At 39.7% G+C, this 72,089-nt stretch overlaps 1 protein-coding gene across 1 annotated transcript; it reads right to left on the bottom strand.

The window, feature by feature from the left end:
* Nucleotides 1-40,226: 40,226 nt before the first annotated feature.
* LOC149279513 (5-hydroxytryptamine receptor 7) lies at nucleotides 40,227-67,204 on the bottom strand. Its single transcript, XM_089501092.1, has 3 exons — nucleotides 67,055-67,204; nucleotides 60,403-60,878; nucleotides 40,227-40,998 (listed from the first exon to the last, which is right to left on the bottom strand). The coding sequence occupies exons 1-3, from the start codon at nucleotides 67,202-67,204 to the stop codon at nucleotides 40,227-40,229; spliced, it is 1,398 nt and encodes a 465-aa protein (XP_089357218.1).
* Between the last annotated feature and the right edge of the window lie 4,885 nt (nucleotides 67,205-72,089).

Raw genomic sequence — 72,089 nt, 5'->3', positions numbered from 1 at the left:
GATGAAGAACAGATATGAAAGGAAATGGGAACATTTTTACACCTGTGGAGACACACACACACGTATACACCATACACACATACAGACACACGCACATTCACATTTGCCCTTCCACACAAAAATCCTGTCTTACACTTGCCCCTGCAGCCACACGCTTACTTGCCCTTAGACACACTTGGCCTAATATACATGCACTTTCAAAACACGCACTCTCTTCCCTATCTCATTATCTCCCCTTTTCTTTTTCTCTCTTCTTTCTCCTTATCCCTCCTCCTCTTTAAGTCACCCTGTGTCTCTTATTTCTCATTATCTATCCCCATCCCTTCCCTTTCTAATGATCACATTACTCCCCTTTTTCTCCATCTCTCTATTATCTTTTTTCCCCCCCATCTCTTACGCTTCTCCCCCCATCTCTTACGCTTCTCCCTCTCCTATCTTTACTTTCTTGATTCCCATGGTAGGAACTCTTTTTTTTTTTAGTGCTCCCTTGTGGTTTTCGCAGCTTCAGTCCTGAGTGCCGGGATACATCAATCGGTATATACAGCGCTACGGAACTTGATGGCGCTATATAAAAATAATATGCACCCAACCCCTGCTCAGTGGTGTACATGCCTCCCAACATGTGAAGGTCAGTCCCGATTTAGCCTCTCGATTTTCCGGGGGTAGGAGATGAGGCGTATGTGACTCTATTTAACACATGTATGTAGGTAGTGTGTATCGTGCATTGTAAACCCAAAACCAGTTTAACCCACCAAATAACGACACGGAGACCGAAATTGGATAAAGCAGGCCACAGCACAATTTTATTATAAAACCATAAAACACTGTGTTGGCCCAAAACACCATAAACCAATAAGAATAATATACAATAACCGATAAATAATAAATACAAATATACAAATATACATAACACATTACCGTAACATATTCAAAACATAACCAACACAGGAACCGAATTAACCCCGTCCTTGCCGGCCTCTCACACTGCACAATCCAGACCACAGGTACTCACCTCCCCCCTCGTCCAAACAAAATTGACAGCTACCTTTCGCTGCCCCACCACCAATGCTAACCACCAGCCGTCCAACAAGCTCGGTGGGCACGTCCAATAAAACACCAGAGGTTAGGGGAGGATTGAGCCTTCCATTACACCAGCATCCAAACTCCATCACTTACCAAAACCAGACCGGCAAGGACACACAAACCGCCAGCTGTGACAAAAGAAAGAAAGTCAGTACACAAGAAATAGGGAGGGAGGGTGGGAAGCAGGTAAGACTGTTGGCCGTGCCTGTAAAAAAGGACAGTGACCGGGGTCACCCAGAGGGCACCTTATATCACCTAGGGTCTCCCACCCCTCAATTAACATACCCCAATCAAAACACGGACATGCCCTGAGCATGCACTAACCCACACACATACATGCTCCCTGTCCATTTAGCTACGCTGATTCCCAGGGGCCTTATGTCATATGTTTTAGGCATATTGGTAATGTTATTCGTCAGTTAATTAAAATGTAGAAGCCCATGTTGTGCTAGAAGGGAGTTGTCCGCTAACACGTCAATGTTTGCGGTTACACGCGTAGTCGTATAGATTGCTGCCGCAGGCTGATAATGTGCTGTCATTAGGTTCATGTTACGGAGCATTATCCGTGTAAATGACTTCCAGGTGTTTATTAAAACGCAGCAGAGAGAACACACAGTTTGTCTCAGTATATAACAGAATGATATAGGAAGTATATATTGAGACAACGTTTTAATACTTGTACCAGGGGTGGATTAATAATGGGGCAATTGCCCCTGGCGGCACGGGGCTCACCTCTACCCTTCTTGTGCTGGGTAATGTGCATACCTGGGAACTTCTCGCCTCCGGCTACCCAGAGCCTTCCCTTGCGGGACTGCACACTGAAATCAGCGGGCGGTCCCGTTGACGTCGGTGGGCGGTCCCGCTGATGTCGGGGGCGTTCCAGACGTCTGGGGGAACACCCCCATGTAGAGGAAAAAATGGGCGGGGAGCAGGGCGTGTCAAGACCCCGCGACCCAGAGGATTCGGGTCTTGACCCAGAGAACCGGAGGAGCAGCGCTCACCTGGCAATCTCTGGGTCAAACCCGGAGAGTTCCCAGGTATGGTAATGTGGGAGCCCAGATGGGGACCCACTTGGTGTATGGGGCCCCTCTCCTGCTGATAGTGAATTTGCACAGACAGAGTACATTAAGGGCAACAGTGATGTCAAAGTCAAGTTCCTACTTCCTTCTATAATGGGACGTGATCAGCCTGTAAGAAGCTATTATTTAGTCACATGTTGCAGCCAGTAAGTGGAAGCTTCATGGCTCTCTGCTTGTAAGAAAAAGAATCATGGTTACTCTATGAGTATCCCTCAGCCAGCAGCCGGCCGCTACAGGGCCAGAGATACTCTGCAGGTAGGAGCTGGGATCTGCGAGTATGGCGGTCAGTGTGTATATGTGTGTATAAATGTGTGTATATGTGTGTGTGTGAGTATTTCTGACGGGTTATCTCTGTAGAAAAGCTTATTGCCCTTCTTTTTTGTAAGTCAAATAGTTTTGTTAGGCACTACTTGTCCTGTTTATGCATTGTACGGCGCTGCGGAATATGGTGGTATGCTATAAAATAATACATAATAACATGCCTAAGTGTGTCTCTGTATATCAGTTTATCAACACAAGGAAGCAGCTTCCATGACAGATGTAAAGATTTAACTTAAAATGTTGGCAACAGTAATGGATAACATGGATATGTGATTTGATTTTCATTTTTGTAAATGAAAAAGGTAAGTGCAAGAAATGAGACCCTCTGTGCTGAATGCTTTTATTTTAGGGTTTTTTTGTCCCAGACCCAAGTTTCCCCCCCTAGTCAATAACAGAAAAAGCCAATGAGGCTGGGGGGGGTCCACGAGGAACTTTACAAGCCAAAAAGTTTATAATCCAGGGATTATAAAAGAGAAGCCCTCACAGGGTGAGTAAACAACGTTCAGGTGTGCTACCTAAACCTCGCAGGTAATTAGTCGTACCCGTGAGGAACATGGGCTTCCACATGTAATTGGATGTACCTGGAAGACATGTCAACAGCTATCTGGTAGGTATGGCCATAACAGGGAACTTTTGTGCCTGCTCTTGTGGGACTCGGCTAGAACTACCCGCAGACATCAGTTTGCAGTCCCACTGACATCCCAATTTAAGAGGGAAATGGGCAAGGAGTGAGGCATGTCAGGACCCCACTCCCCTGGAGAAACGGCGCTTCTCCAGGACTCTCTGGGTTTCGCCAAGTATGGCTATGGCTACCAAGTCAACCTAGTGATGCCGGGTCCTGCCGGCTATGGATGTTAAGCATAGGTGATCCAGTTCAAAAAATGCAAACTCAGAATGCCATGTAGCTATAAATATATCAGGTGGATGGATCATGGGCTCCAGATTTACAGATCTGCACCATCCAACACAGCGGTAAAGCGGCTTCAAAGTAAAGCTTCCCTTTTACTGTTTAAAATGCGATAATATTTACAATTTAAGAATCTGGGGCAAAATATGAATTCAAATGATAAACCGTATAATATCATATCCCCTTGTCTCATATTGAATTTAAATGTCCCTTGAGTTTGTGTTCCGAACATAGACTTAAATGGAATATTATTGCGCAATAATTTCAGAGCAGTATTTCTGCCACTGGTTCGTCTCACTATTATTGAAATAAAAAAAAAGTAACGTTGGAGCCGCGAACACATTTTGGTAGATAAATGATGTTTTCAATTATATGCCTCGCTTTACAAAAAAGAATAACAAGAACTTCTGTTTTGAAATTTGTCTTCATTTCTCCCGTCTTCCATCGCCCGTGTAGCTCAGGATGATGATCTCCCCTTCTTAATCACAGGTGTTCGTGTTGGGTGCGTACATAGTCATTAAATGACTCCTTACCAAGGATATTCTTATATGAGATATTTTTATCAAATGACACCAGTAATTAGTTGTATTTTGGGTACATTCTAATAATGGAGGCAGAACGTTCCTCCGTTAATTTCAGAATTTATCCAGTTAGCATGAAATTGGAGAATAAATATACATCAACCTTAACTCATGTTGGCTTTGCAGTCCTGTAGGACCAATTTGGGTCAACAGGAAACCCTTGGGATTTACCATGGTTGGGTAGGGCAGATAGTTGCAGGGCCTCTCTTTAGACCTTCTCACTTGGTTTCACCCATTTCTCCTATTTCTTTCAACAACCTACTGGCCCATTTATGGAAAGGGAAGCCATGACCTTCAGCTCAACACAATAGAGTCCCAAGGACTTTATAAAACTGCAACACACATGGTCTTTTCAGCCATGAAAACCAAAGTTGTAAACATGACCAATGAATGAGAGGGACACAAAGCATTCCCGCATAGGCCAGCAGTCATACCCCCCATTCCCCATTGGTCCAAGGGAGCCCATTAGTTTTAAATTAAACTTCATCCTTATACATAGGTGCACGTTAAACCTAGTATTTTAATTAATGGTTATCTGCAAAGTAAAAACAGTAAAAACTTGTATTAAAAACGTATAATTTAAAAACAAAGACAAAATAGCATATAACACGTGAATGCACAAAATTTGTAGCAGGCCCGGGCTGGTCTTCTGGGAATACAGTGCTACCGCCCGATGGGCAACTGGCCAAAAGTACCCCATACCCATCCGATCTGCTTTAGAGGCTGGATATGCCTGGCCGCACGCTGCATAAACACACCCGGAACTAAATTAATCCCCCCTAAAAAAAATTTTGTTCTGAAAAATGTAACCTAATCTCTTATCTATAATAAAGTCTATAATATAACCGAACAATAAAAATAAAAATCTCAAAATGGTTCTATGATTTCCAAATCAACTTCTAGAGCTTATTAAAAAATCAACTGCGTAATTCCTCTTTTTTGTGTGTATGGCAGAGTTTTCATCATTACTAAATGTGCATATTTAAAAATTAATTACAAATATACAGTTGGGATTTGTGCAATATATATATATATATATATATATATATATATATATATATATATATATATATATACAGAATTAATGAGAGGAAAGTACACGGTTAAGGCATATAATGTAGATTACGGTCATTTGACTTTTTTTCTATCGAAAATGACATTTCTGTGCTCATTATTCAGGAGATCAAATGCCTTTATTGTCTACTTGAGACTTCTTATCATGTCAGTTCATATTTCTAACATGTAGAGCTGGAGACGTTCTTTAACTCTTTTATTGTCCGAGAAATGCAGAAAATGTGTGGCAAATTAAAAGGAACTGTCATGATGTAAGGATGTTTTGCTTTACTTTAAGTGGAACAGGCTCCCAGCAGAAGTGGTAGAGGGTAATACAGCGAGGGAATTTAAACATGCATGGGATCGGCATACGGCTCCTGAATCTAAGACGAGACCAACGACTGATTAAGGGTCGAGTCTTTTTTGCAGCAGGAGAAACAAACAGACTAGACGGGCAGAATGGTTCGTATTTTAACCCTTCTTATATTTTAGTCCTCTATATTCAGGTTAGGCTTCTTATCGTAGGTCAAACTAGAAAAGGTCTTGATCTGCACCCTTAGGGGCATTTTCGTAACTGATTTGCTTTTTTTTTTAAAAGCTCCATCTTTGTGCCAAATATAAACTTCAATTAGCAACGTAGAGTTGGCAATTTCAGGTCAAAGGGCAAATAAAACGTCTCAACGGTTTTGGTGGACAACACATTTTACAACCCTAACATATAATCGTCACAAGGGACTGCATTGAGAACCCGCGATGAAACATAGAAGGTATCCGGTTGGGGCGACAATGCAGACCAAAGTCCTAGTTACTCTGGTCTCGTGGTGGTCATACGAAGACTAAGAATCAGTTCAATATATTCATATAAGAGCAGTCCAAGGGGCATTTGCCATCCTGTCCTTGAGGCCATTTCTCCCCCTCCTCATACGTAATAGCGTGATTTCCCAGGGGCTGTTTGTAGCGCTATAGGCACCGACAGTTACAATGTTACAATTTCTTCGCTTTTCTTGCGATGACCGGGAAGGAAGACCCCCCCCCCGCCCCCCCAATCACACATATGTTCAGAACCACTATTGGAATCTTCATCCACGACGCAGACTGTCCGACATTATCGCTTGACTTTATTGCGAATTCATTCAAAGAAGAAAAAATTGACCTAATTATCTGTTCTTCCTGACAGCCTCGTATACGGGAGTTGTTGTGATTAGAGTAAGATTTGGGCATTTTTGTTCCCTTGTAACCAGAACAGAACATACATTTTACATCTGCTGTCAGTTCTTTTAACAACAGATGCAGCCCAGAGGTAAGTGCAAGACCGGGAACGATTCACCTTGGATTTAGCAGATTGTCACGGGTGTAGAGTCTAACAAAAATTACCATCCTAAAATTCTAGAATTTGTTCTCCTCTCTCTCTTACGCAATTTGATCCCTACCTAATGTTGTAAAAATTGAACGGTCAAGTGGAAGGTTCATTCGGTTTCTCAATAAATAATTATTTTCTGGTTGGTCGCCATATAGTTTTTTTTTATTATCTTATTGTTCTTGGGCTGTTTTCTGAGCTTCTGCATTCCCCCGTCATTCACTCTAAAGGTTTAGCTTGGAATTATAACAATTATGGTGCCAAGTTGCAGAAGTAAAGTTTTTGGGATCTCCAAGTAAATGAGAAGATTCTTGGGACGTATTCTGGAGTTGATTCCTTCTGAAGAATCTGATTATTCTTCTGCCTCGGCAATAAGCACCTGTTTATACAAAGGTGATTTACTAAAGTACCGTATTTGCTCGATTATAAGACGACCCCCAAAAATTAATTTGGGAAAAAAAGAAATTTTTTATTTCCTTTTATTTGCCAACCTGCCCCCAGTTATGCACATCTGCCCCCCAGATATGCCTTATACCCCTTATATGCCACTCTGTCCCCCAGAAATGCCTTATACCCCCCTATATGCCACTCTGCCCCCAGATATTCCTTTTAACCCCCTATATGCCACTCTGCCTCCCTGAAATTCTTTTTAACCCCTTATGCCACTCTGCCTCCAGAAAGCCCTTACACCTCCCCATATGCCACTCTTACCCCCCCCCCCGACTTACCAGTGCATCCCTAGACTTCTCCCTGTGCTTCAGATTCCTTGGTGTGTAGTGGTGGCAGCCGGTGAAGGTCTGGGGAATGCAAGCAGACATCCTCCGCTGCTATCTGCCTGCACTTCCACCAGGGCTTCTATGAATGAGGTCATATGATGCGGCACTCTGTCATAGAAGCCCCGTCAGAAGTGCCGACAGCAGCGGAGGTTACCATACAGGAGGATCCAGGTCCCTGCAGTGCTGTGGGGGATCTGGATCTTAGTCTTGTAGTCAATCCTCTATTTGAGGTCCGATTAGAAGACGACCTCGAATATAAGACAAGGGGTATTTTTCAGAGCATTTTTTCTTTGAAAAAAACCTTGTCTTATAATCGAGCAAATAAGGTAAATATATATTTTTATCCTGGATACGTATGTTTTCCGCAATTACCAGTATTTGATACAATTGTTTACTAATGTAAACTGCACCAAATCTTTAAGGGTTATTATTTTGACCAAGTTTCAGTAAAAAAAAAATGTCAAAAGTAACCAGACCTGGCGGACTATCGTTATGCGGGATACCTATTTTGTGTTAAAGATATCAAGAACGACAAATCCAGCATTTGCACCCCCCACACACACACTCTGCCCTAGGCCTGTTCAAACAAATGTAAACAGGGATCCCAGGCATACCACGGCAGCCGCAGAAGAACACGTACGAAAAAAGCCACGCCGAAGATGATATAGTAAAATAAACATAAATTATAAAAAATTTACACTGACCTGATGGTACTGTGGGTTGTCATCTGCCATCATAAATATTTGTCTCTAAAAGTGATCAAAAGAAGCAAAGGAACATAGGAATTAATGATACAAAAAGCCCTATATAAATATATATATATTATTGTGATAGATAAATAGAGGTAAAAACACATTTTAAAAAAAGCAGTTAAAAAAACAGACATACGAGTGAGGGGAGTAAGTGGCTGATGCAGCGTTACTGAGACAGAAATGTATCGAATATTCTGCTAAATGCTGCTGAAATATAAATTTTTTGAGCAGACAAAGATTGTTCTGTGACATTTAAAGTAAGGACCGAAATAGAAGAGGGCATCTGAAGGGCAAGAGCCTTAGAAAATGACAATTAGGGGTGGGGGGAAATCTAGAACATTGCATATAGGAGCACACAGAAGGACAAGGATGAGTCAAGCAGTATCGTTGCAGCGCTTGTGGGACAATAGAGGACCGTATATCAGTCAATGTCTTTCCACGGCTCGGTTAACGAGACTGATAGATGTTGGCAGATGAGATACGCTTCTACTCAGGGGTGGGTTGGCCGGGGGGGGCAATAGCCTAGCCACACCTACAGCCACACCCCTTAAAACAATAGCATTCCTCTTTGGTAATTTGGAATGTTGACGCTATATAATACTTTTCTGTTACCATATATGGGAAATTCCCAGGTTGGGCTGTGTGAAGCTCCCCCCTTTCCTGTGGGTGTGGCTGTGGTCAGGGCGTGTGGCTAGCTGCCCAATAGGGAAAGGGCCTGTCCCATAAAGGCTATAAAGGGACAGAAGGAGGTCAGAGAGTATGTGGTTCGTCGGATGGAGCACACAACAAGAGGATAGGTGCTTGTTATGCGCATTACAGAAGAGCCGGTTGCCCCATGAAACTATGATAGTTCCATTTAAATGCTGGGTGATAATGACTCCAGATGTTCTTGTTTTTAAGGGACTTCAATTGAGTCCCTGAAAACGTCAAGCGGTGCTTTCTTTAGCCTGAATGCATACCTTCCAACAGTCCTATTTTTTGTGGAACAGTCCTGGCTTTCAGGCACTGCCCCAGTATGCCTGATTAGCTATCCCACTGCCATTATAATCGCTCGTGTTTGCAGATGACGCTTTTTCCTTTAGCTAACAAATGTAACACAAATATGGATGAGTTGTCATTCACTCCCAGATGACAGCCCTCAGCCAAAAGCTGATCTCAATAGGCAATGTTATTTCTTTTTTTTCTCCCCAGTATGTATCCTTTCTCTGTGGCAGAAGGAATCTCCCCCACTCTTGATCTAAAATGCCTTTGTCTTAATAAGATGCGGCACTAATCTGCAAACAGATGGACTTGACTGTATAATTCAGTATGATTTCTCGTACGTATGATGCAGAAATGTTAAATTTAGCACGTGGGCGGATGTTTCTAGCACCAATTCCCCCCCAAGGCTCCGTTGCCCTCGTAGAGGCACCTCTGCAAGAAACGACTTCGGTTATTCCTCGTATAGATATTGTTGTTAAGATCCCGAAGTGAAATTATTTATATTTTTTATATGTAAATACAGTAATATTGTAACTCATGACATTAATATGTTGTCCTGGTCGGCTTTGAAAAACATTATGTAGAAATGTAAAAAAAATTGTACAGAATAAGGAATCTCTGTGATACGTCGACTGCCTTTTTATGAATGTGCGCTTATCACTACATTGCTATGGATGGAGCTGGCCTGACAATAGCCCCAAGATAAAAGTTATCCGAGCGTAAGATGGGACGACTTGGAATAGCTTTCTAAAAAAAAGGAATAACGGCTAACATGGTAAAGGAATTCTAGAACGTTTGGAAGTGTAAGAAGGATCCTGAGAAATAGGTCAGCAGGCTGGCAAAGCCAAGGGTTTCATACAAAAGTCGATGCTGCTCCCAAATTGGACATCATTTCCATGACCTGTGTGTACGATAAAAGAAAAGTGCACCATACTGTATATACGATGGACCATACTAATGGTCTGTGAAGGTAGCTTGCTGGGCTTCTGTAGATGTCCTCCGATTCTCGCTAACTCAAGGCCTTTATTGTAGGTTGTGGTTTTATATACAACCCAACAACTCTGCCAATGTGATTTCATGACAAATTCCGGGAAAACATATTAAATCAAAGGCATAAGTTTGTGAGGAGCAAAGCGTGCTCTCTAACCCTAGCAGGTGAGGTTCTCGCCCCAACAATGTACCGGTGGGGCTAGCCCCATATAGTCACAAGTCGGCAGGGAGTAGAAGGAAAAAAGTCGGTCATGGACAAACACAGCTCACCTACACAGAGAAAAAGAAAAGTGACTCGGTGACCTGGGGAAGTAAGGACTCACCTGGAGACTCCAGGTCAAACCTGGAAAGTTGGGTAATATGTATCGGGCTACTTGTAAAGGTAATTAGATACATAGTTTGAACAGTGGCCTTATTAGATAGCTAGATAGATAGATAGATAGATAGATAGATAGATAGATAGATAGATAGATCCAATCACATAACATTCCATTGGATTCTACTCTCATAATGTTGTGCCAGAACCACTTCTTACACATAATCCACATTTAAAGGATAGGATGACAAATGTATAATTAAAAACAAACTGATTTTTCGAGAGCAAGATATATTTTCAGCATTTTGAGATAAAAACTTAATGCATAAAAAATAATTACATTCTTTAAAACAGTAGCCAGAAAATGATCAATAATCCGTATTCCTTATAATAAATCTCAGGGCTCATGATGAAATTATTCGGAGGTCAGACAATTTCAAAGTCACGGAGAAAACCCGACAAGAAACAAACTTAGAAAAACAAAAAAGGGGAATAAAAGAACAGAACTTTTACAAATCTAAGCATATTCTCGGAAGAGATCTGAGGAGCTAACTTTTATCATTCACTTCACTTAAACAACAAAAAGTGTATCTCAAAGGAATCGTTTAAGGAATTTTAGACAAACATAGGTGGGAAGTGCACTGCCGGGGTACATTAGAGCTCATTTTATACTTTGGAGCGTTGTCAGAGTTTAAGAGTAGAAGAACTCTTTCACCTGCTTCCAATGTAAGGAGTATAAAAAAGGGCGAACATGAAAACTGCGAAAAATCTACTGTTTTTCACGGGGCAAAACGTGCTATTTTAGATCCACATTTTGGCTTTGACCCTTGAATATACTGGTAGTTTTTTTTTCTTGTTTTATTATTATTATTTATTGGTTTTTTTATAGCGCCATCAAATTCCGCAGCGCTGATTTATTCTAGAATCTAGCCAACAGGCAAATGCACGAGGAGGTGTACAAGAGATATGTGTGCACTAATATTGGCTTTATAATACCAGTGAGTGGACGGATGGCGCACAATAATATTTACAACAACAATAAGATTGAGTTATGAAACTTAAAGGTGATGGAATGTGATGCACATTTATTATTATTTCCCTTTTTGGACTGAGAAAACAGTGATTATACCCTAAAAGTATTCTAAGGTCAAAATAACATAATAATTACTAGACTCGAAGGGTGCGTTTTCGTTGTTCAGCCCGAATACCGAAGAAACGAACATGGCGGTGGCAGAACGTAATATCTCCTAAGAAATCTCCCTGGTCCCTTCCCCCTCCCTCTAGCCTACCTTCTCTAGGCAGCATCTCAGGGGTTAACGGGAGCAGGAACCGTAGGATCACGCAATGAGTTAAAGGTCAGTGCGAGCGACTCTATTGTGCAGCTGTCCTTCACTGGTTGATGCTAGAGGAGGCCCCTGCCGGAGACCAATAGAGTCGCTCTTATGGACATTTAACTCCTGTTCCCCAGACCAAGTTTCGGCGTCAAGAGTTAAAGGTCGGTGCGAGCGACTCTATTGGTCGTCGGCAGGGAGCTCCTCTGGCATCAACCAATGAAGGACAGCTTTGTCTGACATCAACCAATGAAGAGCAGCTGCCCTTCATAGGTTGATTGCAGAGGAGGCCCCTGCTGGATACCAATAGAGTTACTCGTACGGACCTTTAGAATCCTGGTGCCAAACCTGCTGTGGACCGTTACCACGTTAACCACGTATTAACCCCTTCTAAAAAAACAAACATGCCCAAGTCTAATAATAATAATAATAATAACAAACGTTTCTTTAAAGCCAAAAAAAGTGCTTTTCTTTGAATGCATTTTTTAACCATAAAATGCTACGTTAAAGTTATTTTGGAGGAGAAACAGGTTAAGCATTGTTTTGGCAGAAACAGTGTTTAGAAAAAATAAAAATAGAAATATTGAAAAATATCTAGAAACATGGACAGAACCATTCGTCCCCCGTTTAGTTGCCCGTTTATCCTGCTGTAAAGACTCAGACCTTAATGAGTCTTTGGTCTCGTCTTAGATTCAGGAGCCAAATGCCAATCATATGCCCTCCCTGCATTTCTCTACTAAAATATATCGGAAGAGATCTTTACATTTTCAAACATTATTAAATAATAACATACAGAAAAATACTTAAAATTATGGGCACAATTCCGACAAGATTCAGCATGTGTAAAAAGCTATTTCTCTTTGAGCAGATACATAATCGCTGAAGTTAACCTACAAGGATTAAGGCTGCCTCCAAGGATCATAGTTGTATAAGAACAAAATCAATATCTGGAACAAATGTTAGAACACAGACAAAGATGACGAGCTAAGCAAAGAAGAAATGCCTGGGAGTTTGTTAATAGGCACTGTTTTCTGTGGTTAAAGATCATAAGTCATAAGCGAGCTTCTACTTGATGAAGGACCATCTTCTAGTGCAGGGGCGTCCAAGTTTTTTCTGCAGTGGGCCACTTCTTCAGAATTGTATCCGTGCGAGGGCCGCACTCATTTTTCACTGTGAGAAAATATGGCCTTTAATAAAATATGCAGATTAAAATAAATTAAATGACACAAAACCTTTACTCTTCCTCTCACTGATTTCTGGGCCTAGAAAGTTTTGTGACTACAAATGCAGGATTCTGGATAAGTAAAAATAAAATAGTTCTATTTATTTTAGGGATGCACTAAAATGAAAATTCTGGACCAAAACCAAAAATTCAGGGTTCACTTAGCCGAAACTGAAAATGCCCCCCCACACACTTTTAATAAAAGTAAGTTGCACACTAAAATTGTACAAAAAAATGATATATTATGATTGTTAACAGCAATCTCAGGCATACCCAGATTCCAGCATGTACTGGTTGGCTGGGCATTGTATTTTTTGTCCAATTTTAGTGTGTAACCACACTTTTATTAAAAGTAACACACCACAATTGGACAAAAAAAATCAACAATATGACTTGGCATGATAGGAGTGTGATTGCTAACAGCAAACACACTCTTTTTATACCCAAGCAACCAGTAAATGCTGGAACCTAGGCATGATGGGACTGTGATTGCTGTTAGCAGATTGCTGTTAGCAATCACACTCCTATCATCCCAAGTCAGCCAGTACATGCTGGTACAGGGTGGCTGTAAGTGCAGACCACATACTGCTGGCAGCATCAATACACAAGGGGGCAGCTAGCCAGGTTTCAGCATATACTGGCTGACTTGGCATGATAGGAGTGGGATTGTTAACAGCAATCACAGTCCCATCATGCCTAGGTTCCAGCACTTACACATCCATGCTATCACACGCACATTCATTCACAGATTCATTCCTTCAATCAGGCATACTCATTCAAACACCCCACCCCCTTACCTACACTACAGCTCTCTCAATGCCGATCACAGACTTCAGCAGGGGGCGCGGCCTCCCTCGTTCTCCCCACAGAGGAGGCGGGACTGGAGCAGAGAATGGACCCTCCCACAAGTAAGCAGCAGGGCTCTTGCGATCCTGGCTGCCGATCTCACGCGGGCCGCACCTTGAGGTCCGCATGTTGGACGCCCCTGTTCTAGAGAGAGAGAATGACAGCTGATAGCCTCCAGGACCCACATAGGTAGACCTAGAACCAAGACTAGTCTAGACCTTCCAGGGTTTTTTTCCTGATCTACAATCAGGATTACAGCTGGACAAAAAAAGAAAAAAGTGAGCTTCAAAAATCCCCATGGAAAGATCAATGTTCCCACGTATGAGTTTTCCTTCCATCGTTGCTTCGGCAAGAATTTAACAAAGCTGGCTTTCTGCGGAAAGCCCAATGGAAGTGACTCGCAATATTTTCTTTGATGTTTTCCTCTTAGTTCTAAACTGAAGCTGAAACGCTATTTAAGAATGGTGGCGGTTGGCTCATTCTGCTATTACAAAGCCAGAATAGTTAGTAGACAAGAGAACAAGCAGTGGCCTTTTATGTTTTTTTTTTAACACATATCTTTTCTTCCTCTGATCCCGACTCCATAAGTGCATTCCCAAAGTACGTCGGCAATAGTTGATCATTAATTGTTTTTTTGAAGGTGAAATTGATAGAATTTTGGTTGTGAATGTTGCCATAACAGCAGAACTCAGGTCCATAAGATTGCCAGCTGAAATGTCCCGATTTCCAGGTCTGTGCATGCAGAAGACGCCATGGGGTAACAAAGCAAATACCATCAGAAGTGGTAGAGGGTAATACAGTGAGGGGATTCAAACATGCATGGGATAGACATACGGCTCCTGAATCTAAGACGAGACCAACGACTGATTAAGGTTTGAGTCTTTACAGCAGGAAAAACGGGCGACTAGACGGGGGCCGGATGGGTCTGATCCACCGGCTAACTATGTTTCTACGTGAGCATGGAGGTAATGACGCCAACATGCTTTCGGTGTTCCGATAAGGAAATCAGAAAATCGGCAACTATGTTACATCAGCATATTACCTCATCGTGTTTTTCTAGGCCACTGTTTGCTCTCAGAAATCGAAGAAAGAAAAAAGGAATGTTGTTACAATGAAAGACATAAACATATTACTCACGCGAGTACATTTGGTACAAATTAGTATAAGGTTCTAATTTAATCTTGAAAATCTGAACATGCCACACTGTGAATATTTAAATGTTGAAAAAACTAGAATACCCGGTGATGTAACTATTCTCTCAAAGCTAATTTATTGGAACAATTTAAAAAAAAGCCTGGTTTATTTCAGTGCATCGCTACGTTTTGGTATTTAATTCAAAATAAAAAAAATAAAAATTGCTATTTTACTTTGCTTTTAGTTTGAAAAATGTTGCATTCTGCCATCAATAGTCAGACTTGGTCGGTCTGAAAGTCTAGCTAGAACAATACTTGATGGTGTTGCTGAGGGCTGACGATCACAAGACAGCACTGGTACTTTAAGGCTAGTGGCCACCTGATGGCATAGGTGCTGCCAACAGACGGATATGTGCGGCCTCACGCTACGTTTTTACGCTCGCGTGTACGGCCGGACGTATATCAGGAATAAAGCGCCAGATTGGATCAGAATGGGGGACCAATGGCCAGAATCTCACTATCGTTTGCCTGGCGTGGCATCAATAACCCACCACGTCATGTCCACTGTGATAATTTAAATGTCATAGAAACTCAGTTGAAGTTAGGTGACTCAGCCTAGGCACAGTGTCCCCTACAGCTTAATCTTGGGATAGTTACATTAATATCAACATTTTTCGGGCCCGAAAGAAAGCAGGCGTCCGTGACTATTTCTACGTAGCCCACCATGGCTTTCTGGCTCTCTGGATTTAGAAACAGCTGAAGATCTTTCCCACTATAAAATGGGAGATAAGTCAATGGTATTGTGTTTTGACTTTTTAGACCCTGTGGAAGACAAGTTTAATATGACTTTTTTTAGATAGTTCCCTATTCTGAATTTTAATAATGAAGGAGACTGCTTTCGTCTGAATTTGTATGCTTGACAAATTGCAGGTGACATCTTGCATATTTTGTGTTCTTGCCAAACCCCTATGATCCTCACATTTGTCAAAGAAAATACACTTTCCTAAACCAGCTGTCAGCTTCGTCGAGAGATTGAGAGGGAGGACGGTGGCGAGGACATCTCCGAGTTTGTTTTAAGACTTTGTAAAGCCTTCTACGGCATCTAAAGCTATTCACAAATCCCCAAATGCTCTGTGATGCACACATAGATTCTTAAGAGATTCACAAATGCTTAACAAAGTATTATACTGGAAAATCCTGCTAAAGCTGACATTCCTTATTAAAATCTGGCGAGCGAAAGAAGCCATATCATTTTCTTGTCTCAAGCGTTGAGTCTATTTGGAGCACAGTATCTTCACCTTGAACATTTCATCTCTCTGGCCACAAGAAGCATGAAAGTATGTTGTATCCACCTGGCCCTTAATGGATTAAAGAACAATGAAACATATGTATACTGTAGCAAGGTCATTCAATTCCTATTATATTTTATTTCTTGTTAACGAGTCCAACCTGATGGGTTTCCCATTGTTCCCCCCCTTCCAGTTGGTCGTCGACCTGCCCTGATCAAGATCATATGATGAGAAATCCATAAAATAGTAAGAAGGTGAGGGAAGTTTGGTGACAAGCCATGTTGGTGTTCAACCAAGGTGGAAAGGTCTCTATCTTCAGACGCTGGTCTGGCATAGTTCCAAGAATAAAGGCACCATTTAAGAGGAGAAGCTGAAACCAACGAATATAGCTGTTTTTCAAGTTTTGATTTGTTATTTAAAATCTATTTCGGTTTCTGATAATATACTTTAGAACAGAAAGAAATAACAGGAGTTAGAGACGAAGAAGAACAATTAACGTCTCCATGGCAACAGCAAAAAACGTATCGCTTCATAAATAACACAATTAAAATGCATGTCAAGGACTGGGTTTACAAAATGAAGTTTCGAAAGGACATAAAATAATTGTTCAGTTGTCCTTCGTTCGATTTTAAATATGTACAGAAATAAATGGGGTGGGAATTATGGAAAAATCGCAAAGACTTAAAAAAATATAAGCAAAGGAACATTTCCAAAAGTAAGAAAATCATACTAATTTTCATTACTGTTTAAAAGTAAATATAAGTAAAGTCATCCATGGTACAAAACACTATGCAATATTTGCTTATCTGGATTCGATCCTGAAGACAGAGATAGAATGTTGGCCACTATGCTTAAGAAAGCTTAAAAATGTAAACTAGAATAAAATGCCCATTTAAAAAATCTGGTTGGTTGATAGTATATTGTTATTTACCATCCAGGGTTAGGGATATGCAGTTTTCTTACAGCATCACCCAATGGATCCAGGGCTGAATAAGAGTGGTCTCAAAGTTTGCGTAGGAGTGTTAGGGAGCAAAGAAAGAGGAAAGAAAGAAGGATGAGAAAATGAGTGAGAATAACAATCTAAAGAAGAACAAGTGGTGACAGATGAGAGGAGATCAGTTATTGTTTGTGATTCCGGTGAACCATGACCTATCCTTCGATGTGAAAAGATGAAGATGTCACCGTAGAGTAAAATTCCAGGCAGTGGAAACATTCCGTGGCGTTATTTTCCATTTTCAGAAACAGTCTTTGGTAGGAGGCTTCTGTCATAGCAGAGCTAATTATTTACCAGACTGTGTACTCATACAGGTGTCTTGGTGCGGTGTATTAACAAACTCGCGAGAATGAAAGTCTATATGTCTGGGGAAGTCTATGTGTCATATGACAACCCGTTGCCTACATAAGTCTACAAAGGGGAAATGTACAACATTTCCCAACATATAGATAGGAAACAGTCTAGATCATCTTTTTTCACAAAACCAGAAAACTTTTAAAAAACCAACAAATTATCAATTCACGAAAACTTGAGGCGCTACGGATTCCGCTGGGCTGAATTTGTGAAATTTTGTGTCTCCCATTGATGTCCATTGAGTTGTACTGAACAAGTCGCCGTTGAGTAGTTGTCAAGTAAATTGGTTGAGCTCATTGGGTCTGGTTGGCATCAAAAGATCTACTTAATATTCAATATAACTCTACATGGTTGGGCTTAGGGTTCTTAGAAATAGCTCCATTTTAATCTATCAATACGGAGACATCTGTGACTTTATGTAACTCGTAATGAACAACGGTAAGGCCGACGTGCCACAGCTGATAACCTATCTAAAATGAGTTGAATGGACCGTGACTCTTAAGACAGCGGCTACGATTTATTTTAAGACAAAGTTAGAAAATATCTACGGCATTATCTGAATACAACAAATTTGGTTGGTTTTATAAAAATTCAACGTTCTTTTTTCAAGGACAGATGGGGTTTTCTTTTGCTACCACATTTTAGATGTATAGGCCAGCATTTATAAATTATATATTAAAAAATGAAAACAAAAATATAAAAAGCCGCATTTTTGTATGATTGAAACAGTGATGGACCTAGTCTAATATTTGCCCTATAATTGTCATAGATACAGAGAAATATTGATTTTTTTTAAAATATAATGTATTTCTAATACTCGGGACACTTAGTGGGTTATTATAATATCAAAAATCTTTGGTATATTTATGTATGTACAGGAAATATTCCTGAAAAGACAAAAAATAAAATAAAAAAAATGGGTCTGTGTGTTGCCTTTCTCCCTTCTTTTTTTAATGGCGATGTGGTTAGGAAAAGAAGGAGAAGTAAAAAGTAGAAAACTGAAAGTTTCACTTTATTGCCATTATAGTTTCACTGATGCCAAATCATACAGAACATGGTAATTTTCTGTTTTAATGGCATTTCATCCTTTTATAATGTCCATTTTTAAAATAGCATTAATAGACTAAATACTATTTTTAGTGAACCTGCCGGTTGTCGGGTTTGAGAAGCTAATAATATGCAGCATTTGGATTTTTCTGACCCGCTGTTACTGGTCCTTTCTTTTAGGTTCCCAAGAAGACTGCATTATGGAAGAAGCCGTTATATGTACCAGGTACTAATCGATTTTTACAGCCGCTCGGATAATGGAGGTGTCTGTACCATTACGCCACAAAGCTATTTATGTACAAACGCAAGGGCATTTTGTTCCAGCCTTAACAAAGCATTCGAGAAACAACTGTTAGTAGGTGATTTGTTTTGCACCGTGTCCCATTAGGAGGTTAGAATGGCTTTTATGCTAATTTATACTTTTCTGCAAATGTACTGGTTTTATCTTTTTTTTCTTGAATTAACATATGTTTTAATTTTTTCACTGAAGCGTGAAAATATTTATCACAGCTCCGTCTGCTGAATGCAGCATAACATCTAGTATATGACATATAACCCAGTAAAATATAGGATATCTACTAATTCTAAAGAATATATCTACAAATAGGTCTTGGAGAAAATGTCTGTGTTTGGATTAGAACTTGTCTTAGTGACAGGGTGCAAAGAGTTGTTGTTAATGGTAAATTCTCAAGCTGGGCAACTGTGGTAAGTGGGGTGCCTCGGGGTTGTGTTGGGTCCAGTTTTCTTTAGCTTATTTATTAATGATCTTGAAATAGATATTGGAAGTCACTGGTCTGTGTTGATGAGGTTATAAAGTCTGATCAGGATGTAGCGTCTCTTCAGAATGATTTGGATAAACTAGGGGACTGGGCAAATAAGTGGCAGATGAGATTCAAGATAGATAAGTGTAAGGTATGCACTTTGGTACCAAAATTAAGCATGCAACGTACACTCTTAAGGGCATTGCATTGGGAAAAGCAGAAAATCAGAAGGACTTGGGTATAATTGTAGACCATAGACTTAGCAACAAAGTGCAGTGCCAGTCAGCGGTTGCAAAAACCAGTAAGATATTGGCATAAAGAGGAGTATTAAATCACAAGATGAAAATATAATTTTACTTCTTTATAAAGCGATGGTGAGGCCTCACCTTCAATATGCCGGGCAATTTTGGGCAGTTTTAAAGAAGGATGTTATAGAGCTGGAGAAAGTGCAGAGGTGGGCTACAAAGTTAATTAGAGGAATGGAGAATTTTAGTTATGAAGAAAGACTAGAAAAACAGAACTTGTTTTCACTTAAAAAGAGATGTCTACGAGGGGATCTGATCACATTGTACAAATACACAAGGTCGGTATAAATGGCTCTCTAGTGATCTATTCTTCAAGAGGTCTCTACAAAAGACACGGTCTTCGACACGGTCATCAGTTGAGACTTGAGGAAAGGAGATTTCAGCATCAGCATAGTAAAGGGTTCTTCACAGTAAGAACAATAAGAATATGGAATTCTCTTCCTGAGGATTCTCTAACTCTGTGGATATTTTTAAGAAAGGTCTGGATGATTTTATGGTTCAGCATAACATGAAGGGCTACAACTGCTAAAAGGACAGTCGTATTAGCAAATTGATCCAGGGAGTAATCTGATTGCCACTATGGAATCAAAAAGGATTTGCCCTGTTGTGGCAAAATTGGTAATACCGAGATGCCCAAACCCAAACCTGAGGCTCCCAGCACCACCTATCAGGAATCTCCCACCAAATGCTTTCCCCCAGAGCATTCATACCCCCTAGATGCCTGGTGACAGCTTAAATACCACCACCCTAACACAACAAACAGGGTAGGAGGGTGGAACAAATGACACGGGGTAAGGTGACAAACAAAATGGCCTCCAGCCTCGTGACACGACTCCTTAAATAACACTACTTAACCCCACCCCCAGCCGTCCATAATTAGCGGCAGACCTAGCCCTACTTGGGATCCCAGTCAAGACCCACTCTGGCTCATGCTGGCCACCCATGGGCATCAGGCTTGTAAGCAGGGATTCTTGGAGGCTTTGCTGTCTTCAGGCCTCTTTGGATAAATCTGCCCCATTTGCTTTGTTTCAGATTAAAATGATCAGCGATGGCAGGGGGTCCCCGAAATCTGTGTGAATCTCAGTTGTTTGACGTATGGATAATTTAGGTGGCACTAGCACAAGTAGCTAAGTGCAGGACACACTGGACTGGGTCCCTGGTGAGTGGCAACAGGGAGAAAACTGTTCCTAATCCATAACAATACTTCGACATGAATTAGACAGGTTTCAAAAAACCATCGGATTACTAATTAGTAGTAATTAGAAAATCATTTTTTTTCTCCACAAACTATCTTAAGAAGTGTTAAATACACACAGATGTACAATTACAGTGAAATTAATTTTCCAACACGTGACATGTCAAACACAAGACATGAAAACGAAATCAGGTATCTGAGTGTTTTTGACTATCATGTTCTGTTTTTATATAATTTGCCCTCGTGCTGGTTTATCTTGAGTTTCCAAATAAATGTGGAAATTATTCCCATTAGAGTCCTGAACAGTGAGTGGTTAATGGATTTGTTATTTGGATTCTAGAATGTTGGTTGCAAAAAAGTATTCCACTGCATGTTGTGTTGCTCATGTGTCTATAAAATAAGTAGCCTTCCTGATGAGAGGTCTCTGTTCTTTTACTAACTTTATGACCCATAGAGCAGGGACAATGGATACTTTCTGGTGGGTCTCCTGGGTCTTGGTTTTATTTGTTTTCTTGACTGTTATCCTGAAAGTGTGTGCAGCTGTAATTCACAACGGATGAACAGAACTTGAGCTTTTTTAATCAATGCAATCACTGATTGTTATTACATTAAGCTTCAGACACTCCTGTACTCTTGACGAGACTGACCATGTAACAGACCAGGCAAATGGGTCCGTGACCGATAGCGCCTACGCTTACTTTTATTACAGTTCTTATTGCAGAACTGGCCCGTTAGTGTGCCGGCTCTAGTTGAAAACTAGTGTAAGAGCATAGCAAGCAGTCACCCATATCCAGAAGAAGGCCACACGTGCAATGTTTATCAGCCACCAGCCATAAAGTTCCTTGGTCAGTATTTATCCCCAGTTAAGTCCTGTCCATACTCAATCTCATCCTGGGGTTGCTACTTGCTAGCAAATTGAAAGCCAACTGGTCACCCAGCAAAATAATCTAAAATTTCTATACTAGCAAAACAAATTGTATATGCACTACTTTAAATCTTGTGAGTTGCAGGTGAAGGCATGTGAGTTAGATGGCAACTTGCATGCCCTCACATAAAGATCATAAGCTCATTAAATAAAACATATACCCTTTCCTTGATACCCTGTATGTGGTTGGACACACAAGTCCAGAGAAAAAAATACTAAGCAGAAAGTAATCTGAAAACAACATTGCCACAATATTTGGGGTTTCCTTTCATTGAGATTCAGCAGGTGAGATTGCAAAGTACTGGTGAATAATCAGCAGATGGGGAGATAGCTCATACACTACAACGGGTCTACATAAACATTTACCAGTTCTTGGGAATATGATGATGCTATATAAGAAAATAAATAATAAAAATAATAATAATAAAAGAAATAATAAAGAAATAAAAGAAGGATGATTATTGTGACCAAATAATTTCATGAAAATCTGTTATTTACTTTTTATCAATGAATTTTTACTCCTTCATACCATTTCTATGAGTTAGCCCATATATAAAAAATGTAAAAGAATATTGAAAATCAATATATGCTTCAACACACATTAAATATTTGAATTGAGTATGCCTTTAGTTTAATTTAAGAAAACGTCTCCATATTTTGACCCCGCCACCCACTTCCGTATGGTTTACCGCAAGAACGTAGCATTGTGTTAGAGGCGGTGGGGTCAATATGAATTTTAGAATATGGAACCTGCCGAAGTAACCGGTTCGAAGCACATTAGAATTCTGATCTGCGCATCCCCGGTGTTCGGGGCAACTGTTGCACGCTTTGGCAGTGATGTTCAAAGGATAAGGAGAACAGGTGAGCAGATGACACACATGGTTGTCAGACAGCACCCTTGGGTTTCGTAATGATGTGCATATTCTACATCTAAGTCATCTGTCCATTTATTCAAAGAGGCAGAAGGAAAACATCAGATGGCTTGTGGGTACTCAGAACACTGTGATTCTGCCAAGACGAGAATATGGTGCATTATTCTCTCACCGATCTGTCATTCTGCATTTAGAAGAGACCTTAAAGGCACTATGCAATTCGGTCTTTATTTAGTCTCCTTTGGAGCACATCACAATTTTATTTTTATATATTTTTTTTTATTGCTGAACCAACTCCATTTTTTGACAAAGTAGTCAATTACTTTGCTGCTAGAAAAGCAAACGCTTGTTATGATTGATTATGGCTACAATCTTTTTTGAGGTTTACCTTGAACATACAGATTTATTCCAAATTGCATATAGAACAGGATGTCAAATTCACATATGTGAGTTAAAAAGTCAGTATATATATATAGGGTTATATATATGGACTCCTACGACAGAATTGAATCCTCTTGACGTATGTGAACAGGACATAACAGCCGTAGGCTTCTTAGATGTAGACGTAAAAAAAAAAAGCTGGTTACAAATAGCCGTGGGGTAAAGTTTCCCCTACGGGGGGGGCTTCAGACAGGCCTCAAATGTATATGTAGACTAAAAAAAACAAAACATTTCGCCTTTCAGGGGCTGTAATTCAGTTACGACTGGATGAACACTGTTTGGAAAAGCATATGGTGGGCATGCATATATATATAACTTATCCTACGGCAATATCTGATATTGGAAGGGACAAAAACTCTCTATTAATAGGTTTTTAATTTTGAATTTCTAGCACGTTTCTTTTGTTTTAAATACAATGTTAGGAAATTTGTGTTGAAACATATTTTTAAGGACATTTTGTTTCTAGGTCCTACCACAGAACGTAGTTAAAATCCAGTAACAAACCAGCCTAACATTTCAAAGAACCACCGCAATCCGACATAATGATGTTCTCTTTGATGTGCCTTTCTTCTATACTTTAATGATGCTGTTTTGCTTTCTGAGTAGAGGGTTCTGAATAAGACTCTTCTTTCCTTTCAACAAGTCATTACGGTCTTCTATTGATCTGAGAAAAGAAATTAAGACTCATCATGTGCTTTTATGAGGGTTGCCCTGCCTTACTGTTAAGTATAAAAGAATAAGACGATACGCTTTGAATAGAATGTAGCATAGCGAACGAGGCTTAGGAAACAAGAAATAATTAAGCAGAAAAAGACAGGCGGCCGAGTCACTAAACTTTGAGTTTTACAACAAAAACCCCAGGTTAACTTGTATTTATTATTATGTACATGGAGGCTTCCATTTTGCTTCCCAATGACCTGTTGGGAATTGTTGTCTTATTTGTGATAATAGCTTTAGCAGTCTGGTAAAAGAAATGCAGGTATTGGGCAGGAAGTTGGTGACAACTTCCTGTTTGGGCAGAAATTAGGATTCCAATAAAATTGTTACTCAGGGACCATGGAGAATCGGGGGGAAATGTGCATGAAATGCCTAAACTGTGCCTTTGGCGTAAGTCACAATTGGTAACTGTAAAAGAAAGGACGTGAAACATATTTGTAAAATATTTTTATATCAGAAATATAATACGATATATATATATATATAAAGAAATATGTGTGTAATATTCATCATAAAAAGTCTTTAAATAGTATATATTATTTATATAAATATAAGTTATTTTTTTTAAATATATAAAAGTATTTTATTCCTACTCGTGATCATATGCTGTTTGTGAAGCTAGTTATCATGACATGAAAGCCACTTGGAGATCCCAACATGGCACTGTTTGTGACAGGGTGTTCGATAGAATTATGTAAATATTGATGCCACAAATGAAGTCAAACATCCGTACGTGTGTTTTTATTTGTAACAATACTCCACATAACGCGCACTTGACGTCATCTCAGGCTAGTACTGACCCTTAGTGTTGGAAGTCCGGCTAGGAAGGGCGATCCACCACTGTAATGAACACTGGGCTTACTAGAGGTAGGTCACACGGGAAAACAGGGACTCCAATGTAATTTTCTTGTTCTTTTGCTTCAAGTAACCTAAACCTGCTTGGCACCCATTGGCAAGAACCCTATTGATAATTGAAAATATGCTGTATATAGAAAAAAATGGTCAGAGTTCCCTCTTTAAACTTGGGTTGCAACTCAGCACCATGGCATGTCCCACCTAACTTGGCTCCCCAGACTTGCTTTTCTCCTGGCAGTAGGGATACAATCAAGAGACAGGGCTGTCACTGTTTGGTTTGGCCAGTCCCTCCTTGGGCCGCAAATCCATCTGTCCAACTTTCGTCGCCTGTTCTCTCTCATTTCTAGGAGCTCAGAATGTTCGCTGGATATGAGGGAATCACAGGGTTCTACAGTCCTAAAAGCCCCGATAATGTGTATAAGAGCAACAGAAATTATGTTTATATGTTAAATTGTGTATATAAAATCAGATAAACCCTAAAAACAGCTAGCATTGGGCTGCAATGGCACTTCAGTAGTCTTGATTATGTCCTGTCCCCCCAGCCTGACAACATAAAAAATACCCCTCTTTGGCTGGAAGGTATGTCATTTAATACTCGTTAAAATAGGATGTGCCTTAATACAACTAAACTACTGAAGCGAGATCCCGAGTATATGTTAAAAATATAGGCCCATAAACATGTCCTCCACGTTCAATCCATTTATTTCTTGCAAGGCTGTAGATATCATATTCTCATTCTTTACAACTCTTAATTCCAAACCTCCCGTACCTAACATTTCAAATGGCCATAAAGGGACAGTTTTGTTTTATGTGGTACAGCTAGAAGGCATTTAGAAGAAGAATAATATATACTATATTATTTTATTTCCACATTTTGAGTTTCTATACACATTATCGGGGCATTTAGGGCTGTAGAACCCTGCGATCCCCTCATACCCAGCAAACATTCCGAGCTCCTAGAAAAGAGGGGCATCAGGGGAGGAAAAGGGATGGAAGGCTTCCAAAGACACATCGAAAACATTCTATGTTGTTAAAAGTCTCGGACGTAACAAAAAAAAAAAAGGTGTTTTGGGGCTATTAACCCCTGCATTCTACCCGAGATGGATTTTTTCATTATTGGTGTTGTGATCTGCAGATTGGCCCTCGTTTTTAGTGAAACTACGGGACACGTTTAATGCCCGAAGCGTCATGCATGTGATGAAATGTCAGAGTCTCCGTGCAGCATGATATAATTGGAAATCGCTTTGGGCTCAAATCAGCCCAGTCGCTGTGAACAGAAATTCGGAAAAAAGGGGGAAGTCTTGCAGATGGAGGCCAACTTGCCTACCTGGCTTCGGGCCTCATGGACTTCAATTCTTATGGGAGAAAATAAGGTAATAAAGTAAAACTGCACGGCGCCAGGGAACATTTTATTCCTTTGCGCTTTTCCTGCCTGACCTTTAGTTTCTATTTTAAAATGTATGTTCGCCATGCAGAAGTCGCTCCAGCTTGCTTGGTGTCTTGGAGGGATTTGCCTTCAGGTCGGAGTAAAAACATTTACTTGCGTAATGGAGTGGGTAATCATTTGCTCGCCTGCTATTAAAAAGAGAAGGAGACAGGGGGACATGAAGTGGCCGGACTCGTGCAAACACACATTAATTCAGCGCTCAAGATCTCTTATCACTCAGGCTATGCCTCCCGTTGTAACACTTACCGCGCCATTGATTAAATGGCTTGATTAATCCAATGGAAATTATACACTTTCAGGAGTATTTCTTTCATACTTGCAAAAGTAATTATTATTGTATTATTAAATAAAAAATTTTCCTGTACCTGTTTTTTTTTTTTTTTTAATTTCCCTATATTTTGCTCCCAAGAGCACAGAGTTTCACAAAAGGATGCAGGACCAATGAGAACATCGATTTGCCGCAACAAAATATGGGGTAGCGTCGTATGACATCACCACGCTGACATCACAAGCGCATCCCGTCCACACAGCATGTTACGGGATGGATCTCGTCGGTACCTTTGCAACATTTGATGACTGAATAATATGTTAGCACCATTAGTGGTGGTTAGGTTCTAGGAAAAGGTGATCTAAGCCAAAATGTTGCAAATTTAGCTCGGTTCTTACATAGAAATAAATGCAGTGAGGTCTGATACACAAATAGAATTTCTAAAAACGTCCATAATATATAACATTTTTGATCAGATATAGTAACAGTATATAGTTATCTAAAGCGTCCGGATTTAAGACAGTTTCTCATGGCAGGATGGGATATGTTACAGGACAATGTCATGTATGTCTATGATGTAAGTTGAGATCGGGTCTAATATGCAGGCATAATATAATCATATTATAAATATAATCAGTAACTATAAATGAGGTACATTTAAAACGAGGTCTGCTTATGTATTCTTGTTTTCAGAAAAAAATCTCTTTTTTGTGTTAAAAACTTGATTTCCTTAAAAGGGAATCGTCGGCATCAGTTCCATTTTTATTTCCATTTTTTTGTTGAAAATATTTACTTAATAAAAGCTGAGTTTGGTGAAAGCCTGTTGTCTGGTTTCTTTCCTGTCCTTTCCTTTCCTCTCTCTCTCTCTATATATATATATATACACGGCAAGCTTCTGATACATATATATATATATATGGCTTGTTTTTTTAACCCTGTAAACCCCGTTCCACATGTATATTGAGTGTATAGAGCCGTTAAATATTGGATCCGGTAAAAGCCCCAGATCAAGTTCTCGCTGTCGATAGCTGAAACAAATAAAACGCTCCGTTTTAAATTGTTTTTCGATAGTTCAGCCCATGCCATATGGTATTAAAACACGTGAAATCTTATTCTGACCTACTTATCATTTTTAAAGCGAGAATAGCATTAGAGGATATTGTCGTTCACAGAGATATGGCTTTTGTTATCCAGACCTGAGAATTTTTTTTCCTTTGTTCCTTTATCTATTTGTAAAGAGGTGATGAGTATTCAATTCCAAAAAGATGACTTTTAAATTTTATGCTACTTTATGTTCAGTTCGTCAAACACTTTCCTTTAAAAACACGACCTTTCCATATCTCACAGCTTTTATCACTGACTCATACGAAAAGTAATACAAAGCAATCAAGAACGAGGGGGAGAAATCTTTGAAACGACTTTCTTTTTGTTCCTTTATTGTGGGGAGGTCGTGCTCTTCTTTTCGGACAATGGGGTTATCTATATATATATAAAAAAAGTGATTTTGATGCAGAGTTTGAAAGACGCTCTTAACAAGTTAGCTGTCAATGGAATGGTTCATTCATTGGAAGCGATCTAATGGTTGCCACGGTGATAAGACCAGTTTTCAGATTTTGCAGAAGAATTGTTTTCATTCATAAACCTCCAATATATATATATTACACGTTGTCAGGTGTCGTATTGGGGAAATGGCTTTATTTAGACGTTTTGACTTATTATATTACTTTATTAAATTATTATTATTATTATTACTATTATTATTTTATTATTATTGTTGTTATTAGTATTATGATGTAACGTGATGAGGTGAAAAAGTGCCTTCCCATCTATGCCATTTCTTAAATATTAAAAAATAAATAAAAAAAAGAGTACATTTATTTTCAATTAAATTTAAAAAAAAGAAAATTACTAAAATAAAATATCCACAAATATTCTTTATTCTGAAAATTAGAACAACTTTGTACAACAAGTAAATCAGTAACTTTATACTGCTCAGCCAAATATATTTTAGTCGCCCCAATTATCCATCATAATAACGTTCTTTTAATAATAAAAATACATCAAATAATGTATTTTCGTTACTTTGTTTTTTTAATGAATATTTTTGATCAGGGTAGCGCCGTTACTTGCTTATGTAATGGGAACTTTATGTGTCTCATTCATCTTTTTATCTCTATTTTCCAAACGAGACCTCCTAGTGCTGCGCCTGGATTGTGGTATTTAATTGCTGTGTGTGATGAGAGTGTGCGTGCAGTAATAATTCACAACGGGTGCTGGAAACTCCTGCTTAACTAGAACTTTAACTTTACTGAGCAACGATGTCATAAATATAATCACGTCAAGTTACACACAATGCCTCGTGACCGTCAACTAACAATAAATCCCGACTGTCCCTGTTTACGAGGGTCAGTCCCTCTTTGCTGGGTATGATGCCCCTCTTTTCTGGAAGCTCAGAATGTTTACAGCCCTAAAGGTTACAATAATGTTTTTTAATTTGTTCACTTTAGTTTGAGTTGTTGTTTCTAATCCATTTTTTTTTGTAATTGTTATATGTTTATATGGCACTAATTACGATTCATCCCAGGAAGTTAGGGATTTATCCCAGCATGCTCGGCATAATTACATGCAATGATGCAAATGACTAGCGTTCCCGATGGTTACAAAAAAGAGGTTAGAAGAACCTCAGCTGCTTCTCCTTAAGCTCATATTTAAGTCTATTTATCTATTTATTATGCTAAAAATAGATTATTATAGATAGATATTTATTATGCTATACTTGGCGATAACAGATGTTTTTTTGTCCTGATAAAACCTCATATACTATAGTTTCAACATATGAAATATGTTTGCTTCAGACCTAAACAATGTAAATCCCAACATATTTAAATTTTAATTATCTATAATTATTTAAAAGACCATTTAATAAATGATTTACCCCATTTGGGTGAATCTGTGTGTTATTTTTTGGAGGGGGTGGGGAGTACCTACCACCGGAAACATTTTTGAGGTCATCACTGAATGAAGAGCATTGTGACGGAACCTTAGCGTTCTTAAAATAGAGCACTGCATATATTATCAAACTGTATCTTTTTGTAGTGCCTTTACCACACCCATAGCCAGTGTTTCTGAAAATAAAATCACAGGAAAAGGTTTACTTTAAACCAAATCAATAGCAAATAAAGAAGATGTCAGCATCAGAACCCAACAGTGATCCGCCGTAAAGCAGCCACGTCAAAGATGGAACTACCATTGGCGCATAAGGAAGACATTTCAGAAAGCACTGATTCTAAGCACCCACTTCATGTCTACCTGAAGCCTGCTTGTCTACTTTGTCAGTGTAGGGCAGTTCTTTTGAGCACAATTAAAATGAGGGTTGTGAATGTCACAATGTTGGCCATTGCTCTTTTATATCATATGCCGAGAGCAGGTTGCTATTTAAAAGAAAAAAGAATTCAGAGCAGCTTGGGAACCCCTCTGTGTGGCGGATAGAATTTGATGAGCCTTAGAGCCATGTCCAGAGAGTGGACCTCTTATCTAACACTGACCATGCTGCTTATCAACAGTTGGAGACACTTTGGTTGGTCTTGATGGACTTCCAACTATATGAGTTATGTAATGCCAGTTGTACTTTATATGTACCATCCTTGGTCTTCCAGGAGCTTCTCTTTTCCGTTTCCTTATGGAAGGTAGGAATGGTGGAACTGAGGAAGTGAAGCTAGAGTTAACACAAAATGCAGCTTTTTAAATGATCATTGCATTTATTGAAGGTAAAGAGTTTATCAAAACCTATATCACTCATGTAAAAAAGTAATTTCTCCCCTTAGCCTAATAACTGGTTGTGCCACCCTTGGCAGCAAAAACTGCAATCAAATGTTTGCGGTGACTGGCAATGAGTCTTTTGCATCGCTGTGGAGGAATTTTGCCCCATTCTTCATGGCACAATACTTTTCATTCAGCCACATTGGAGGGTTTTCAAGCATGAACTGCCTTTTTAAGGTTATGCCACAACATCTCAATCAGATTCAAGTGAGGACCTTGACTCGGCCACCTCAAAACCTTCATTTAGTCTTTCAGAGTTGGACTTGTTTGCTTCGGATCATCGTCCTGCCGCATAACCTAACAGCGCTTGAGCTTTAGGTCACAAACCGATGGCCGGACATTCTCCTTCAGTATTTTCAGGTAGAGAGCAGAATTTATGGTTCCATCAATTATCAAGCCACCCAGGTACTGAAGCAGCAAAGCAGCCCCTGACCATCACACCACCATCATTATCACCGTGTTTGACTGTTGGCATGATGTTCTTATTATGGAATGTTGTGTTAGCATTACACCAGATGTAACAGGACCCATGTCTTCCACTGTTGACTCATCAGTCCACAGAATAATATCCCAAAAGTCTTGGGGGACATCGAGATGTTTTTTGGGAAATGTGAGACGAGCCTTGGTGTTCTTTTTGGCCAGCACTGGTTTTCACCTTAACTGAGGCAAGTTTTACATGTTAGACTGGTTTCTTTTGTAACCTCCTGGGTCAGTCATCGATATGCTTTGGGAGAAAGCTCTGTCTAATATTAAAATAAGCTTGATGATCTGAAATACTTAAGTGTGACAAATATCAAAAAAATAGAAGAAATCGGGAAGGGGCCGAATACTTTTTTGATGGTCCAACGGAAAAAGGATAGACCTGTGGATCCTCCAACATAGCTCATGGTTTGTCCATCTACAGTGTAGAGCCCTGGGAAATGACATCACGTCTCATAACCGTAAGAGTCATCCACTGTGGTGTAAATCATTAATCATGTACCTTTGTGAGATATGGTCTTACATCTTTACATTTTATCATAACTGGAAAAAACTTTTGTTTACACAACCAAAAAATCATTACAAAGACAATGCAGCACTCGTAACACTAATTAATAACATGTGTCACTGTCTGACTTACTCTATGAATTGTCTTCTGTAGAACAAGAAATATATAGAAAAAAATCTACAAAACATTTAAGATAATTAAAATGAAATCAGACGACCATCCAGTCATAGAACACATCGTTCTAAAAATTAATACTTCTGCAAAGTACATTGTATTTCATTATTTCCTAACTAATAAAATATATTAACACAATGCACCAATTTACCGTGATCTCACATTGGATTTATCGACTAATTGCCTCGTTAGTTGTAACACGTTTTCCCAGCTGTTCTGCTGCTCGGTGGTGTTTAAGCAGGAAATGATATAGATTATGACAATCTAGAAAATAGAGGAAAATATATTCTAGATATCCTTAAACATATCTGTCCTGAGCCAAAATGCATTAACCCATGACATCGCATGTCATCATTTGTCATCACTTTTATTCACCTTCCGACACTGCCTAAGGCTTTGTTTCATTCTTTTCCTTGATCACCAAAGGAGGTTTGCTATTGTCATCGAAAACTTTGTAATTCCTCACTAAACAACGCTCAATGGAAATCCCTCTAGGAAGGATTTAGCAACTTGATGATACTATTATACTGCAGAACCACTGATGTAAATGTGTCTCCTTATTATTTCAGTATTGTCTTTGTATAAATCCGTAAGTCTTGAAGAGATGGGACTTACCGTATTTCCCCATGTATAAGACGCACCTTTTTTCGAAAAATTTGGGGTCTAAAAACTAGGTGCGTCTTATACAGGGGTTGTAGATTGCAGTTACTACTTCCCAGTCCCTCCCTGCAGTCACACTGACAATCAGCCCCGCCCCTTTCTGATTAACAGTCCCTCCCTGCAGTTACACTGAAGTTTGGCCCCGCCCCTTTCCTTATATCGTCCACATGGCTAAGCTACTCATCTAACGGTAAGTAAAAAATTAATGTTTGGGCTGCTGAAAGTTAGGGAAGGGGGGGTTAATTTAGGGGCAGTTATGGTTAATGGGGTCTTTAGGGTTATTTGAGGGGCAGTTATGGTTGATGGGGTCTTTAGGGTTAATTTAGGGTCAGTTATGGTGGATGGGGTCTTTAGGGTTAATTGAGGGGCAGTTATGCTTGATGGGGTCTTTAGGGTTAATTTAGGGTCAGTTATGGTGGATGGGGTCTTTAGGGTTCATTGAGGGGCAGTTATGGTTGATGGGGTCTTTAGGGTTAATTTAGGGTCTGTTATGGTTGATGGGGTCTTTAGGGTTAATTGAGGGGCAGTTATGGTTGATGGGGTCTTTAGTTCTACTAGCAAATTTAACCTGGGCTTTTACAAACATAGTTCTTATAGTGCTCTCCCGATTTTTACCTTGTGTACCGTCACATCGGAACAATCTGTAAACTGACTAACGCATGACTCACTTTTCTTAGAATGTATTTTTGTCCGATCAGGCTTGAACATAAAATGCTGTTAACTCATAAAGGGTCATTTGTTTTTGATGTTATTCTGCTCCCTATTTTCTCTAAGGCACAGATGTAGTCAAATGTACATTTATTCCAATATAAGATCATGATAAGTGTGTAGAGGATTACGGCAGGGCAGAGTCTATGGTTTGTGCCACTTGGTGCGGTATTTTTTTTCTCTATATAACTAAAACACATGCACATACCACTCACTCTAACACTAATGCATTCTAACTACATAGACATAATGTTTTTCTCCCTCTCCTCCTCTCACTTGCACCAGTAACCCTAGGCTCATGCCCTGACAGTCTAACACAATACACTAACACCCACTCGCTTTTGGTGACACCATCATGCTAACACCATACACTTACATTCACACACTCTAACACCATATGCTGACACCTGAAACATAAACTCACTGCAATACCATACACTAAGACATTCTAACACTATGCATGAACACACAGTACGCACACTCACACTAACACACTGGGGGTTATTACGGTATACAGCGCTGGGGGTTATATTACTGTATACAGTGCTGGGGGTTATATTACTGTATACAGCACTGGGGGTTATATTACTGTATACAGCACTGGGGGGTATATTACTGTATACAGTGCTGGGGGATATATTACTGTATACAGTGCTGGGGATTATATTACTGTATACAGCGCTGGGGGTTATATTACTGTATACAGTGCTGGGGGTTATATTGCTGTATACAGCGCTGGGGGTTATATTACTGTATACAGCGCTGGGGGGTTATATTACTGTATACAACACTGGGGGTTATATTACTGTATACAGCGCTGGGGGGTTATATTACTGTATACAGTGCTGGGGGTTATATTACTGTATACAGCGCTAGGGGGGTTATATTACTGTATACAGCGCTGGCAGTTATATTACTGTATACAGCGCTGGGGGTTATGACTGTATGCATAGCTGGGGGGTTATATTACAGTATACAGTGCTGGGGGTTATATTACTGTATACAGTGCTGGGGGTTATATTACTGTATACAGCGCTGGGGGTTATATTACTGTATACAGTGCTGGGGGTTATATTACTGTATACAGCACTGGGGGTTATATTACTGTATACAGCGCTGGAGTATATTCTCAAGGAGATAACTATTTTTTCTTCCCTTTCAAAGCATTAATTCAAAAGAAAATATTTTAACTTTCTTACAGAAGGTTCCTTTACTTACGTGGCTTAAAGTAAAGCCTATTCTAAAGACGCCATTATATATAACCAAGAATAAAATAAGGAATTCTGCCATTTTTGTTTGTTCCTATTTGCAAATATGAGCGTTCTAAGTATCCGTATGTGTTATAAATAGCTTCACGACCTTGTAATTGCATCACCGACCTTGTTTGTTCCAGTTTAGATTTTGTTTAACTTTTTTCTTCCAGAGCACTACGCCTGCCATTTTTTTTTCTTTCCTCCGTCTTTGATGCATGTCGCTTTCAATATTTCAGAATTTATTTATTTTTCGACGCTGAGTAAAAGCACAGCACGCACCACTATGGATTTTCTGCTTCATCTGATACATGGTGGCTTTCCCTTCCAATTTCTACACTGGACGAGGCTATTTTCCTCCAATGTCTCCGTTGGAGGAGGCTCCGCAATCACGCTTCCTTTCTTTGTATTCGTGCAATCACGGGAAATGTTTGCAAATTGTATTTCATTATATATCATCTTACGTCTGTTTGCTGGCTGTTATCTTTAATACCCAGCTCTTTATGTAGTCGTTTAAAACACAGATGTTTGAGATGATTTTAAATGCTTTAAAAAGAACCAAAGCAATATTGCTTTTTTTGTTCAGGAAAGACTAAAGGATCTCAATATGTATAAGCTTAGAGGAGAGAAGAAGGAGGGGGGAATAGGCTGGAGACATTTACAGTAAAGGGGGCAGAAGGACTAGAGAACAAGAGGGGGTCAGAGGCTTCTATGTTACGTCAAGAAGGTTTACTTTACTGCGAGGTAGAAGCTAAAACACTGAGGGAATTTAAGAAGGATCCTGGGAAGGATGGCGCAGCTTGAGGGACACAGGTCCATGCGAGTGTGTTGGGCAGTGTATGGAGGGTTGAGTGGAGGTGTTGTCTTCCCCAGTAGAGGCTGGAGCAGGTGTTTAAGACAAGGATGGTCCAGTTGGTCGGCTCCCTCCTTTACCCTTTTGGTAATGGGTTTGGTATTGCCGTGCACACCGAGCCAAAGCCAAGCTGGTGGCTGGCACTATTTGGTTGGAAGGCCAGGAGTTTAGGCCTATGGTTGTCGGGTAACGAAGGTGAAGGTACGCATAGAAGAGGTTAAGTCAGGGTGTAAGGAAGAGTTTCGGAAGGGGTTGTATTATTGTTAATATGTTAATAGTATATTGGTTGTTATATTTTGGGAATAAATTGCTGTGGGCTGTTTTCATCCAAAATCAAGTGTCGTGTTATTTCTAGAAGCCGATGTTTAGGGGTGGTGGTGGTAAGGAATACACGGTACCCACTACCTTCACACATGCATGGGATAGGCATATGGCTCCAAAGGCGAGCCAACAACTGATTAAGGTCCAAGTCTCCACAGGGAAAACAGGCAGACGAGACGAACCGAATGGTTCTAATCTGCGTTTCTATGTTTCTTTCTGTTTCCTCGCACTTATAGTTCATTTTGTTCATCCTCGTCACCTTGCGCGTCTTTATTCTGTTTTGAACCTTCTGGCTGAGGACCGCAGGGTGAGTTTTTCTGGATTGATCAAGCGGACGGCGAAATGAGCGTGGGAATAGGGAAAAGTTTAAAGAATTTATTAACATTATCAATGTGAGGAGAAGTAGCCTCCAAGCATTATAAATATTAATAAGTCATAAATGTGTTATTAAAGATAAGGGAACCTTTCCCGGTTTGCTCACAAAGAGGAAATAAAGCAACTGGCAAGTCGCTTTGGCAAGAACTACCAATTGTCCACTTTTATCATCAGACACAAAAACACTCATTTTCAGATGTTAGAGAATTTGGGCGGAAGGGGATGTTAAGATTCTTGCGTACGACCAGGTTGTGTAGTTAAAATTTAAATGGTGACCATCCATGTTTAGGCTCCAGATCGAAAATAATAGTTTGGTTTTTTTTATCCATAATCATTTAAAATAAAAGACACACAAATAAAGGCAGAATAAGTATTGTGATTTGTACAAATACATTTTCAAACCTATATTTATATTTTTGGGAATGAGTACATAGCCATCATCATCTCCATAACATGCATATATGCTATATGACATCATATCCCAGCGCTCCGTAGAGAGAAGAGCGGCCGTGGAGGGTAGTTGAGGGGGGTTAAGGCCCAGTTGGCAGGGGCCCTGGTGGAGCATGGCTGCTCTTGGATCTTAGGGGCCCCCCCAAGGCTTCTTGGTGCAGATGTGGGCCCTTTGAAAGTGTTCCTAACCTGCTACCAATCATGTCTGTACTATTCGATTGGCTCTTATTTTGGGGCAAAATATTATTTATGCAGGCTGGGGGGCCCTTAGCACAGCTTTCAGTTGGAGCCCCGGATTTTGTGTTATGGCTCCAACTTAAATATGGGTTATTCTTTCTAAAAACAACGGGACAGATTTAATTAACGGGAGCTGTGCAGTCTTTTCTTTTTATCTCGAGGTCCGTTCGCAACTCTCTTTTGTTACATAATGAAGACCGCTTCCTTTTGTACTGAAACATTAATATCGGGCTTTTTTTAAAGAAAATAATTGTCATCTTATTAACTATAATCGGAAATTCCAAACTGTTCTGCGACATCTCACATGCAATTATAAAGGAGAGGCAGATGTACTCTGAACAGTCAAAAGAATTCATCTATACGTTCATATATTTATGTATACATATATATATATATATATATATATATATATATATATATCTTCTTTAGTCATTGAGCTAGATTCTAGCATAGCCTGGAGCCTACAATGCTTTTTTTCCATACTCTTTCTTATCCAAAGAAAGACCTGGTAAGTATTGTTTTCTTTAGTTACTGTTTTCGGTTAATGTTAAAAATATTTATAGCTAAGAGTAGAATATTTAAGGGTTTTACGTTTTTGTGGTTCTTCAAAAATATCTAATGTCAATAGAACCCTGACACTATGTTTTTTGCCTTTAAGACAGTCCAAGATCCATTTCATTCTTCTAGTCCAGTTCTTTCATTGACAGACCGATATACCGTTGACTTTTTCATCAGGGTTGGAGCTCTATGGCGCAGGAACCCGGGCCAGTAATACAGTTTAGGCGATGGAAGAGGTAGCTGTGTTTACCAGATGGAAATGTACCGATGGCGGCCATTTTAACAACTTGAGGAACATTTTTTTTTGCTCTAAAAAGTATATTTAACGCTTTGTTTTAATAGTGCTCTGTAATAGTGTCCCCTTTAGAGGATGCAATAGCAGCAAGAGGTTATCTGGTGGACATTTAACTAAAAAAGCACCAACAGGTGCCCTTTTACACACATTTTAGTGGGTATCTCTATGTTGAATACAAAGCTTCAGCAAATGAGGTTTTGGGGGTATATCTCACCTGGAAGGTCTGTGTACCAAGGACTGTATTATTAAGTTTAGGGGTACTCTTAGGGGCGACAATGAAAATATCACCGAGTTCAGTGGAAATGTTGCGAAGAGAAAAAAATTATTGTTATCTTGGCTTGAGGCCACCAAGAAAGTCAAGTCATGAAGCAGAGCAAAGTCCCCTAATGAAGTCAATATGGCCGCTGCGTGTAGGATGCATTCCCAATGACTTGCTTACGTTAAGTTGTATTAAAGCCAAAGTTCCAAGCATGTCCAAGATTCTTCAACATTTTCGTTCCGCTGATATTGACTCACAACGCACACGCGATCCAAAGATGAGTGGCGAATGGTTCGCTGGTTCATAAACTTTATTAGAATATTAATAAAGCACAGTCTGAAATACACTATGCCGAAACATGTAAAAACGTAGAATTCATGTGACGCATTAAGCAATTCTAGAGGGCGAGCGCGTTCACGTAGCTCGCTGGATCCCAAAAACATGTACTCTGCCCGCGCACTGCAGCAGATGGGGTATTAAAGGTGCAGTTCCACTTTGACAAAACATTAATTTCACGTTAAGCAAATAATCCTCAGCAGGTCTATCATTTTATTCTTTCCTCTGAAGGGTTTAACTATGCTTTGTTCCCAAATTTCCATGGCAAATCCTATTGGTGCCTGCTTTTTTTTCAATTAAGGCATTCCCTAAAAAAAATATACACATTTTTTTTTTTTGTCTGGGAAAGACCAAAGTATTCTGTTTCTAATGCTGCGTTTGGTTTTTTAAAAAAAAACATTACGCCACACAAAGTAGGTGGAACAACCCCTTTAAAATAAGCCATCATACAACACTCTGCTATACCGGCATGGCTACATCAACAATGGAGCCTATGGGAATATATTATAAGTAGCCATCCCACAGCGCCGAATACTAATCTAATAGAGTTGCAAGACTTGTTATTTTTCTTTAATAACTGTGCGTTGGTTAATCAGTTACATTTTCTTAAAACAAATCACTGGACGGTGTATAAAGCACATTATAATATAGCAAAATATACCAACTTTTTCCTCTTCTCGATTACGGAATCCATTCCGTCAGAGTAAAAGCATCACAATGTTCGCTTAACATGTGGGCAAAAAAAAAAATCTGGACATGAGTGTTTTGAATTTTACATTTTTTTTTAAGATGCAATTTGATGTAAACTATGTCAAATATGCTAATACATGAAATAATATTAATAAAAATTAAATAAAACTAAGGGCCAGGAGTGTAAAAAAGAATACAATGGGTAAGTGTGTGCGTGAGAGTGTATGTGTATCCGTCAGACTTGCCGGGAAGTAGTTGCCAGCAGGAATCCAAATCCGGGGCCAAAAATCTCCATAAATTAATTTAAAAATAAAGGTTATTAATGACATAATAATAATAGTTGTATTTGATTATGGTTTAGGTTGGATGTAGTCGTTCCCCTTTAATTGTTATAATATGGTATAAAATATGTTCCCTTTTTCCCCCAAAAAAACATGAGGTTAATGTTGTTAGCTAGTATATCACATTAACATGAAAGTGAAACCAGTCATTTCATTTCATGCCACTAAACACTTATATACAATTTTATCAAACACTAGAAATCCTGAACATTATATTTTTCCATTATTTTTTTTCTACACGATTTTATATCTTTATTGTTAAATTTTATACTTTTTTCCACCCGCAAAAGTATATAATTCTTTTATACAAACAATACATTTTAACACACCATAAGATTCATGTGGCTATATTTGAATTTAAGTTAAATTTACACCGGTTAAAGCGAAGCATCCTATGTATATCAGTGTAAAATAAGAGCTATGTCTCACTGGATCAAGAAATATCCTCTATCACTCGTATACTTTTTTTAGCTTTAGAAAACACATGAACTTTTACATAGGAACATATTTTTTTTTTTACATACAATAATAAAGTATTTGTCATTTGGAATGTCTTTTTGTTAATTCTCTAGGAATTTATACATATAGGATAGCCGGGGGGTCCCTTTAATTTTCCATGTGGGGATTCTGTGGAATACCATCATATACATTTTCCCTTTCCAACAGCTGACTTACTCCAGAGAGGGTATAATGAGACCCCTACACAAATGTTCGAAAAGCTCTCCCATTGAGGGTATGTTCTGTTGCAGCTCTGGAGCTGCAGCTTCTCCCGAATACAAGTACTTATTTTTTTGCCCTATGTTTGAAGAATGCATATTAAAGCACTTGCAACGTAGTTTAATAGGCTTTCATTGTTACTATTGGATACCCTATTCATTTCAGATTGTAGATACTCCTTTCCCATAAGATTAGAAGCCTTCCTGTTGCAACAGTGGTCCGAGGGTCTGAAAGATTAGGAAATCGCATTATAACTGAACTACGTAGGGGTTATATATAGAACTATAAGCCCCGATATTTCATACAATATGCAGTTTTTTCAGTCTATTGGAAAAATTGTTCTTTATCACTGCCACCCATACCGATCTTATTTGACCACTGTTTCTAATTTTTGACACCGTACTTTTGAACATAGGTATATGTGTCTAGTCCTTTCATTTTTTTTTTAAAAGTGTGAAATGACTCGATACATATACCTGTATATTACAAAGCAATTCTCCAAAATATTGAAGGGGGGGGGGGAGAATTATCAGAATGACTCCAATGAATACCTTTTAATGGAATTGCTTTGTGGAATCTGCCCTCCTGTAAGCTACAATAATTAAGAGCGAAGATAAAACACACAGCATTTACATTCATTAATGGCCACTGCATTAGAAGTAGCTAATTCACTGATGCATAAAGTATAAAATGCTTTCTCCGAACGTTTCTGTACATAATAAGAGCTGTCTTTCAAGTACAGAATGCGGTTCTTCTTGGTGAGGAACGGCAAAGGTACTTTTTCATATCCTGGTGATAAATATTAAATGAAACTAATAAATATTAAATATTTATATTATAGAGAAATAATAAAACAAGATTTGAATACATTGTTCACCGTAAAGCACTGTCCCATGTAATAGGCACTGGACATTCTTCTCTTTTGGAGGCTTGACACCAAAACAGTCACGTTGTGTAAAATGTCGATAAAAGTCGATAAGTAGAACCCTCTAGAACCCTACAAAATTCCCTCGTGTCTCTCTGTTACTTTCAACGCCTCATGCATACTAGCTGCTGATAACCTTCTGTTGATATTCGTGTATTTGCATCTCAGCAAGTTCCAAAAAGTAGTCCTCAGGTCCCTGTTAAAGAAGGCATAGATCAGGGGGTTAATGAGGGAGTTAGTATAACCCAACCACAAGAGTGTCCTCTCCAATCTGAGCGGCATGCAGCTGCATCTTATACCGCAGATAAAAGGACGAGCTGTGGAGAGCAAGAAAAATGGCAGCCAACAAAACGTGAAGGCTCCCACAATTATCCCAAGGGTCCTGGCTGCTTTCTGTTCTCGTTTGAAGATGGAGATGTTCTTACGATCTTGTCGTATCAGCTTGGACAAGGTGGCAAACTCTTCTACTGCTTTGTTCTTTTTAGAGTTCTTCTTGGGTGGAATCTTCTCTTCCAAGCAATATATTCCCTCTTGTTCATACAGACGAGGGATGTTTACAAATTTGTGCTTTTCGGCACTGATTTTAGCCGCAATGAAGATCCTCTGATACATTATAAGCATGACGGTCATTGGGATATAAAAGGCAACAGCTGTTGAGTAGACTGTGTATCCAAAGTCTTGGCTGATCAGACACATCTGTTCCACTGTGACATTTTGGGCCCATCCAAATAATGGCGGAAGGGTTATAGAGGCAGAGAGGAGCCATACGATAAACACCATCTTAGCCATAAGTTTTCCATTTTGTCTTGCTGGGTATGTCAAAGGTCGTGTAATTCCGAGGTACCTGTGAAGACAGAATTGTTTTAGAAAAGTTTATACTCAACAGATCTCTAGACTATGCTTTAAAGGGACAGATACTTTATGTCAACATGACTGCTCCGTTATATTAGAAAATGGATACCCACCACCATCCCATATCTTAATGTACTGCAGGGCATTTCTTTGTGCTTCTCTTTGCTTGGTCTATTGGCAAGATTTTGTCCCTCAACAAAATAAGACAGAGCTTAATGATCTTTACTCATAGACCAAGAATGGCAGTAGGATAGGACTTGGCTGGGTTTAGTTCGCAGAATGCGATAAGAGTACACAATATCCCTGCATGTCACGTCTATATTCCATTAGAAAACAAAAGGTTATGGCAAATATTATTATTTAAAAAATGTTATAAAAGTTTCAAAGTAAAAACACTCCAAGGGAGACCTTTAAAAATTCACAAAAACATGGGCTTAGTGAAAAGCCTGAATTAACGCAAATTCAAGCCAATAAAGTCAAGTTTTTTTTAAAAATTAATAAAAATAAATCTATTGTCGAAGGTACCCAATACGGAAGATGAAAAATAGCAAAAAGATGCAAACGATTAATAAGCTTAATTGTCATGTCGAACCGTATGCCATTATACCGTGAACAATAGTGGGAACTAAGCAACAGCAATTACAGACGATTATTACACATAATGAGATCCATTTTGTCCCACGGAACATCTAGCCGTACTTCACCGAGACGACTTACGAAGGTGCGTTTTGGATTTCAGATTTGTTTATTTCAGCTTATTTTGTGCCTCTTATGAACAAGATTTATTTATAGCCCTATTTCATAGAAAATGAGTAGTTGAGGCCTTTCATCAGGCCAACAGAGAAAAAGTTACATTCTTTCGTGACTCCCAAAGTCTGTTCTTCTGATGTAAGATCTTCTAGCTATCAATTTTGACGTAAGTGTTTCTAATAGGAAAACAGAATGATAGCACTGGGAATACGGGGACCTTTAAATCAGATTGACTTAGTTATGTGTAGAATATCTTACGTATTTAACTAATTCAATTTCCCCATTATCACAAAAAATCCAGGCTCTGCTAATCAAACGGCAGGTCGCTGTTTATCAAAACCTTTGGGTTACTATATATGAGTTTAATATATAAAAATAATAATTATAATCAGGGAAAATTCTCTGGGAATATTTTTAAAAATCATTTAAAAATGTGTTATCCAATCACAGTGTAAGCCAATCACAGCCACTACACACGGTTATTAATATTGCATTTTCATTATTTATTTCTACTCTGAAATTTCGGACAGTTCTGCATATTTATTCCATAATTCATGTTTTCCGACAATATCATTTTCTGGTTTCTTTTCTTTTCTTCTAATTTCGGGCAAAGAGGCTAACAAACACAGGAAGACAGATACAATCACCATAAGGTATCCATTTAAAATGACGCAAAAAAAAAGGGGACGTTTAGCATAAATGAAATTAAAATTAAAAGAAAGAAACATTTTATTAGCGCATAACACGAATCTAAATGTATATATTAAATAACCAGGTATTAAAGAGGTAATCAGTGTGGATGTAGCTTGTAGACCATGTCGGGCACCTTAAAGGACATGATGAAATCCTGATCATAAAAAGATACATTATATGTATAGAAGTGAACTTAAGAACATTTGGCCTGATGATTCAAACTCAGATTTAGGATCCACAGGAAGGACTGGAGGAGACCTAGGTAGCCTGACCTTTTACCAGGTAAGTATATCATTACTTCGGAGAGGGCCCCTTACAACGCCCTGCACAGGTCCACACCCGAATCCTCCGGGTCGTCTGAGTGTGGTCTTGACACGCCCCGCTCCCCGCCCATTTCCCCTTTAAGTGGAGGTGTTTCCCGCAATGTCAGTGGGAACACCCATTGACATCAGCGGGAATGCCCCCAACATCATCGGGACCACCCATTGACATCAGTGGGACAGCCTGGCCGTGTTCCGCAAGGGAAGACTCCCGGGTAGCCGGACCTCAGAAGTTCCCAGGTATGTTACCGATACAGTCGTCTCCGAGGGATCATAGCAAACAAAGCAATCTTATGGATGCCAGAGCTTTAAAATATACGTCTCGAGACAACAAGTTGCATGGTTTTGGTTTCCAGTGCAGGAATCACTCGGCCTTCTCTTATGTTTAGGATAACGTTATATCTACGCCTGTCCGATGCGGGAATCCCTCACCGGATTAACCACTTTTGCTAGGAAATAGTGTGACAAACCCTGTAGCATTAGGCCATAAAATGCCACAGTTAGGGGTCTTAAGCACAGTCCTCTAGGGAAATCAGGCTCAGAAACACCAACTTGCAGCAAAACAGCGCTTTATTTTTAACTGTTCAAACAAAATACCCCAAAACAAAATCATAAAATGAAATGACCTAGCTCCCAATCCGAGCCCTCTCTAACTACACTATGCTGGCCCAGACTGACCAGTATAATTACCCACTAACCTCGACCTCCCAGCCAGACCCAGCTAAGCCAGGCTCTGGAAAACCTCCCCCAGAAAGCACACAAAAGGTCCAGGCAGGTGATGCCTCGCTTGGCTCAGGGATGGTCTTCTTCAGGGTCTCTCCTTGCCCTGGGAACGCAGGGAGCTTCCTCTTCCCCCAACAGTCTCCCTGAGTATCAGGCTCCAGGGGGTTTTAATGCCCAGCACCTTTGCCTGATGCCGGCCCCATAGGAATCCCGGACCGGATCCTGCAGACCTCTAACCTCTTGGAAAAGCCGGCATGGATTTTCCAGAGAATGGGGGAACAGAGCATTGGCCCACCCTGCTCTCCAATTGCTCCACCCCCCCAGGGACCCATATGTATGATCTGCATAGCACCTGCGCCCTAATGCCAAACTAATAATCTCCCTGGGGTTTACAGCCTCACAGTAGGAAGACTTTTTTTTTTCTTGAAAACAATACTTTAAATAGCTGTAAAAACAATGAGGCAGATGATAACTGGACAATAGTACAAAAAGTTAACACACAATCAGATGTAGAATCGAGAAGGTTGGAGGATTGTCTTTACTGATGACTGTTTAAATGACCAGCATTTTATTTAAAATAGCTTTTTAGTGAATACCCTGGTAATTCTAAAACGGAAAGATTACCATTCAGTTCCTTGAAATAATAACGGCAGTATCACACCATCTAGTGAATAGGACCTGATTGGTCAATGTAACAGCTGCAATTTGTGAAAGAACATTAAAATACCACTTTTCAATAGCCAATGTTTTGGGTTTCTTCAAAATTTGAGGCTTGGAAATGAGATGTGTAATTCTTTCATGTAATCTATGACTTTAAGTACGAAGAAACGTACGTTTACAAGAATGTGCCTGTTAAAGAAAATTTAGGAGTAAAGAGGTTCAGGGCCCTCGGACCAGTCCAAAATTCCTCACAAAAAAAAAAAAAAAGATTCCGGACTGCAGCGGGCCACCGGCTGATGAAGGAACACAGTGGGGTCAGGTAACGCAATGTTACATGACCCTGCGGCAAAAGTTATCAGCCAAGTGAGGTAAGGGGGTAAGTATGTATCTTAGAGTGAGAGTGTATGTGTGTTGTCAGTATGAATGTGTAGGTGTGTGTTAGAGTGGGTTAGTGGAGAGTGTGTAGATATGTGTGCCGTTGCATATGTGCGTTACAATGAGGGTAATGGGCCGATGGGGCCACTTGGCTCAGCCTTTCTCTTGGGCCAAAGGTTTCAGCTCTCCTCTGGTGCCTGGGTTTACAAATTGCTTAAAGGGAAAACCCAGTGTCCTAATCTGCCTCACCAACAAATAATGCACATTAACCCCTTCGTAACTAGGCGTTATTGGGGTTCCATATGTATGGAAAAGGGGCCCCCTGGACTTGTGAGGAAGGGGGACATGACTGCTGGCCTAGGCCTGAATGGCTTGTCAGCATCCCCTGTCCTCATTGGCTGAGCTTTGCAACTTTGTTGCTGGCCCTAGGGGTTAAAGGAAGCTGAAGGGGGGATCATCTCCCTCTTTGCCTTCCTGAAGCTGCCTATGCCCTACCCATACCAATTGTGTCTCGTCTCTTATTTTGGGTATTGGGTGGGTATTTTCTTCGGGCTATAGGCCTAAGCAGTCAAGATTCTGATAAAAATGATTTGCACTAGATTTACAAACAGGCTCTTATCGGCTCTCACAGACTATATTGCCGCATTTGAGATCAAGGAAACTTTAATCTGTGCTCCCAGCTTTTATCCATTTGAGTGAAACACGGAACAAAGTAAAAGGCATTCTAGTGTTTAAGTAAAAGAGATTTCATTTGTATCACAGCAACGTGGACTTCAGTTGGACGGCCGGCACAGGAATTGCAGTCTGATGCTGTTGTGCGATAAGAAGCATTCTAACTCCGCCACATCTGCTCCTCTGAACTACATCAGTTTGGTGAATTAGTGATCCAATTCAGGATATGACAAATAGGGAAGTGTCAACTAACGCCAAATTTGTGTGGAGTCATCAGATCTGACAGGCATACAGGATTTATCATACATGTACTGAGGATTAAAATCGATATACTCCTTCTAGTTCAACTTTTTTTGTCTGAATCCTAAAGTACCTAAATTGCACCCTGCACACGTGCAAAAACTAGTGACCATGCACACTTAAAAGGTAACTCTCACTAAAATTCTTCGGCACCAAATATAGTTTTTATGTAATCTAATGTTTTCAGGCAGCTGCATATTAGGTATTTGTATGAATTCTTGTATGAATCAGAGCCCAATCTACTAGGCCTTGACTCTTTATCATCACTCTCTTATGGTAAACAATAGAATGGCTCTGTTTTAATCACCTAGACAGACACGCTGACTAATGAAAGTCTATGAAGGAACGGACTTCATTAGCAATGCCATAAGGAATCAAATCAGTGTGTGTAACCAATGAGCGAGACAGGATCCCAGGAGCAGAGAGAAGATAGCGATGGTCCATGGGAACAGGACACGTACTGAAGAGTCAGAAGTCAGGCCAGGAAAAAAAACAGAACAAGAAGCGTCACAAACCAAATTGCTGGACAGGATTACAATCGTAAGACAGACCGAGTCAGGATGCCGGAATTGTGGAAACCAAACAAAATTAGGAACCAAGAGCACAGTCAAATGGAAAGCAGGCCGAATATTCCTTAACACATACATCAACCAAGGACAATGAGCAGGAGAAGACCCAGCGTTATATAGGTCACTTCCGTGTTCATCCAAGGTCAACAGGAAGGATGAGTTGCAGAACAAGCCTACATGACGTGGCCCACTTGCGGGGTAACTCCTGACAGAGTGGTGTTTGAGCAGGGAAAGTGCCCCAGAATACCACATGACTGACAAAAATGGAGGCCTCCAGATAAAGGAAGTTTAGTTGAACAAAATAACATAAAACGAGGTTTGTGTCAACACCGACCGACATTACTGTATACGGCACTGGATGTTATGAAGAAAAATATTTTTTGTCCATTTAACTGACACACACACCTTCTGTCGACCACATCCCCAGGCTTACATCATTCCGGTATTCTGAAACATAAATCCTTTCACTTTACGTGGATGCCAATGAGACAGGGGAAAGGTCAAAAGCAATTTCCTTGCTGTCTGGTTTAGTAAAAAAAAGTGAATAATCATCAGATGAGTCCAATTTTTTTAAATATTTTTCAAATATTTTTATTTTCTGATTTTTTTTTTTGGTCTAAATCTCAAATCATAAAAAAGTATTCTGCATTAAAAAATCCTACATCTGAAAGCAGGACCTCTGAGGTCTTCAATAGTTATGCGACTGTACAAGTGGGCCGTTGCATGACCAGCTCCCATGTTGAGTGACCAAGCTCTCCTTCTCCTATGGGGCTAGCTTTTTGAAGAGACAGGGCTAGGCCCAAACAATATTTAATGTGTGGGGATTGGACAGGGGCTAGGTGGGACGAAGACATCAACAATCACCTCTTCTGACGAAATAACGTTTCTCTACCCAGAAAAGGACAAAAATTACCCTAAAAAGGAGGAGTTCAAAACCTGAAGACTTCTAAGTTACCCGACCTGAAGTCGCCCTAGCCATGGTAGGTTTTGCAGGAGCTCAGAAAGTCGTACACCAAAGTGTTTACCTCGTTTGTAGTTTTCTGCATAAACTAATTCATTAAAACCCAGTGATTCTCCCCGTAAGCATTACTATTTAATTTCTAGAAAACGTTATGACTTATCAGGATGATGTATTATAATTAAATTATTCCTATCTTGTAGGAAAGCCGAGTTAATTAGCCACACCATCCCGCTTTCATATATAATGTATAAGCATTTTGTTTGCCTTTCCCTTTTGTGTTTTATGCTTCAAGGTGAGCCGTATAATATCTTCATGGATGATTGGGCTATCGCTCTGCTGGGAAATGTACTTCTAGTAACGCTCTATCATGGTTTAGCGGTGTCAATGCGGTACCTTCTCTAAAAACTATTCCGCTACCAACCTTGACATTTGTAGTTCATTATCATGGCAATCTGTGCCGAGGTCACCTCCACAGGCTTCATGACATATTTGTGTTACTGCAATAATACTGAGCCTTTTCTCCAAATGTCGTTTCACGCTCATTATGTTTGAACTGTAATTTTCTACTTTACCTTCTCATGCCCTTCTCTCAAAAAGAAGAAGGAGAAACTAACAACGTATTGAATTTAAAGAACTAGAGGTACAGCTCACTGGAAATTTCTGCATTGGACAGAAAGTGGGCCACAATACATTGTGGAATTTTGTAGGATAATCCAAACGTGGTTCTTGTTACTACAACCAGATTTACACAGCCCACGTTTGACCATCCAGTTGAATCATGTACTGAGTAATTTTTGCAAACTAAATTTCCCTGAATTGCCTGATAATAGACGTGTGCATTCTGAAGGAGGGCCCCCGACGAAACAAATGAAAACAAAGTTCCCTGGGTGGCCAGAACACTATAGAGATAGAATCGCGGAGAAAGAGATGTGGAGAAATGCTTCTCTTTCTCCACGATTCTATCTGCATAAGTCTGGCCTCTCAGTGCACTTCCGCAAAAGGGAAGAACCAGAGGGACAGCTTATCTCCAATTAGGGGAGAGGGTGTGTCCAGAGGCTCCACCCTTTTACAGAAGTCCACCGGGAGGCCATATTCTCAGAGAGGAGGACAATAAAAAAAGACAAAAGGAGAAGCAGACAAAGAAAGAAGACAGAAGAACAAGAAGAGTCAAGAGCAGAAGCAGAGCTTTGGGAAAGGAGACAGGGACACGGGAGCGGTTGACAGAGAAAGTAGGGAGGCATTGAGAGACAACGTGAGAGAGTGTGAGCGAGCATAAGTTTGAGTTGACCTCTCCCGATTCCTAGGCAATCCAAGAGAGAGAGAATGAATAAGAGTGTGAATGAAAGAGCAAGTGAACAAGGGTGACTACTATTTTTTTTTCCAGAATGGAAAACTCCCTCCGGATTTTGTCGGAACCGAAGGCGCAGGAAACAAAAAAAATATCTGAATCATTTTTGGTCCATTTGCACAAATGTACCAGAGATGTCAATACTGCCATATTTTGTCCCGATGATGGTGTGCATGCTGGAAATAGTTAAGGACGTGTGATGGAGAGAGGAATAAGATGAGAAACTGAGATTCCTTTCTCGTTTTTGGAACTAATCAATTGTGGACACTACATTCATTTTCCTCCCTGCTTTAATTCAGTTACAGAAACTGACATCACACAGACTATTTTTATAAATATTATGTTTTTATGGAAAAAAAAGTAGTTTATTTATTTGTTCATATAATTGCCTCGGTCTGCTGCAAAAAAAATTGATTTTTTGACAAGGCTGTGTCCATTTATCAAATGTGCTTTAACAAAATATAGATTTGTTCTAAAGTTACGTCAGCTTTTTGAAATAAATCCCGTCGGGTTGTCCTAAATGTCTTTATCAAGTAATACATATTACAAACAACACCGTGAAACTTTTTTAAGCTCAAAAATAAAATTTAGCAGATATTCTGTCTCCCTTCCGGATTACCTAAAGTGTCCATGGCCTCTGGGACAGCTTAGACAGGAGGTTTATAAATTAAAGGGCAACAATGGGGAGGGGATATAAAGTAACGGGGAGAAATAATTGTACAGGTTAAAAGGAACAGAAAGTAGAGATGGCTGCTCCCATGGTATACACATAAGGTGGGTTTCTAATATATATATATTGCTAATTTTAATCTGTAAACTCCTTCGCATTGGTTTATTTTGTGTACAAAAATGCAGGAGTTTGGGAAAAAAGTTTAATTTTAATCTCTTATGTTCATACATGTTACCACCCAGGCTCCGACACCTTCAGATGTCGGCCGCAAATGCATTATAGTAATGATGACACCTAAAGATCACACAATACAGCAGACAGAACTTCTGCAAAAGTGCCGATTAGGAATCGGGAGAGGTCCATGGAGAAGTGGACGAAGAAAGAAGATTTTTTTTGGAGCAGCGGACGAAGAAAGAAGACAGAAGAGCAAGAAGATTCATGAAAAGAAGAGGAGCTGTGTGGCAAGGAGACAGGGGCGTGGAAGCAGTTGGCGGAGGAGTTAGGGAGACATTCAGAGTAAGTATGGGAGACTGGATGTGAGAGAATACGAGTGAAAAAGCGTAAAGAGTGAAGGAGGATGAGTTAACATTAAAATGCGTACGAATCTGAACGTACATGTGTACAAAACACATTTTTAGAATATATATATATCTGACATGGGACATTGGGGATGTTGGCGATGTTGGCAAAAATGGAGAAATAAGGGGAGGAAAGGGGGGCAGGGGTTACAAAGAGGTCCTGGCCCCGTAAAAGTAACTAATTAATGGCATTTATGTCATAAACAATCTGTTGGAGGGAAAATAAGATCAAGTCCTCCGAAACTCTGACAACAGCCTTTAATCTTCCCAGTCGTGACATCTTTAACTACTTAAGAGTTAAGAACTATCTGACTAAAAGGTGTAGTATTAAAATAGTCTATTAAGAGCAGTTTTCAAAATATCAAGACCAAAACAAATAATGACAAATTGTATTAAAATGTATAGAAAAAACATTAAGGAAACCAATTCCAACATCCATCAAAACTTGGAAGAAAGAAGAAGAATATTACTATAGAAGAAGATGTCAACAAAGAAGTACATGGTCTTTCGTTAGTCAAGACACAATATAAATTAATAAACAGGCGGTATATCGTACCACTAAAATTAGCTAAAATACACTCCTTGCGGGAGGACAGGTGTTGGAGATGTAATGTTGAGAAGGGAAACTATGTCCGTGTCTGGTGGCATTGTGCTAAGATCAGACCTTTGGGGAATATGACTCTAAAAATAATGCAAAAGTTAGGAAATGTCAAACTCCCAACAAAGCCTGAAACGAGTTTATTGCATCTAAACTGGCCGTCCCTATCCAATAAAATCCAAACCATCCAATGGCCATCCAATGTTTAATTGCGACAAAAATCTTAATCGCAAGAAATTGGAAGAACGACCAATGGAAAGAGGCATCAGAAGACGTAACATGTCAGCAAGCGCTATACAAAATTGGGATAGATGGATTGGATTAGTCCAAAATTGGGAGGAGATGTATTTTAGAAAGAAATCTATCAGGCCAGTTGGAAATCTATTTATTTGGGAATGGTTCGGCAGGTGAGCTGAAATGCGATGTCTTGTTTTGTAAAAGTATTGAGTTTTATGTATGCTCCTCATCTTTAAGAGAGAAGATGTTTTACAATGGCTCAAGATCATTGTTGATGAAGAGTATTGTATGTCTTATTTTCTTTTATACAGTGCATATGCATATAGAATGATCCGATATTTATATACCTTTTGTGTACGAAAGAACAACAAAAACAATAAAGATCATAAAAAGGTAGCTGCTTAAGACAACAGTATGTTGTCCTTGCTCTATGGGATATTTTAAAGCAGAGAAGAAGGTGAGAAAAAAGAAGGAAAGAGAGACAGAAGAAAAAGAGAAAAGGATAAACAGAAAAAAGTTAGAGAACATAGGGAGGGAGAGCGAACAAAGGAAAAGAGAAGAACGAGGGAAAGAGAAGTAATTATATCAATGATTTATTGTTAAAATGAAAAGATTTTGAAAAGTGTAAAATATATCTATGGAATTCTGAATGTTAACAGAACTTTTGTACAAAAGCTAAACCAGTTATCAATAATGTACCCACCAAACGATCTTATGTTTGAAAGAACTCTCTTGCTGACCCATTAAAATATTTCGGCGTGAAGCCCCATCTCCAGCTCCCAGGACCAGCAGGATAAGTGGAACTTTGATCTGCTTCACATTCCGGATGTTACACAGCATAAGGGAGAGCAGTATGGTGTGCGGAGGATGCTATAATTGGGAAGCTTTTCAAGTTTTAATTTTGTAGCTTCTCCCGCTGTGTTGAGTGCCTCTGCTGAAATCACAAAGACGCCATCAAAAGAATGAATGATAAATTTGCAGGTTCAGGAGAATAAACAAGTCAAACTTTTTGTGAAAGCGAGAAGCTAGATGCGCAAGGACTTAGGGATCCACAGCCGTGACTGTGGCCAGGCCATTAAAACTATGCTCGTGCGACCCAAGCGGTCTACAAGACAGGGGCCACTGCTGAAAAAAAAAGCTAATTTATATTCAACGACATCATTCTACCGCAATATAAAAAATAGGGGTTTTTTATGTACTTTTCTACTAACAAGGGTATAGACTTTTTTTTAATTATTATTTTAACTTTTTATTATGTTTTCATTTTGTTTTGCATTGCTCTCATTCATGATGAAAGCATTAAAAAAAAAAAAAAATCTGATTTTAATGTAAAAAAAAATATATATATCCTGTAGGTCTCTTTCAATATGGAACATTTATGGCCATCGGGCACACCGAGCAAATGCTGGATATGCCCGGCCGCACGGAACATGACCATAAAAAACGTAGTGTATGGCCACGTGTGTCAAGCAGTTGGCCGTACTTAGGTGATCGGGTCTTAAAGTGTCAGGGCCACGTTGTCATCGCCGGCCTGGTTCTGGTTCTGGCCAATCCACTAGCCATAATCAATTTGTACTGTTTAAGATAAGTCTCTTAACGTTAAAGCAAGAAAAGCCAATGGAAAGGGGTCCAGATGTTGTAGAACGACACTGGCTGCTGCCACTTAGACACAAAGCTTTTGAGGTTTGGCTGTCACCAACTTCTCAGCTGTTAAGAAGCTACAACTACAGTTTCTATTGATGGCCAAGCATCACAGAAAGGTTTACAACAGCTAGAGAACTGTTTTGAACCGGGGATTCAAACTCATCTGTTTTGCGCTGGTATCAAATGGGAAGGCATGAGGAACATAACTTAAAAGCAAAGGTTATTACTTCTTGGGCAGAGATCAGGTGAGGATGGAAAGATAGGAATATAAAGGATGAAAGCCTCAAAGAAAAGGAAACACAATGGCACCAGAGGTTTAAGTCTATGTACTGTATTATACTTTCAAGTTCCCCTATATTAAGACAGATAAAAAAAATAGTTAAGTCCTATAAACGAGCACAAAGTAACATGGAACATAATAAAATTTGCCCGAAAAAAAAAGGTAAATGGTAAATTATCCTTGAGTGGGATTGCCCCAACACAAGTGTAAAGCATGGGCTGAACGCAGGGCAATAAGACCACTCTGCAGATCTATCGTGGGAAGAGATAGGAGGGATATCACATGAGCGCGGGGAAAAGTTGGTAAGTATTATTTATAATTAATCATTTATAATTAATAAATCTTTTTATGATACATGTAAATCATATATTCTGTCTGTAAGTAAATGACTTTTTGTTAGTATTTTGGGGGAGAAACTCAGCCTACATTCGTCAAAAGGTAAAACTGATGATTAAATGAACAAAAAAATGTTTTATGGTTTAAATTATGAAATTCACGTTAAAATCTGCTTTTGTCTTTTGTAGATCAGTAAAATGGTGTTTCTGTTTTTCTGGAATCTTCATGGCTGAGCGATAATTACCTGTCATGGTCTACGAAAAGAAAAAAAGACTAAAATGACAGAGGAGCCTGAAACGGTGTGTTTGGCATGACTTCACATCCACTCTCAGAACTCCTGCATTGTATCTGCCTGTCTGCCCACTCTCTACTACTACTTAGAATGTAAGCTTCATGGAACAGGGAGCTCCTTTCCTAATGTATCCTACCCTAATCAAAAGGTCTGTAGACTGTTACCTATTATTCGACAGCTTTTATTCTACCTCCTCTTTATTATCCTGTAGAACGTAAAGCGCTCAATACATAGTAACGATGTCCTTTTAGCTACAACAGTGCTCCTCAGTCTTTTTCCTCCTCCCTTTCTACCGCTAAAAGGTAAAATCATAATCTGGGTTTGATCAGACACAGGCTGAAGATCGTTGGCCTGTTTGAGGTCCATCCATTGACTTCTGCTCTGTCCTCTGGATATGCACACACTCTGGATTGTTAGACGGTGAGCGTGCACTGACTAAAGACTTGCTCACAAACTATAGGCTACTAAGCACGCTCTACAACGTCTCACAACCCCAGTAATCTGTATTTTAAACAATCAACATTGGCCAATGTCTAAAAATAATATCTGGAGTGGTGTGGAGTTTGGCCTCCCCTCGGTAAAGTAAATCTAAGCCTCTGACTCTCTAGTTTTAGGTTATGGCCTCTTTTCTCCTCTTCTCGTTCTCTTTTAGTATTTAAATGTCGCTCTTCTATCCCCTCTCTCTCTCTCTCTCTTCTTTCTTCTATGCCAGGCATTTTGCGCTCACTTCATCTTTCCAGATATTTAACCATCCCATCCTTCGGGAGCAAGGGTTTTTTTAAGCTATTTTAATGTATTTCGACATCTTTCATCGGGTCCAGTGGAGTTACCTGTTTTTACTTTCGAGACTTCGAGTAGAACACAGGCTTTAAAAGTTTGTATATTTAGGTAATCAACCTACGTATAATTTGAAATGTTCTATAATAAGCATGAATCCTGCTGATGTCATCTACAAAATGAAACCAAATATGTCCCGACATGAGGTGGCATTACAGATGTATTTTAATAAACTTATTCCATGGTTTAAAAGTTTTTTTAGACCTAAAAATGTTATTATTTTGCTATTAGGAACGTGTGAGCTGAGAAGGTTGATAATGGAAACATAAGCCAGTCTGAAAGTATTGTTAAAATTAGATAATTCATCAATATCCGGCTCCCAATATTTGAAATCCCCAAAAGAGGGATAGTTTTAGGTGGGCTTTACCACAACTTTATATCTATATTACTTTCTGACCTGTGGATACCTGATAAATGCATTTGATATAATGATATTAAATATGAAATTAAATGAATATATTAAATGAATATATTAAGATATAACAATGCCTGTTGTGACCAAGTATGGCATTTAGAATAAAATTAATATAGTAATATTAAATGAAATATCAAATCAAATTAATTAAATTAACATGTTAATATATGAGTAAGCCTATTGCCACTAAATACAGCATTTAGAGTTGATTTAATATGTTTTTTGTACATTGTTTGATTTGTTAAGATATTTCCTGCTGTTTTTATACACATAATTGGGGCTTTTAGGGCTGTGATACCCTCATACCCAGCAAAAATTATCAGCTACTAGAAAAGAGGGGTATCTGGGGAGGGAAAAGGGGATGGAGGGGTTTGGGTCTAAAAAGAGGGACTTTAGAGGTATCGTAAGAGAAGAATTACTTTAGAATATTGTTTTTACTATAAAAAACGATTCCCATGTTTCAAATTTCTGAAGAATGTTTTTTTTTTGTCTTTCAAGACATTTGTTTTATTTGCCGCAGAAGCAAAGACCTTATATAGAAAAATTCTCTAACGAAAACAACAAAGATTTATATTTGTTTAAAAGTTCCAGGCAGCTTGGATGTTGACAGATAAAAGTAAATATTAACGGAAATATTTCTGTTTGTTTCTATTCTTATCTCCACGGCCCACCTCCTTATACCGCAATCTGCTGACACTTTATGGTCGGCAAACACAGTAATCAGATGTATGGTTTTAAGTTTGTGAAAGTGATGTTATAAAAAGGGTATATACCTCTCTCTAATCAGCCTATAATTGACTGAGCAGGACAGAAAAGCCATCATGCACTTTATATATATGTGTGTTTATATGTGTACTGTATATATATATATATATATATATATATATATTTGTATGGATAAATATATATGTGTATATTTGTATGTATATGTATATGTGTATATTTGTATGTATATATATGTATATTTGTATGTATGTATGTATATATATATATATATATATATATATACTCACACACACTATATAGACAAAAGTATTGGGACACACTTCTTAATTATTGAATTCAGGTGTTTCGGTCAGACCCATTGCCACAGGTATATAAAATCGAGCACCAGGCCATAGGGCTGCGATAGGACGGGAGGCGCTGTGATAGGACGCGTGACGCTGTGATAGGACATGCCGCGATGTGATAGGACGCGCGGGCCTGTGATAGGACATGCCGCGATGTGATAGGACGCGCGGGCCTGTGATAGGACATGCCGCGATGTGATAGGACGCGCGGGCCTGTGATAGGACATGCCGCGATGTGATAGGACGTGCAGGCCTGTGATAGGACATGCCGCGATGTGATAGGACGCGCGGGCCTGTGATAGGACATGCCGCGATGTGATAGGACGCGCGGGCCTGTGATAGGACATGCCGCGATGTGATAGGACGTGCGGGCCTGTGATAGGACATGCCGCGATGTGATAGGATGCGAGGCACTGTGATAGGACATGCCGCGATGTGATAGGATGCGCGGGCCTGTGATAGGATGCCCCTTTTGCAGTAAGTCAGTTTGTGAAATTTCATCCTCGCTAGATATTCCACGGCCAACCGCAAGTGATATTATTGGAAAGTGGAACCGTTTAGGAACAGCAGCAACTCAGCCATGAAGCGGAAGACCACATAAAGTCACAGAGCGGGGTCACATTCAACAGATTAGGATGAACAGAGCCTTTAACAAAGCTACTCTGCCTGTCTGTCTGTCTATCTATCTGTCTGTCTGTCTGTCTAAGCCTAAATTTGGTATTCGGCACAGGGAATCTGTCTACATGCAAAAATTCGCAATTAGAAACATAAAAACTATAAATTATGCCGCCCATTATCGGCCCAACTGCTAACGAGATGCAAGACGTCTCCCTCTCATTCTCCTTATGGAAGAGAGAAGTAGTGGGGTTGAGTAAGGAGGCGGAGTCTAAGGAACATGGGGGTGGGAAACACAGGGTTAAGTTCCTGCGAGTCTCTCGTCTAGACATTTTCGTCAACCAATCAATACATTTTATTGTTTAAAGTGTGTTTTTGTTGAAAGAAACCTTATTTAAAACATATATATGCAGTATAGACATCTTGTGCAGTACTCACATGCAGTAACCATATACTAACACACGCACATACTAACACACACAGTGACATGTTTGCACACATACACATTAGGATACTTACACACACACACACTCTCAGAAACATATTAAAATACACACGCTAACACACATACTTACACGCACATACTAGCACACACCCTAACACAGACACATACACTAATATACAGTGCTTACACCGTGATGTGAAATACAGACACACGTACAGGTAGGGTAAGTCACCAGCTCTGTCTCACAGCCCTTACATCTTGGTTGTGTCTGAGCACCAGTAAACGATGTCATACCCCCGCACTCAGACTCAGTCAGTGAGGGGGTATTTACTGTATACTACACTTGTCCACAGGACCCAAAATCATTTCTCTAACCAAAATCTTACAAGAGAGGGTCATAAGGAAGATAGAAGGATTTGGGGATCATAGAGGGACTGGTCATACCAAACAGGGACGCTTGGGGGGCATGAAATGGAGGCGTTGTTAGATTTTGCATAAAGGAAAAAACTTTGATGCAACCGATCCTTAAAAGAGGGGGATTTATCTGGTGGTAAAATGGGCTTGAAAGCAAAAAGACCACCCGAAGCCCTTGGCCTTTGGGGTGGGGGGTTTGCTTAATGAGGGGCAGGGCTAGCTGCATATGTAGGTGGGGTTGGGTGGGGCTAACCACATGCATGGGCGGTGCTAGCATCACAGGTGGCCGCAGGCATGCCTAAATGAGTGCAAGCTTATCATTATGATCGCATTTTTATTGACCCAGAGTCGTACCGATACCCCTATAAAAGTTGATAGCAATTCCCTCTGATAATGCATATATTATTAACATTAAGAGAATTAGATCTTTTAAGATTAAGGTTTTTTTCACCATTTTTGTAATGTTACCCTATAACAAAAAAAAGGGGGAAATTTCCGATTTCTTATTTTCTACGGCATGCATTCTGCACTTATTTCTGAATGTACTAAAGACTTTTTACCGAAAAATAATTCTTATTCTGCTATTACGTCCTCTGTGTAACTAGCATTCTATAAAACACAGTAAATGTCAAAAATATTTTGAAAAAGGCTATTTAAAAAAAAATCATTGTACTAACTGTTGCGCGAGCGATACATTGTGACTGCATGAAAGAACAAAGCTAATTTTGGACTATTTTAGCTATACCAGACTAACATTTTCTTTGTTATTAATTTGTTGCCAATATTTTACAGCAAATGGGAAAATTATTTGCAATTTGCATACGACTGACATTTTTGAAACTGGATTTTTTGAAGGATGTATTTATTGTGTTCAAATGCCAATAAAAAAATGTGTCCTCGATGAATTAAAATCTGCGGCTTAATGGCTTAATTAACTCCTTAATCTCTTCCGGAAATGCAGCTGATTGGCTCGTATCATGGCATGTAAGATGAATGGGTTGTGCGATGACGAGATCCCCGGTCATTATCAGATCCTTCGTATGAACAGTCAGGGCAGGGGCTTTCAGCATCAATAAACTGATTTCTTTATAACCTTTATAGTTCTTTATGTTTTTGTTCGTCAATCGGTGTCATTCTTTTGGAAATATTTGTTTCAAAACTTCCGTATTTGGAAAACGTGATCTGCGGCATTCTGTGGCAGAATTAGCATTATCTGATCAAAATCCTCTTCTAAAGTCCTCTCCCTTCTCTTCTCCCCACCCTTACCGAGGCTGCGTGAACCAATCAACAACAAGCAGCAACTTCACAATAGAGAGAGAACTGAATGGGGAGGAATAATGATGTAGATCCTGAGAACAGGAAATTAAGATGGCTGCTCCCATGGGTCTCTATTCTCTAATACGTATATATTCATCTGTAAACAGCGCTCTATAGGTTTATTAAGTGTATAGAGCTGGAAAATGTATTATTTTGAAACTATGGTCAATTTCAAATTGAAAAGGAAAATGGGTTTGTACAACGCAGGGAAGCTGAACATTAAGTGACTTGGGATCCATTAAGCCCCCCAGCTCAGTGACGGGACGTCGACCCCCCGTGCTGTACAATGGAGGTCCGGCTTGCCTTTGATGGATGTTTTGTATAAGGTACTCAGTAGCTTCCATTAAACCTGTCTTGGGCTTTTACCGTAATCGGCTTCATCTTGAACAACATGACACGGAGGGGGCAGTAAATCCTCTTAATACTTCCTCCTATATGTCACAGCGCTTTATTTTCACATTTCCACTCGTTTCACGCGTCTACTCTTAATAACCCTCTTAGCATTGACCCTTTAAGTGCCAGATGAGGGAGGAACACATTTCTCTTTCTATCCTTTTTCTCACCCTACTCATTGTTTTCTTGGATCTTTGTCCTTTTATCTCTTTTCCTCTCGATTCCATTAAAATCAGAGGTCCAATTTGCCTGGGTGTGACGGGAATGCAAGGGGCGAGCCTTCTGTTGGGGGTCTTCCTGTCTCCCGCTTTCCCTTTGGCTGACTGGTTCCTATACGCTAAAGAGCTGAGTGCCAGGGAAACAAGTATCGTATAATTACTAGATTTCACTCATTCTGCTGTTATTATTTACTTCTAAGCAAGCTTTTTATGTAACCCACATTGTGCTTGTCTTTCCCTGTGTCTCTCTGTTCACATTGCTATCCTCAGAGAAGGCGGAAGATACATGGGACAGCCTCCCACTAGAAGTGGTAGAGGGTAATACAGTGAGGGGATTAAACATGCATGGGATAGACATACGGCTCCTGAATCTAAGACGAGACCAACGACTGATTAAGGTTTCAGTCTTTACAGCACTGGAAACAGGTAGTGAAGAATGTTTCTCCTTCTTAATTCCTTCTTCCTTTTTAATTCTCACTCTGTTTTTATCCTCCTTTCACTGACCGTCTCATGCACACACACAGCGTGATTACGCACCACTCCGGGGGGAGATTTACTAAGGAATGAGAGAAGTGAGTGTATACGAAAGATACCATGAGAGAGATCGAGTCTCTGCCTGTCTTCACTCACTCCGCAGATGAGTGATGCTTAGTTCAGTTTATAATAGGAGAACTGACAAAAGAATGCAGATAAGAACAGTTCAGCTCGTATAATCTGCCTATTTTATTAATATTAATAATTTAAATGGAGAGATTTCTCTCAATGGAGTGAAAGCTCTCCAGCTCATCACGGGTTAGTACATCTCCTTCTTCGGGTTCTCACAAACAGCTTCTCTCTCCTTCATATTTCCTCACAGACCCTCTCTCCCCCATATGCCTCACTCCATGTAATGCCTTTTAATGGACCAACATCCTAAACATCCCTCGTTTACACTTAACTAAGACATTTCTTTCCACGTCGTCAAACACACATCTTCTTACCCCTCCACGCAGACATTCTTTTTCCCTAAAACTGTTTTCTTGTTCCTTCTGTTGCTACAAAATGTTACAATGTTATTTTTTTCTTCTAAAGACGCAAACTGATAAAATTTCAAGCCAAATCAGACCACGGTTTGGTTCAGCTGGTTTAAGGAGTCTCAATTCTTTATCGAAGCAGTAAAATGATGATCTAAAGATATATTTTAAAGGCTGATTGCCTCTGTTTTTTTAATGTAAGCCCTAGAAGGATGCCCATAAAATTGGACAAATTGGGTCTTTGACTCAATGGAGATACCTGGAAGGAAGGAAGTCATAGTTACGTAAAGCAGTTTATTTTTTGGGGCATGGATGTGTGAGAGAGTCCTATCAAGGGGTTTGGCACCATAATAATTCACCGGGAGAAACCTGCGTGTAGAAGAAGCTCTTGGGATTAAGACATGGAGGCCACAAAATCCAAGGGATTATTGATGAGGAACAATTATTGGGGTAAAATATGAAGCAACCAGTTCAATCGGTGATCGTTAAGGCTGCACTTTACCCCCAATGGACTCCCAGATAGTGGTGACCACTGTGGTAAAGAAGCAGAGCCATACAAATAAACTTCACAGCAGATGACACTTGTGGTCATTTTATGCACCATTCACTCGTGGTATAGACATCAGATGTGGCAACATTACAATATCTCTTACCTGTCCACACTGATTACACACAGAGTCATGATAGAGGCTGTGCAGCACATGACATCCATGGCAATAAAGACATTGCAGAAAACCTTCCCGAAAAGCCATTTTCCACCAACCAAATCCGTGATTATGACAAAAGGCATCACAGCCACGGCCACAGAGAGGTCAGCAGCTGCCAGGGACACCACCAGGTAGTTAGAGGGCTGTCTTAATTTCTTCACTATACAGACTGAGATGATCACCAAACCATTGCCGGCAATGGTGAACAAGGTGATGATGGAAAGGACAACCCCAATGACAATCTTCTCAGTGTCTCCATAGAGTAGGATCTCCTCTCCACAATCAGTAGAGTTGGTTCGGTTGAGACTGACCAAGTCTTGTCCACTTGTAATTAAGGGTCTGTCAGTCATGAATGCAGATGGGAGTGGGCTCTGGTGGTGACAAGCTGGTTCTGCTCTGTGTAAAAAAAAAGAGATCGAATTCTGTCATCTGCTTGGACTGGACCATACCATTTTCAACTTGACCACCTAAGTGGTTACTTGCCTTAGATATGGATACTGATATGCAGACAATGTAAGGGCAGTGGTTTAGGACTAGGTTTTAAGGGCTATTAATCTTGCAAGCATTTGTACTCCGGCTGTTTGGACTACAACTCCCACTGCAACATGGATGATAGGACTTGTAGACAAAAGAAAGGTAGAGTGCTTGTCTCTATGCTAGAGTAAGAAGAAACATTCAAGGACATAATGTATTTTTATTGCCTTATTTTTGTTCCTTACAAAAACTCCCACAGGGATGTTCCTTGCAGAGAAATTACTTCCACTCCAAGTGACACTTTCAGAGTTTCAACCTGGTTTTGTGTCATCTCCTATTAAACACATCAGGCCCCGCAATCTCTGCTGTCCCGTGCATTACTGTGTAAATGTAACAGGGTATTAAAATGGCTCGGAATCAATGGTTTATGTAAGGGAATTTCTGAATGACCCACATATAAAAGACTAAGTTGACAAGACATTATTCTTTTTACCCCCCCCCAGATGTATTCAGGTCACCGGTGGAGAAAGGCAAGTGCTGGCACTCTAGCTATGGCAGACTACAACTCATCAATGATATCAACGATTGTCTGGGAGTCATGGGAGTTGTAATGTGCAGCAGCTGGAGCATCAGAGCCTTTCTTTCCAGAGCTGTACAGAGTAAAGCTGTTGGTATTTGGATAAGATGTGTTCACCTTATTTCATACCTGATGCTGCCCTATAGGTAACCCACTGGCACACAAAGGGTAAATAGATTAGGTAGTATTAGCAGCTAGATATACCTCAAGTTAAATGCTAAAATTTACCAATTGATTCCAATTGGGGATGGTTATACTTAGTACCATACAGCCCTTGACTTGTCAGAAGGTAGAGATATTCTGAAGTCACCTGTATTCAAGCAGGGATTTCAACTATGTAATGGCACTGACAGATAATGGTCTACTAAGTAGAATATAAAGGGGTCAACTTCACAGATTAGGGTAAAAACCATGAGACTTGGGGACAAATCCTGACAGTTCCCAGGTATGCCTGACAGTAACATTGTTATCAAATGGACAGACACCTTTATGTAACTTACAATAGATGAGGTGAGCAAGTAATATACATACAATGCAACCGAATTACCCCAAGTGCCATAGCCTATAGCTGTATCAAGTACCTGTTACAGGAATACTGGCAAGTGCTTGGCAGGAGATGCCCCTAATGACTTGGTCAGACATGGTCATCTTCTCCACACCTGCATGGGCTCCTCACTGCCCCAGGGATCTTAGCCCAGCTGAGTTATTGTCAGGTAGGTCCTCAGGTGGCTGAGAAGGTATGGGTCCAGAGGTCCTCTCTCCTTGTCCAGAGAAGCTTTCAGATGCCATGCATACACGTGTTGTCCAGAGCGCTCCTTACTGTCCATCACACCAGCTCCCAGCCCTGGTTCTTCTCTCCCATGGAGAAGCTCCTGTGCTGCTGCCTGATGGCACTACTTCCCTGCTCACCAGAAGAAGCAAAGTCCTACTGGCCAACCCTTGCAAGGAAATCTTCAAGAGCCCTTTACAAACCTCCCCAACTGGCAGCAGATGACTGCAGCCCACTCAGCACCCCCTCTCCGCTGTCACTCTCTCTGTCACAGTTGGCAGTCTGCTAAACTGCAAATTCCTGCTAATCCTTTGTTGTTGAATCAGTTCTGTGACATTAAAACCTACCATGCGCCAAAAACAAAAAAAATAAGCCCCTAACAAAGGGTTAATCTGCTCTTTTTTTCTTTTCTTTTGAACAACCAAAGCAGATGACCCTTTTACAAATCCCCATTATCCATCTGGGCACTGTTGCATAGTACACCGGTTTGGGTTGTAAAGGGTTAATCTAAATATACTTGTTAATAAAAAGGACTAGAAAAATCCCCCCCCATGCATGCTTTTTATACAATCCACCTTCAAACCCCATAATAGGCAGATAATCCTGGCTGCAAAGGGTTACATCCAGCAGCCCCTTTGTTTCCATTCAGTCCCTTTTTTAGTGAATGAATGGATACAATTTGTTTTACAACCTTCTCCTACACAATGCACATGAATGCTTCAAACACAACATCAATCCTAAATAAATAGTGATGGTACATAACAGGAAGAAAGCTTCAGGGAGCCTTGGCCATGAAGGGTTAAGAGGAACAGATCTTCATTTTAAAGCAGAATAAAGGGTTAAACTAGACAATCCAATCCACATCATCTCCAACACACCCTCGTTTAGTCTGTTTAAACAGATTGTATGAAATGGCTTCAACACAACACGGAGTCCAACCTCTTAAGGGTTAATATGAAAATGTTCCTTCCATCTGAAATCTAATTCTTTGCCATAATTTGCCCCCCTAAGTTTCAGCCAATAGTCAATCTTTTTTTCCTGTACCTGGGTTTTTTAACCATATAATTGCAAGCTCTTGGGGTCTAGAGAGGCTCTGCAGCAGCATCTATAGGTCACCTCTAGTAAAGTAAATCAGGACAGGCTACTGATTTTTTTTCCACCCCAGCCATTCTTTTTGTTCATGGTAGAAGTATTCCAGCTTCTGATGGCTGGTTATCTGGGTCAGTAAAAATGATCTGCCTCCAAGAGGACAGTCAGCCAATAATGAGTGACAGCCAATGCCATTGGTTAATCTCAATAATGGAATGGATTACCTGGTAAAGGTATTATATTATACAATATCTAGGTTCCATAGCAACCCAATGAATGATAAGAAGTATATCAATGATTGTGTTGGTTGCCTGGGCAAAATAAATACAAGATTATAAATAAAACATAAAAAGCTAGGTTTTATATATATAAATATATATATATATATATATATATATATATATATATATATATATATATATATATATATATACCTTGAACTGCAATGGGTGTCTAGCTCTTCTCTTCTTAAACCACTTTATTTAGAACAAAGTATGACAAATATATATTTTAAAAAATATATATAAAAAATAATTTTGGTTAAAATTAGGACTTTAAGACTATCGGGATCCCATGATGATTATACACAGGGCATGCATTTATTTTTTTATGAAAATTAGGGCTATGGTACGTTACACTGCACCACATTTATTGGTGCAAAGGAAAAGCCCATTGGTTACCATGGTGACAACTCCACATTTGGAACTTTGCATCAGAATTTTCTGGTTACAAATATGGATCCCTGAGTACTAAAGGAGGTGACCCATACACCCTTTAACCCTTTAACAGACCATCACAAAGAATCAAATGCAGTGACCGGCTAATGGTGGCAGGTAACGGTCCTTGTCGAGAAGTAAGTATATTCTGCGTGAAATCACCTGTGTTCAAGGATGTGAGCAGCAAAGATACGTTTCTTTAACATTTTTGTATGTAATATGCTTATAAAATAAACATAAAACTTTTAGGAATTGATTTATTAAACATTTTACTAATAGAAAAAAAAACACCTTTTCCTTTTATTTAGATTAAAATAAACACAATTATGAGAATGATTAATACCATAAAAACCCTTGTATAACACACATTCTTTATTTCAATTTTTAGTAAATATTGGTTATTTTTTTCTTTATTTTATATTTGCGTATATTTTTTTTTATACATATTTACAGTAGACAGACGTCCGTTAACGTTATTCTTGTTGCTATGCACATGTCGGGCGCGGAAACCAAAGCAAACGGTAAACGGTTTGTTTTACTATTGTGTCTTTTGTAGTAACAGCGCACAATGTAAAAGCAGACACACCTGTATATACAGGTGACATTAACAAAGGGTCACAGACTAGCATAACGGGTGGATTTATGTAATTTTTATGATGTTTCATTACCGATGATTTCATGAACTTTGAAGAGGAAGCAGCCAATCAGTGGCAAGAAAGTGCGCCCTTTTAAATCAATAGGAACGGTTTACCTGCATGAGGGGGGGGGGGTCTGAACAGACCCGCGACCCTGGCATTCACCGGGCCGGTGCCGGAGCTGGCCGGCGGTAGGTATATCTCCTTACATCTCCTGCAAGGAAAATAGATGGTGAGTGGAGACTGGACAGGAGAGAAGCCAAACTCTCAAGAATAATGCCAAATGGAGGCAGCTACTGGGTCCCAGGCAAGGTCAGGAACCATGAAGAACGACAGGAAATATCCAAAAAACAAGATCCAACTCAAAGTCGACAAGGGAAGCCGGGTGAACAACACATAGCGACTGAGAAGGGCAAGCCCAGAGAGCAGACGGAACCGTGGACAAGATCAGGCCAAGTCAGCAACCACTCTCTGGTCCAGCTTCAACAAGAAACACCATAAGGGACAAAGAGGAAGTGCAGGGCTAAAGTTTAGTTAGAAAAGTCTGGAAACGAGGTCATGCCCTTCCTTTAAGGCCATTCACGTCATTCGTGCGCACGTGCAGTTCCGCGAGACAGGCCTGGATTAGGGCCTACGTGTGTAGCAGAGGATTCGGAAGAAGGACGTCATGCCCATACCTGGGAACTTTCTGTCTCCGGCTACCCAGATAGGAGGCCCTGCTGGTTCCACTGACGTCAGTGGACGTCCCCACTAAGGTCGCGGGACATTGTTGAAGGGAAAGTGGGCAGGGATTGGGGGATGCACCCTCAGTGACGCTGAGAAGCGGCGCTTCACCTAATGAGTTCCCAGGTCTGGCCATGCCCAGCCACGGAGAGAAGTCCTGACGCCATGCAGCTTTCACATGCATTAAAGTACATAGGATGGCCGGAGCGTCGCTATAATGCAGAGGATTATCAGCTTGGGTCATAAACAGGGCACTGTTTCTGGCTTTAGGCCTTTTAGACAGTTAAGTAGTAGAGAGTATAAAGGCCATGGAGAAGGAAGCATTTGAAGCATGCATTATTCTTTACATATGTACCCATACATGAAATACTGATCGCAATACGCAGGCATGCAACACACGGCATTATTACACACCAATATGATCTTGTGAATCAGAGTATGAGAGAGGAGGTCACGTCAATACATACATGTATGTTAAAATATATCTAGATTGTAAACCCTCTTTCCTTAATGTATGTCTGTCGGTTCAGACCCTTTGAATGTAGGGACTGTGAGAAGTGCTGCGGGAATTGTTGGCTTGATCAAAATAAATAATAATAATAAATAACAACGTAATTAGAACCTCCCAGCAGAGGTCACTTGTTAAGAGCCACGAGTAGCTAGAAAGACAAGAGGGCAGCTGAAGAATTTCCCGAGGGTCAAGAAAGTCAGATGCCTAAAGTGACCCCCACTATCATAATGGGCTCTCTGGATCAGAGATCACCCAGGGGCAGGGGACAGCTCCTTGGCTTTAGGGACTGGCCTGGGGAAATCCAGGACACATGGTCATCCTCATAACTGGAAACGTAGCTTCTGGGGTATTTGTTTTCTGGTATTTCTGGTTTATCATCAGATAACTTAACAGTACTCTGCTGGAGCCTACTTATCGCATTTTATTAAATCAAACTGCCTCTTTCTAAACCTTTATTTAATCCTCTGTTCCCGCGTGGAATTAGAACACTGGTGAGATTTAAAAATCAGATTATTTGAACATCAGAATTGAAGCAAATGCCTTCCCTTCCCCTCCGCTAATGCTTTTAACACACCTAGTGCTTTAGTAATATATTTTTAGGTTTTAAGTGTCACTTTAAATAACTCTGACCCATTTTTTATCTCATGGTGGATTGGCCTCCTTTGACTGGGGAATAATGAATTAGACGAGCCCTCCCCTCCGGTGCGTAGACCCCTGTTATTAGAGTTTATTATTGGGTGCGGCACGGTATTCCTTCTCGGAGCTTTGCTGCTCTCCGCTGAATTTAACTTGGCACGTTATCCTCCGATGAAAGTCACAATTAATAGAATGTGACAGATTTGTCAGTCTCCGCAGGAATATCAAAGGCCTTTTTTTCCATGCCTTGTTTGTAGCTGTTCGAGTCAAAATTGGTGACTGGCATTCCGGTCCCCCCCCCCCTGCATTGTTTGTATCGGTGGGGTAGAGATGGGGAAAGCCCAACCAACGCTTGATTTGGCCACAAGAACCAAAAAAGCAATGCTGATATTTTCTTTAAAAAACTAAAATCTAATTTTAACTCTTAACATGTTTATTTTTTATTTATTTTTATTTACTATAACTAACTTTATCATTTTTTGCACTAAGACCAAGAGATGTGATGGGTTGAGCTGTAAGGTTGACACAAGCCCTTCTTGCTTCATCCAGTACGGCAAAGGAAGGAAAAAGGGCTATGCTTCTGATAGCTCTCCTGCTAATTCCTTGATTTACGGTCATGGCGGTCGGGGGTGTGACATCATATCTCAACACCACTTCATCCATCAATGAGTGGTACGAGGGAGCAGAGGAGACCATGGGGACATCTCACCTCACAGGTTCCATCAACCATGAACTCATAGATAGGCCTAAAATATTTTCACACCTAAGAAAACTCAACCATTGCAAGTATTTAGAAGCCCAATGTATCATACTTTACTATGTGAGTAAAGAAAGGGCCCCTTCTCCCTCTCTCTGGAAAAAAACCAAGAGACGGCAAGATCTTCTTGATCCATCTCTGAAGAGGAGGACCACTGAAGTTTTCAAGGGAACTTGGGAGCCCAAGTTGTCAACCAACGTCCCCACCAAAAAGCCAAGTCGCCGGGAACACGGTTGCACCTTGGTCTTCTGGCCAAAGGATTGATCTTTTCCTCCTCTCTAAAGTACTCATTAGATCTTAACCAGAAGGCCAGGAAGTAAAAACGGGCTGAAAACGGTGAACACAAGGAGGTAAAAAAAACCCTTAAGGAAAAAACGCCCTAGAAGCTTGCGAAGCGTACAACCATACACAATCTCCAGGGTTTTGATAGAACTTTAGTAAGTTTTAGAAAAAAAACTTTTTAAATCATTATTAAGTAAGCGACTGTATTCAATATAAAATCGCCCGAGCAATAAAAACGATTAATTAAAAATGAGAACAAAGTTAAATTAACAATGAAAAAACTATTATATTCAAAGCTGAAAAAAATAGTCCTTTCAATCTGCATCGAGGGATAAAAGGATCTGCTAAAGACTTTCCTTTTATCTCCTATAAAGACTGAATGACCTCATTTTTGTTATAAGTTTGAATACATTCTCACGTGGTATCATTTTATTGTTAATTTAACCTTGTTCGTATGTATTTTGTTTAATTCATACAAGATATAGATTTTTTCTTTATTCCACAACAGCTGGAAGAAAGCTTGTAGGTGGGCATGGGCTTCTATCTATGGCGGTCCGTTTGCCACCAGCTGCCAGAACTTGGCATATTAATTATTCTGGATTTGTGCTGAGTTTATCAGTATCAATGAGGACCTGGCCTCAAACTCAGTAATTACGGTAATTAATAGGTTTCTGCTGAGCTCAGCTGAACCCCCCTCAATTCTCCGTAGATTTAAAACCGAAGGCAGCAAGACGCACCTGCCAAGAGATCCCACCACCGCACGGCCCCGGAGGCTAAAGTCTGGTGAACATTGATCATTTCCTAGTCGTCATATTAAAATATAAAAAAAAAAAAAAATCAGTTTTTGTAATGTCAAATATTAAAGGAGAACTGACCTGGAGACGCTTGGAATATTAACCCTTTAATAGGCCATCGTGAAGATTCTATGTAATGACTCACTAAAAGTGGGGTTTTTTTTTTAAATGGCTGTAATACCGACGCTCAAGGAAACCTTGACTTGTCATTATTTAGAGATTATCTTAATTGACTCACCTGCATTCAAGCAGGTATAACACCCATAACATACCGGAAACAAAAGCAGTCTTTTATAAATGATCACAGCGGGGAGGATAGGAAGAAGTCACCTGCAGACTGTGTTACCCGGAGAATCTGCCTCTTTACCCTGAGATTGGGGCAAAAACCCTGGGACTCAGAAGCAAACCCTGAGAGCCCCCCTCATTTTAGATGTCCAAATCAAGCGTAATCAAGGATTCTAAGAAATTTGAGGTTAATGTTAATTTTTTTCAGGGTTGATTTATATTCCCAGTCTGGACCCGACCATTTGTCACGATCGCACATATAGCACAGGATCTAACACAGATTTATATATTAATACTTAAGTGGGGGAAAAAAAACATAATGAATATTCTATAAATGGGTATAATAATCATAATAATAATAACCTTTCAAATTATTCATGATGTTAATTGTTTCCCTTTAACATATTTAAAATGATTGATTCCAATATGGATTAAAATAAATGATTACAATATTTTGATCGACCAAGCGAGTCAAGTTCCCCCCCCCAAGGCAGTAAGTGGTTAAATATTTTGTGCTTCGTGCCAAGATTATGTTGCATATGAGATCCAAATTCGGTGTGACACAGACATCTGGAGATCACAGGAAATCAATGATGACAAAGCACAGCGGAGAGAGATACGAGGCACCGATAAATCTTAAAAACACAAAATGACAAATTGGTATGAAGTGATGTCCAAGGGCTTCAAACCGCTCCTGCGCCCGTTACCGACATAGACTCCATCCTGACAATTTTTATATTTACTGGCCATAATATTCTGGGGGGTTTTTTCATGTACAGTAACCACCGATAACACTATTCTAACATTTTCTAGATAACGCTGATTTGCTGTGTTTTGGGGGACGTAGAACATACAAAAATAGAAAGTCCTAAATTCCAACATTTGCCCCGATCCTAATTCTTACACGTGTATACAATGTACTAAGCATGCTTCCCCCCCCCCATTTTCACCGGTAACCTTCCGCATCGCACGCTTTAAATGGCTGCCTTAAAATATTAGTTTATGTCGATGATGAATATAAACGAAGAAAAATATCAATCTGAATTATTCAAAATAATAATATTAATAATAATAAGGCAAGTAATATATGGCTCTCCGTGCTGGATTAAGTTATTGTTTTTATCTCAGGCGTGACAATTCACTTTCCTAATGCAGGAACTGAGGATATGGAAACATCTAAAAGATACCATCCAACAGTCCCAGATTTCGTGGGACTGTTGATTTTTTTAGTCACTGTCCTGCTGTTCTGGGTATCTGCCCCACTGTCTCACTTTTTGGGGTCCTGTGGGGATCCTCAGACCAGTCCATGGAGCTGTAACATAAATGGCGGCCTATTGTTCCATCGCAGGTCCCACATGGTCACCTTTTAGCGCTTCCTGTGGAGTGGGGCAGCACTTCCTGCGGGGTGAGTTGTTGGCCACTCCCACTCCTGTGTCAGCGCCACCCACTTCAAAGGCAATCCCCGCCTCTAAAACGATGTATTTATTTCAATTGAATACGAACCTTATCTTAGAATCTCAAAAATTGAACGTTTAAACCTGTAATAAAGACAATAACAAAACATACAATATAACTGCAACTTGTAACAACATTTTTTAATGAAATAAAAAAAATCCTAACTATATTAATATTAACGATACATAAAATAAATTAAAAAAAGATAAACAACTATTCTTATCCCTTACGAAAAAATGACTGCAGTTTTTCTGAAGTAATACTGCAGTTTTTTGGACATGAAAAAACTGCAATACTGCACTTTTACTGCAATATTACTGCACATTTACTGCAGTTTTACTGCATTTGTACTTCACTGTACTGCAGTTTTACTGCACTTTTACTGCACTTTTTTTTATATATTGCAAACCTACAGTTGTACTTCAATGTACTGCAGCTTTATTGAATTTGTACTTCCGTACAAAAAAAACTGCAGTACAGTGAAGTACAAATGCAGTAAAACTGCAGTAAATGTGCAGTAATATTGCCGTAAAAGTGCAGTATTGCAGTTTTTTCATGTCCAAAAACTGCAGTATTACTTCAGAAAAACTGCAGTCATTTTTTCGTAAGGGATAGAACTGTGTATCTTATTAATTATATTTTTCACGATGAACTGAGGTTGCTACCGTTTTTGAAAGGTATTAAAAAAATAAAGAAAAGTAAAGAATGGTTTTTAACATGTGTTATTAATCATTACAAACACATAATTAAAAGGCATTATTGCGCCTAATACTGATCCGATAGTCTCCGCTACACTCTACATCTTGCATAATAAAGCTAACATAAATGCTTTGAGTTTTCATGTTTTAATTAACGAGACGAGACGTTATTCCGAGCTGGCTTTTCAACCAGAAATACTAATGAGTTGTGTATTCCCGTCCTGATGTGCGACGTTCTAAATCTAATCCGAATGCGTCGGATTTCTACCTTCCACCGGGATGTAATCCGATCAACGGCCGCTTTTAATATTGGCAAGCCTAATTAAGCTAATCAACAACAAATAACACAATACTAATGAGGTATTTGAAAGATTAGACGCTTAATAATGCAACGGAATTTACAACTGAGAAGATCAAGGAAAACATGCAAAAAAAGGTACAAGATTGCCATGGCGATACTTGATAACCATATAGAATAGAAAAATCATTATTATTATTATTGATAACTAAAGTGACATCATATATCTGCACTGATTTACACCAAATCAAAAAGAGACATGGAGAAAGGAGAAACTGGGGCGATCCTCCTGACTGTACCTCGAAGACCCCCACCCAACTTTTTTATGATAAGCAGTGTGAGGGGCTTTTTTATGCCCTCCTGAAGACCCTGGCCAATCTAATTTCTCAATAATATAGGCCACACGCTAATGGATTAATTCAGGAACTAAAGCACATTTCCTGAATAGGAATAATCCAAGGAACTCACAATGGATCCAGTCTGGGTGCGGATGTAGGTGCGGATGTAGCCCAAAGCTCTAGTTACTTAAGACACCCTGGTGGTTATATGTGAAATATCTACAGGCACAAGGGATAATTAACCCCTTAATGACAAAGCCCGTACATGTACGGGCTCAAAATGCATTGTTTTCAATGGGTTTTGGGACCGCCCATTGTCCTTAAGGGGTTAAGCTAAATAAGCATTGATTGTTGCATGGGGATCCATGGAAATGGCACAGAAAGGTGGCATGTTTGAGGACTTAATAGAAATGTTTGATGATCCTGACACTGTGACTCAAAATAGTGAACCCAGGGGAAAATTTCAGAAAGGAAAATCAGTTAAGTGCTGACATTATATCAGCATGATTCTTAACAGCCCGTGAAAGATAAATTAGAAATCACAGTCTATATAAGGTGTGAAATTTGTCTCATGTATCGCTTAATTGTCCTTGGTA

This window comes from Sceloporus occidentalis, unplaced genomic scaffold (genome assembly GCF_023333645.1).
Source record: "Sceloporus occidentalis isolate IW3139 unplaced genomic scaffold, rSceOcc1.0.p SCAF_163, whole genome shotgun sequence".
Lineage (NCBI taxonomy): Eukaryota > Metazoa > Chordata > Lepidosauria > Squamata > Phrynosomatidae > Sceloporus > Sceloporus occidentalis.
This window is presented reverse-complemented; position numbering and strand designations above follow the sequence as displayed.

Coding starts and splice junctions, on each gene's coding strand:
- LOC149279513 (XM_089501092.1), bottom strand. CDS start 67,204: ATGACCGTAAATCAAGGAATTAGCAGGAGAGCTATCAGAAGCATAGCC. Junction 60,879..67,054: donor TTAGTGCAAAAAATGATAAA/GTTAGTTATAGT, acceptor AGCAGATGACAG/AATTCGATCTCTTTTTTTTT. Junction 40,999..60,402: donor TGTGTAATCAGTGTGGACAG/GTAAGAGATATT, acceptor CTGTCTTCACAG/GTACCTCGGAATTACACGAC.